General features: G+C 53.4%; 1 protein-coding gene across 1 annotated transcript; it reads right to left on the bottom strand.

Moving 5' to 3' along the window:
- Positions 1-23,399: 23,399 nt before the first annotated feature.
- FBLIM1 (filamin binding LIM protein 1) lies at positions 23,400-51,230 on the bottom strand. Its single transcript, XM_054009535.1, is given in 12 exon segments — positions 23,400-23,904; positions 27,456-27,573; positions 28,448-28,557; positions 28,559-28,627; positions 29,666-29,853; positions 30,982-31,108; positions 34,626-34,801; positions 37,807-38,101; positions 38,241-38,280; positions 38,282-38,410; positions 41,194-41,307; positions 51,129-51,230. Coding segments are annotated over 11 exon segments (1,431 nt in total). The 5' UTR covers positions 41,259-41,307; positions 51,129-51,230; the 3' UTR covers positions 23,400-23,790.
- Between the last annotated feature and the right edge of the window lie 4,520 nt (positions 51,231-55,750).

Below are 55,750 nucleotides of genomic sequence, written 5' to 3'. Positions count from 1 at the left end.
TTGCGGGGAGATGCTGCAGGGGGGCTCTCAGACACTCAAGATGTCATCAGGCTGGATATCCTCTCCCTAGTGCTGATGGGCTGTTTGCGCTGACCCTTCCTGAAGTTCCTGCCCTATTCAGCCTCATTCCCCCTGCCCGGCATGTTCCCCAGTCCCTCTTCTCCCCTCTCTTCCCTTCAATGCCCCCGGCCTCTCCCTTTGTCTCTCTGGTTAGTTAATCCGCTCCGTCCTCCCCCCAAAAAATCAAAGCAATAAATAACCCACCAGGTGCCCTGCAAAAAAAAAAAAAAAAATCATGACACTGATTTTCTGTTTGCAAAATGTCACTGCTCGATCTGCTTGTATGCACTGTCCCTTTCCCCTGCCACCAGTTGTCCGTCTACTCCTCTGCATTTGTACAGCGCCTAGCACTATGCGGGCCTCATTTTCAGTTGGTCCCTAGGCACTGCTGTAATATAAATAGTACAGAATAATAATAATAATAATTAATAAAGGGCTTTTCTGAATTGAGGCCTAGCGGAAGCAGCCAGCTTTTCAGAAGTACTCAGCAGCACCTACTGGTCCTGATCTAAAGCCAGTGGAGTCAATGGAAAGACTCCCATTAATTTAAAAGAACAATGGAGACCTCTGGGTTATGAGCACCATTGAAAAACGAGCCAATTCATTTTGGGGCATGGTCAGGGTGAGGGTTGGGTGCTTTTGAAAATCTGGGGCCTAAGCGCTTAGGCCGCTGTATGCTTTTTCTGAATCGTAACATCTTTAAAAAGGAGCGCCCTCTTTTCATGTGAAGGGAGCCCAACAAAGGGAAGGGGACTGCTCCAGACAAGGTGACGAACGGGTCATATGTAACAGTAACAGGGTCATAGGTCGCGCTCAGCTGTGTTCACAGATTTTAATTTAATTTTCAACGTTGGATCGATATTACTTCACACTGACAGCTTGCAGACCGGACACCTGTCTTCCATTAAACCTCTAACAGGGCTAGAACAAACAAGGAAGCAGATGAAAGAAAAGTACCGGGGAGTGAAGAAGGAGTTAGAGTAATGGAATTCCCCTGTTGATGTTAAATACAGCTCTGTACTTCTGGCAGGTCGCATGGCTTTCGGGTTTTTCCGGATCAAATGCAAATGGTTTGGTCTCTGATGCAACAGAGAGGAGCAGTGGGTTGTCCACGTGCTGGTAAAATGTTTGCTAAGCTACGTGATCCAGTCCATCACTCCACCCTGATTACTGTGCCATGCTGTATGGATTTCTCTAACGAGGCCCACGGGATTTCTTGTGGCCATGATGCAACATGGAGCTACTGTGACTAGTCTGCCTAGAGGGGTTTGCACATACGCAGTTTCATTGTCATCTCTAATCCTTAGTTCTAGTTTGGGATTCCAAGACACTTCAAAGGCTTATTTTAACACGGGCTGCTTCTGCTTCACTTTGCCACCCCTTATGGAACCCTCGCTTGAATTCAATATTCACACTGCTCAAGAGATTTGAACACATCCCCCATGAAGATTACAAAGCTTTTAATGTAAGGGGAGGTGCATGAGATGTAGGTCCGAAAGCCTTTCATTTTCCCATTCAAAAACCTTTGTGGGGTGAAAGTCGGACCCTGTTGAAGTCACTGGGAGTTTTGCCATTGACGTCAACAAGGCCAGGATTTCACCCCTGAATTTCTCTTCCAGATAACAAGAACTCTGGGGGTCTGATGCTCCATAATGCTGCACCTCGTGCAGTCATTTATACCCCTGGAAAGAGTGGCAAATCAGAATGGGAGCATTTTGCAAAGCTGTAACAAGGCGCAGGGCAATGGAGACTCCTTAGAGCTGTATGTTTAATTGGCCTTTGTGGATTCAAACAAGCTCATAGTGTATATTAAGAATATATTTATCAATAGTATATAATGGGTTAATAATAATTAATAATAAGGATTAATAACTATTAGAAGTATGAAAAGTATGTTGTTATAAGCACAGCCGTACAAGATGCTACACATATGGTTGTTGGCAGTGTTGTAGCTGCGTTGGTCCCAGGATATGAGAGAGACAAATTGGTGGCGATAATATCTCTTATTGGACCAACTTCTGTTGGAGAAAGAAACAGACTTTGGAGCCACACAAAGCTCTTCTTCAGGTCTGGGAAAGGCAACCAGAGTGCCAGAGCTAAATACAAGGTAGGATAGATTGTTTAGCATAAAGGGGTAACACATTTGCAGGAGACCATGTAAAATGCAGTGCACCTCTGCACTGCAATCACAGGACAAAGGGGAGTTAATGGGTTACAAATGATTGTAATGGGTCGTTGCTGAGTCCATGTTTTTTAGAGTGTAGCAGAGTTGAGTTTAAGCTTTGAGGCTGGTCTTTTGAAGTTGTTGAGCAGGTTTGCTTTGAAGAGGAGGACTGACCGATCAGATACGGAGTGATTATTTTGTGAAAAGAACAGGAGTACTTGTGGCACCTTAGAGACTAACAAATTTATTAGAGCATAAGCTTTTGGGGACTACAGCCCACTTCTTCGGATGCATATAGAGTGAAACATATATTGAGGAGATATATATATATACACACATACAGAGAGCATGAACAGGTGGGAGTTGTCTTACCAACTCTGAGAGGCCAATTAAGTAAGAGGGAAAAAAACGTTTGAAGTGATAATCAAGATAGCCCAGTACAGACAGTTTGATAAGAAGTGTAAGTATTCTCACACTTCTTATCAAACTGTCTGTACTGGGCTATCTTGATTATCACTTCAAACGTTTTTTTCCCTCTTACTTAATTGGCCTCTCAGAGTTGGTAAGACAACTCCCACCTGTTTATGCTCTCTGTATGTGTGTATATATATATATCTCCTCAATATATGTTTCACTCTATATGCATCCAAAGAAGTGGGCTGTAGTCCACGAAAGCTTATGCTCTAATAAATTTGTTAGTCTCTAAGGTGCCACAAGTACTCCTGTTCTTTTTGTGGATACAGACTAACACGGCTGCTACTCTGAAACCTGTCATTATTTTGTGAAAAGCGTCTGCCCACGGGTGATAGGGCACTTTTCCCGTGTGAGTTCATTTGAGAGCATTCATTTGAGGTGCAAGACCTGCAGACATATCTCCACTGCTACGATGATCAACATCCCCATAACACGCCCCTCAAGAGCCATGGGTCCTACACATGCCTATCACAACGTGTGATGTACCTCATCCAGGGCCTCAAATGCCCCAACATGCATTTGGGTGAAACAGACCACCACTAAACTCTCAAATAAACTCACACGGAAAAATCGTTAAATACAATGCAACCTATCACTTGTGGGTGAGCACTTTTCACAATCCCTCTGTATCGTCCTGGTACAACACCTTCAAAAGACAAGCCTGCGAGCTTAAATTCATAACTCTGCTAGACGCTAAAACAACATGGACTCAACCAGAGACGTTGGCTTTATGGCTCATTACAACAATTTGTAACCTACTAAACCTCCTTTGCCCGATGAGTGCACAGGTGCTAATTGCCCACTTCATTTTAAGTGGTCTCCTGCGACATGTAAATACTCCGTTGTGGTTAACACTCTCCCACCTTGTATTTAGCTGTAACACTCAGGTTACCTTTCCCAGACCTGAAGAAGAGCCCTGTGAAACTTGAAAGCTTGTCTCTTTCACCAACAGATGCCGGTCCAATAACAGATATTACCTCCCCCACCTTATAACCATACATAAGTGAGACAAGTCGTCGTTATAAGTCATACTGACCTGTTGGGCTCGCTGATTAACCAAGTATTAAAACATCTATTCATAATAATGTATTAAATCTTTATTCACTATTTATAAATGTACATTTAATATATAGCATGATCCAGAAAAGACCACTTAAAGGGACCCTGTCAACTTGAAGTCTAATTTAAAAAAAAAAAAAAAAGAGTAAAGAATTCAAAGGATTATCCAATGCTCTATCTGCCTCTGAATCTTGCCAGGGTTTTTTTTTTTTTTAGTTTTATAATAATTTTCCAATTCATTTCCCCCCCTCCCTCCCTTGTTGCTGTGTGAAAGACAAACAATGTGCAGGGGCACCAGTGTAACTTGATTCTACATAGAGAGGTGAAATGCATAAAGAAAACATGCTGGGGAAAACAGGCAATATTAGAGCGGGGGGAAATTATCTGTTACAGTCATTTTAATTGTTATTTGGAACAACAGAAGGTAAAAAGATTCAGATAGAGGCGTGATAGCTTTGATAATATGCAGAAATCAAACTGACAGCTGTCCGTCTTCTCCATAATTATACAGTACATAAAATAGGAGAGAAAGGCTGCTAGAAAAATCATTGATCTGTGTACATAACCATAAACTGCAGCCGAAGCACTGGTTATGTAGATCAGAAGAGAATAACTTATGCTTTCGCTGACCCCTGGTGGCTATGAAAATAATTCAGGGTGGATCAAAACAAAAATGCACTTTCAAAACAAAACAAAAAAACCTTTTTACACAATTAAACAGCACTTTTCCCCCTGAAAAGCCCAGAGAGAAAAACTACAGTCTGTGGTGCTGGAACAATTTTTATAGTGAGGGGGCTGAGAGCCATTGAACCAAACTGCAAACCCACATATGATGGAAACCACTTCAAGCAGCACCACAAGTTCCTGGTTTGGAGTCTGACATTCTCTTCTGTTCTATAGGTTCTTATCCCACCCTCATCGCCACAGGATCGAAGCATCTTCCCATTGTCCATTAAGGCGATGTCTACACCACCCAAAAAACCCTCAGCAAGTCTCAGAGCCCAGGTCAACTGGCTTGGGCTCCCACGGCTCACGCTGCAGTGTAGACGTTCATGTTCAGGCTGGAGCCTTGGTTCCAATACCCTCCCCCCCTCGCTGGGTTTCAGAGGCCAGGCTCCAGCTCAAACAGCTATTTTAAGCCCCATGGCACCAGCCCCGGGAGCCTGAGTCAGTTAACCCAGGCTCTGAGACTCAGGTAGTTTTTTGCTGTGTAGACGCACCCTACGCTACTAACATCTGTGCTGTGTGGTTTGTTCTCTTGCGCACTCATTGTCGCCCCGAGGGGGAGAATTGTGTGTGCAATGGAGTGTTCTGGTGGGGTAGGTTGGGTTTTTTTTTTTTGTTTGTAATGGCCACACTGCTCTGTGTCATATTGGAGAAGGCAGGCTGGAGGTGTGTGTCTTGCACTTGGAATGGAAGGGGAGGTGGTTCGGGTTGGTCCTTAGTTACTGGGGGAGTTTGTTTGACAGTCTCGGACCAGCCCCCAAGAAAGCACCATCTCCTGCACAGACAAGCTTTACCCTGATGGTAAAAGTTCCGTTGTACCTGAAGAGTGGCACTGTCGGTCCTCATCCCAGTGCTTTAGGTCCTTTTAAATAGGCTGGGCCAGGTCACTTCGGGCTGGGAGCAGGGACCACAAGCTGGACTTGCTATCGGAAGCCAGCGAGCAGAGGACAGCTTGCAGTACCTCCTTACACTGCCGACGAGACATGAACATCAAGCATCTCTGAAGCCACGGTGTTTGTCAGAGCTCTCACCACTGTGCGTGAAAGGAAAGTCACTGAGACCCAGCAAGCCGCCCCGAGACAGGAATTGGAAGGAGGAGATTTATGGTAACGCTTTAGCTTTGACCAGGTTTGGAACATACCAGTGAGCGTAAATGCTTTGGGGCAACGATTATCTTCATTCTGGGTTTGTACAGCACCTTGCACACCGGGGGCCTGGTTGAAGCTCGGAGGCACTAGCACAATATATAAATAACAATAATTAATTATAGTAAAAATTTGACATGGCAGCACAATTTACTGCATCCTACACGTGAATCTATAGCAGTCTAGTTACATGTTACGGCAGCTGGACTCCGTACATACAATTTCAGAGCACAAATACAAGAGAAAGACCATTTGATTTTGAGTTCTCCGACTGCACCATTTGCAAGCAATGAATCCAATCAAAGTTCAGGTGGCATCCACATAAATGTAATTTAGCGTTTGTTTCTTGAAAGACCAGTGTCAGTAAGGAGAACATAGTAGCCTGCATACCAGTATCTAATTAAACCCATTGTTAGTGAGGGGTAGAAAATATGCCCCGACTAGGGACGGTAACTTCCCAGGGGACTGTGGTGAGGGCCGCACTGTAGATTTATAGAGAAATGAAGGGGGATAAACTTTTAAGGCCAGGTTAATAAAAAAAGAAACACCAGACGCACGTGGAATACAATTCTAGCCATAATCTGGGGCAGATGCCTAGCTGGTGTAAACTGTCAGCAGTCTATTGGAGTGACAACAGTTCACCCCAGCTGGGAGCTGCCCCATGAGTACAGCCAGGTATCACCCCCTTGAGTCAGGTGGCTGAGAATTACTAGTGGAAGAGGTCCATAGACCTCAATGGGCCCACTCAGGGAAGTTATTTTTTCTGGGGGGGATGGAGGGGAAGGCGATTTCCATTACAAGGTCCCAGGAGGTGTTACCAGATTTGCCCGTTACTTTGGGGTATGCTCATTTATTAGGGTTACTTTGGGGGGGGTGTTTTGTAATTCTATCAATGTATTGCTTGTGTCACTTGTGTTCTCATACAGAGCTCTACTTCTGCAAGCTCCCTCCCAATGGAGCTCTCCTGCAGAACCTAGGTTCCCCAGAGCTGGGTTCTTCCAGCCCCAGAATCAGACGAACACACACACGTTAACAGAGCGTGTCTGAGAGGACCGGATTAATCAGCACTCCCGAGCTGACCCCTTACATGTCCCTGGACTCAGCAGGCTGGGTCAAGCAGCGCCTCCAAGCTGCCACCCTCATATCCCATGGGCACTGCACTGGCATAGAGGACACCTGAGCAGGCTGGGTTGAGCGGCACTTCCAAGCTGCCACCCTCCTGTGCCCCAGGTTCAGCACGTCCCTATCCCCACTTTCACATTACACTTGTTCTGGCAGTAACCCACTTGATGAGCAAACCCCACAGGATTTTTGGGCACTGCAGGGATCTTTAGCTGAGGTACGCTGCAGAGCGAATGAGGAAGCCAAAAAACACCCACCGGGCGGGGGGGTGGGGGGTTGGGAAGAGAGAGAGAAGCAACCAGCTTAACCACGAAAGTTATTTATTGCCAGGTGGTAACCATAGGGGAGCCAAACAAACCAAACAAACAGTGATAATATTAAATCTAACTTAAATTTGATTATAAAAGTCAGGTTTAGAAAACAACAATTGATTACACAAGTCAGGGTCAGAAAGCTATACCGAGAGAGAAGAGAGAGAGAGAGAGAGAGAGATGGGGTCTCTCCACTCCGTGAAGCTTGAATTGCTCTGGGGTCCCCGGTGGGATCTGGTGGTGGTAGCTGAGGGTCTGGAGTGCTGGAGACAGGCAGAGCCCCCAGCACGATCAGTCAGGAGAAGATGAAGTCCCAGTGGAACTGATGCAGATTTTGGATCCAGGCATCAGAATGCTTCCTTGAGCATGGGTAGGGGTTTTTGTAGGGAAAGAACAATGGTTCAAGGGAGAACACTAGATCTGTTTATGGGTAAACTGATGGCTCAAGGGAGTATTTCAAAGTTGTTTTGTTCAGGCTAGACAATAGGAACTGATCATTCCTGGCTATGGGTGGTGTTCCTTCCAGGGAGCTCACAATGCAATCAGGCAGCTTCCGTATTTTGGATCCCAATAATGGATTTATTACAAGAATTGGTCTGATAACTACTGTCACGGAGTGTGGGGGAGTCAGGGCCCTGCACCCCCCTTCCTGCGATTCACCATGACTCTCAGCCAGCCAGTAAAACAGAAGGTTTATTAGACAACAGGGACACAGTCTAAAACAGAGCTTGTAGATGCAGAAAACAGGACCCTCAGTCAGGTCCATATTGGGGAGGCCAAGACCCAGGTTCTGGGCCTCCCCCTGTCTCCCCAGCCAGCTCCAAAACTGAAACTCTCTCCAACCCCTCCTCTGGCCTTTGTCTCTTTCCCAGGCCAGGAGGCCACCTGATCTCTTTGTTTTCCAACAACTTCAGTTGGCACCTTGCAGGGGAGGGGCCTAGGTCATCAGTTGCCAGGAGACAGGGTGTCAGCCATTCTCTGTGCAGATGGCATCACACCTGCCTAAGGCTCTGCAACAATCACACACCCTTATCCTACCATCTAGAGACTTAAGAAATGCATAGGGGAAACTGAGGCACACCCACACAGTATTCAGAGAAAACATTAAGAACATTCCCACTTCCTCACAACTGCTGAGTTGGTGTGTGCAGGCCTGGTCTCAGTAACAGCTGGAGCAGAGATCCCCCATCATGCAGCGCTTTACTGGTCCCAAAGTTCCGTGCGGTTCTTGCCTTGGGAATCTGTCCTCCATTCTGTATGCTAATGGCAACGCCTCCTTGTCCCATCTTTGGTGCAAATGAGGCTAGGGGATTTTCCTTAATCCTGTCACCCTTGTCTGGAGGGTTTAGGTGCATCTCCCATGGCCTTTTTGTTGCTTTTTGTAATTTTTTTCTGACTGGCTTTGGTTCAAGCAGAGGCCGGGGGTGGGGGTGTCCTTCGTGAGTCAGACAGGCGGGGTACTGCGCCCTGGTTCCCCAAGAACACAGAGCTGACAAGGAACAGAGGGTAGGTCAAGATTAAAGAGAACCTGCAGATGAAATAGAAACTGGAGCTGGGCCTTTTTCCTTTTTTAACTTCTGCCCTCTCCCCACTCATGTGTCTTCCTGCAAAATCTAAGCAGACAAGCTTCAACAGCCCCCTTTTTTTTTTCTTTTTTTTTTTTAAACAATTACAAATCAAATACGGCTCAGGCTCTCCCTGCGACGCTGCAAAGTCCACAGCCCTTGATGTTTTTCTTGGCAAGTCACCACCCACTTCTCAGTCAGCAGCATTCCTTGAGTGATGCAAGCCTTGAACTGCCCGGGAATTATCCTTTCACTTGTGTTTTGTAACACTCTGACCTTTTGCCCAAAGGTGCGGGGACCCGTGCAGCGCTCAGCGTGCTCTCAGCAGCAGCGCTGGGATTGCTGGCATGGACGGCTCTGAGTAGCTGCTGGTATTTTCACTACTGGGTCAATTAACCCCATTCATAGTGAGTCTGAACAACACAGGGATGAAAATCCCAGGAGTCACCAATACCTGGCTTGCACTAGGGTTCTCCCTCTGCCTGGATCCTGTCAGGTCCATCCCACAGAGCCAGAACTCCAGGTTACCTCTCTCCTTGGTCTCCTCCCTGATACACGCTCCAGGTGTAACAACTCGGGCTCCAGGGTGGGGTTCAGACCTGCCAATTTCACCTCGTTGTATTTTCACTTTTTGCCTTGGTTTATTTTCCCAGTTCCTGGTTTTCCTTTTATGTCCATGAGCGAACGGCGGCTTCCAGTGGGGAATTGCAGCCAGCTTAGCGGACGTGCCTGAGCTTGCTTGCAGCCGCTTGCTTGATTACGAGCGGCTTTTAAAAGTGACTCTTCCCCCAAATCATGGCACTTACAATAAGTCTGCAAGGGCTGGCGACTCTGACCCTTGGGGAGGGTGGTAGGGGGAATGTTCTCTGCAAAGCAGCAGTTAGCGTTTTCTCTTTGCAAGTGTATCCCTATGGCAGGGGGGCTATCCTGTGACCCTTAGTCCTTCTCTCAGCCCAGCACGATAACCTTGGGCGGGGGAGGAAAGAGTGATTGTACCCAGTGGGCTGCCGAGCCACTTCAGAGGGGGCCACGGGCAGAGCAGGTTGTGACGTTGTGCAGTCTATATGGTTTTATAAAAATATAAGTGCATATAACGTAACTGGGATATGCTTCATGCAAAAGGTCTCTTGTACGGTATCATTACAAAGCTCATAATCTACTGAGTGTGATCATCCTATTTGTAGAAATGTACCACTCTTGTATCTAAAACTAGAAATATAAAACATAACTCTGAGGGCCTATTGTAATTATGTAAAGTGTGGGCCATTAAGGATGGTTTGGAATCTTGATGACTCCCATTGTCTGCAGATGGCTGTGTTTACCTGTGAGTCTTCCTGTATGTGTGTGTGCTGGCAAGTGAGTAATGAAGTCTTGCAGTGACATGTGATCATGTCACCTGAACTGGAATCCATCTTTAACCTGGTGCTTTTCCAGTGAGGGGGTGGGGTGGAAACCCAGAGGGACAAAGGATTCCTGCCTTATGGAAAAGATACATAAAGGGGTGGAAGAGAACAAAGGGGAAAGAATTGTGCCCAGGCCTGGAAGGTGTCCAGTCTGAGAAAAAAACTTACCGAAGCATCTCTGAGGGTGAGATTATCTGTATTCAGTTTGATTAGGCATAGATTTGCGCATTTTATTTTATTTTGCTTGGTGACTTACTTTGTTCTGTCTGTTACTACTTGGAACCACTTAAATCCTACTGTCTGTATTCAGTAAAATCACTTTTTATTTAGTAATTTATTCAGAGTATGTATTAATACCTGGGGGAGCAAACAGCTGTGCATATCTCTCTCTCAGTGAGATAGAGGGCGAACAATTTATGAGTTTGCCCTGCATAAGCCTTATGCAGGGTAAAACGGATTTATTTGGGTTTAGACCCCATTGGGAGTTGGGCATCTGAGTGCTAAGACAAGCACACTACTGTGAGCTGTTTTCAGGTAAACTTGCAGCTTTGGGACAGGTGATTCAGACCCTGGATCTGTGTCTGGAGCCAGACGGGAGTGTCTGGCTCAGCAAGACAGGGTGCTGGAGTCCTGAGCTGGCAGGGAAAACAGAAGCAGGGATAGTCTTTGCCCATTGGGTGGCAGCTCCCAAGGGGGTTTCTGTGATCCAACCCATCACAGTGCAAGTATATCCCTATGGCAGGGGGGCTGTCCTGTGACCCTTAGTCCTTCTCTCAGCCCAGCACGATAACCTTGGGCGGGGGAGGAAAGAGTGATTGTACCCAGTGGGCTGCCCAGCCACTTCAGAGGGGCCATGGGCAGAGCAGGTCTTAGCACAGCTCTTGACAGACATGTGCCAACCTGGCCAGAGGCAGCAATTCTGGACAGCTGAGGCATTTAGGATCTTGCAGGGGTAGGGGAATCAGTAGGATCCATGTCTTGGATTTTTTTGCAGTGCTGAGACATGGCAGGTTGCCAAAGGGTTTTTTGGGGGCAGAAGAACCATGTTGGATTTTGGGGGCTGTGCTGCAAAAATGGACTTGCTCCAGCATTTCCCTTTTTCCCTTCAGTAAGTTCCCTTTTTTCCTCTGTGCTGGCTTGTGACGGTACCACCCAGTGACCTCATGAGGTTACCCCTAGCTGAGTGAGCCAGACCACGCCTCCATGAACTGTGAATTCAAAAATCCATGGTATGTAGAAGTGGGGACAGCGTATTCAGTTCAGCTAAAACCTCCAGGGCTAAAATGCACTCGCTTCCGAATCCAGGGACCTTGCCAAAGAATCTACGTACTGCTTGCGGCTGCTGTGTTGCTCTTAGGGTGACCAGGTGTCTGGTTTTCGAGCAGAACTCCCGATCGAAAAGGGACTCTGGCAGTGCTGGTCGGCATTGCCGACCAGGCCGTTTAAAGCCTGCTCAGCGGTGCTGCGGGTCTCAGGCAGGCTAGTCCCAACCTGTCCTGGCACCTTTCTGAGCCCCAGAAGTGGCCAGCTGGTCCGGCTCCTAGGCGGGGGACCACAGGGCTCTGTGCACTGCCTCCGCCCTGAGCACCAGCCCTGCACTCCCATTGGCCGGGAACCATGGCCAATGGGAGCTGGGGGGGCGGTGCCTGCAGGCAAGAGCAGCGCGCGGAGCCTCCTGGCCCCCCCACCTAGGAGCCGGACCAGCTGGCTGCTTCTGGAGCACAGCGCAGAGTCATGACAGGCAGGGAGCCTGCCTTACCCCCGCTGCACCGCTGATCGGGAGCCGCCCAAGGTAAGCCCATGCCCCAACCCCGAGCCCCAAGCCCCTGAGATCCCGCCAAACCTGGAGCCCCCTCCTGCACCCCAAATCCCTCATTTCTGGCCCCACTCCAGCACTCCCAGCCCAGAGCCCCCTCCCATACTCTGAATCCCTTGGCTCCACCCCACAGCCCCCTTCTGCACCCCAAACCCCTCATCCCTAGACTCACCCCAGAGCCCACACCCCCAGCCAGAGACCTCACCCCCCCAACCCTCCTGCCCCAGCCCAGAGCCCCTCCCACACTCCGAACCCATCAGCCACCGCGTGGAGCACCCTCCTGTACCCCCAAACCCCTCATCCCTGGCTCCACCCCAGCCGAAGCCTTCACCCCCTCCTGCATCCCTACCCACTGCCTCAGCCCGGAGTCCCCTACCGCACCCTGAACTCCTCATTTCAGGCCCCACCCCGGAGCCTGCACCCCCAGCTGGAGCCCTCACTGCCTCCTGCACCCAACTCCCTGAACCAGCCTGGTGAAAATGAGCGCGTGAGTGAGGGTGGGAAGAGCAAGCAACAGAAGGAGGGGGATGGAATGAGGGGGCGGGGCCTCAGAGAAGAGGAGGGGCCTCAGAGAAGGGGCAGGGCATTGGCAGGGCTTCAGAGGAAGGGCAGGGCAAGGGTGTTTGGTTTTGTACCAGTAGAAAGTTAGCAACCCTAGCTGCTGTCAAACAACTGCCACATCCCTGCCCAGCAGTGGCTGCATTCCAGTTGCGGGTGATACTTCTGTATAGCTAACAAAAGGTGTCCAGCCCCTTCAGGATAAAATATGCTATTACTGACAACCCGCAGAACGTGATTTAAGACACCCTTTGTAGGAGTGCCTGGCTGTCCCTCCCCATCCGTCTTGGAGGGAGGCCATGCCCCCTCGCTACACCTTCTACTGAAGGCCTGGGCTCCATGCCTGGGTGAACAGTCTTACCCATGAGCCAAAGGTGACAGTGGCGTTTTGTCCTGAAGAGAGACACTGTCTAGCTGAGGTAATTATATGGGGCCCTTTCATGGATTTGTCCTAACAGCTCTGGCTCTTCACGCCACTGTCCAGGTGAGGAACTGAGACGCTTTGGGGACGTCTACACTGCAGTAAAACACCTGCAGCTGACCGGCGTCAGCTGACGTGGGCTCACGTCCTTAGTTACTGGGGGAGTTTGTTCGACAGCCAAAGCCAAACACTAACTTAACAACTGCTGTACATTTGAAAGAATCACTGTAAAAAATCCAAACAGTGAATAAATAAGTAAATAAAAAAATCAAATAAAAAGAGAGGGCTTTTCAGTAGAATTCCCCATCTTCCATAAAAGCTGTATAAACCCCTGTCAGTTCTCGCCACACTTCCTGGTTGTGCATCAGACCAGGGTTGTTAAATGGCTTCTTTCTTTTTCGGTTTGGTGCCAGTGTGGGAACAGAGGAAGCCCACAATAAAAGTGGCTGTTTAACTTTCAGTTTTAGTTCATTGCTAATTAAAGAATCAATTTCTCCTCTTGTTTATGTCATCACAATTAAAATAAACCTCCCCAAAACCTACGCCTTCTTCTAGGAAGTTACAAGGAATGCAAGTGGCCAGATAAACAATGAAAGAGTAAAAACAGAAAGCTAAATCCAGGATCCCAGTTACAGCTGTGAATGCTGCTTCTTTTATCTCTGTAATTAGAGGGTGGAACAGATGGTGGAGACTTGGTTTAAAGGGATGTGTCCATTTAAAAACCCGTAGTCCTGTGTGCTGCCAGATGACTCCTGAGTAGGGGAGCGTTTGTTCAGCTGGAGCACGGAAGGAGGAAACCAGTCCCTCAGAAAATGGCCAAAACTTGGAACAAGGTTCGCTAGGTCCTTGTTCTCTGTATGAACGATAACAAAGTCAAGCTTAGTAAACGTCAAAAAGGGATTGGCCATTTATAGGGGGGGCCAAGTATATCCAGAGTTATCACAATGGACCTCAGGCGGCATATTCAGCTTCATGCTTCAGGGTTTAAGGCAATCTCGGTTAGATTCGGAGGAGAGCAGTGGCGTGGCTACTGCAGGGTTTTGCACCTTCTCGGACCTATCTGGCACTGGCCGCTATCAGAGCCAGGATCCTGGACTAGACAGCCCTCGGGTTGGATCCAGGCTGGTGATCCCTGGTCCTAGAGAGGATAGATGCTTCTGAAAACATCAGCTGTAAAGTGCTACCAAATATTACTGCCTTGGACAGCATGGGAAATGGTGGCTGAATACATACAGCCCTCCTGATCTATGTATTCAACCGCAGTATCGAACCCGGGGCCTTCAGCGCAAGCGTAAGCATACACATGCGGACAACTGAGGCAAAATAGCCCCCCGCTTATGGCTGCAGATGCTTCCCTCCCAGGTTGCAAGGATCATTACTAGGAAAGCAGGGGCTGGTTCGGGGTAGTCCGGCAGGCTGAAGGCAGGAGATATATGGAGACAACGATAGCTCAGGGAAAATGGCCTCTGTTTTTCATAACTCAAGCCTAACGCGCTGTGCAGAAAAACTCATTAGACCTCCCTTCTCGCTTCTGACTCGCTGCTCTCACTCTCCTGGTCCCCTTGTATCAGCTGCTTCCTTCGCTGGAGGCCCAACACTACCACATCAGCGGAGGCTACACGTTGTCTCCCTTTTGTGCAGCGTAGATACCGGGGATCCCTTCATTCCCAAAGAAAAGTGTGCTCCATTCTTCCACGGACCTTTGCTTCCAGCACTCGCCGGTCCCCAGCCCCGGGTCTGACACTGCTCACCCTGCTCCAGCTGCCCTACAGCCAGGGTGCTGTCCAGGAGGTGGAATGTGTCCAACCAGTAACCCTGTCACTACCTTTCAGGATCTACAGGACGGTGCTGAGACGCCCTCCTCTCAGCACAGGCGGAGGGTCTGTCAGGTGGCATCTGAACAGCAGGAGGCTTAGACTGAAGCTGGCTTTGTATGAAGCCCCTTTCACTCCGACATAATGCAGCCTTCTTTGCATTAGCCACTTGTCACCCTGCTTATCCTCCAGCCCCGAGGCTGCGCCAAGCTCTGTTAACACAGCGCTTGGAAGGACCCACCAGTCACAATGGAGTATACTGGCCCTTCAAGAGTAGAGGGGGCCAGAAGACTCTGTTCCAGGGAGCTGGGATGAACAAAGGCCCAGGAGATGCCCTGCTAGCAAAAGATAGGAAGTGAACCCAGGGAATTAGGAGCTGGGGAAAACCCCCAGAACACTGCTTCTTTACAGCCCTGGCCTCAAGCCCCCTAGATAGCAGGGGGCAGCCAATCAGGAGGAGGATGGCAAATAGACTGCGTTCTCCCTCAGACCAGGGGAGATGCTGGTGAGAGAAGGACCTTCCATGTGACTCTGTCCCCAGCCCAGGGCCCCCACGCTCTCCCCATCCCCTCTGACACCCTCCCTCTTTGTATATACACAAACATCAACATGCTTAACTCCTCACTTCTCCCCCCCATATGTAGTATTTCAGTCTGTTTATATGGAATATGGGAGTTGGGTGAGGAGCCATTTCAGCATATGTATGACTTATTAAAAGACACATTTTAAGTAGAACGGTATCCTAAACTACTCTATGGTATTGGACCCAAACATTGCATTTCAATGGGGGATTGTAACAGGGTCGACACTCACCGGTGCGGCGCCTCCTGCTGGTCGTCCTGGGAATTAGCTCTTTTCCAGCATATGGAGTGCCCTATGCTGGCCAGTGGCTCACCTGCCTCAGGCCCCATGTCCCTCCCAGACCCCAGTGTCCTTTACTTGGGAGTTCTGCCCCAGCAATAACCCACACTCTGGGTCTCCCCTCCTAGGGAACCCCCAACCCTCTACACCCACCTTGCCTCAGTGGCTACTGCCAATCATCACCTAGCCCCCACCCCCTGGGGCAGCCTGCAGTCTGTCATGGCCCCTCATCATTGTCAAGGGGTTAGGACCTGCTGCCTCTGCCTAACCCCAGGCTGCCCCTCTGTAGCCCCAGTACCTTTGTAGGCCTTCACCAAAGCCTGCAGCCCAGGGGGTGACCAGGCTGGAGCTCCCCAGCTCCTCTTTCCCTTCCCCAACACTGCTCTACTTCAGGTACCTTGCTCTCAGGCAGCTAGCCCTTCCCACACCAGGGCTAAAGTGAGACTCCTTCAGCTCCTGGCCCACAGCCCTCTTATCAGGGCCAGCTGGGCCTGATTGAGCTGGCCACACCTGTGGTCAACTACTCAGTTTGCTTCCCTCAGCTGTTCTCACTCCTCTTAACTCAGGAGCGGGGTAACTTCCTTTATAAGAACAGACTCCTGAAACTTTTACCAGCCCGCAAAAGTGGTCCATAGTCATGCAAATAGTCCCATTGCCTTCAAGGGGATTGATGAAACGATGAAGGGTTTACAGGATTAGGTTCCAAGTTTGTAAATTGTTCTGGATGAAACGGACAATGCCTGAGCTGTCAGATCAGAAGGAGCGTCATTCGAATAAAGGTGGGCAGATGTGTGATAAGTCTTAGCTCCGTTGCTAAGATGAGGAACATATTTTCAGCGACGTTCTTGGCAGATTCCTGAGGCAGCCGGCGTAAGGCTGTCAGTGTCCGGGCATTATAATCTTCACTCTCTCACCCACAAAGCTGGAAAATGAGGCATTTATTTTCTTTGTTTTGCGGCTCCAGTTCCAGTTAACAAAAGGCATGTTAGTTTGGCCTCAAAGAAGAATTCTAGGTACACTGGGGACAACGCCTGATTCCCATCAGGCTGCAGAACTGGGCTGACATCAGAATCCAAACATCCTCTGGTCAGGGCAAGCAGAGGCATTCCTCTAATGATTTGGACTTGATGTGATGCAGTATGGATGTCATGGATAATTCAGACCAATAGGGAGAAACAGAATCAAAAACACTGTTTAAACACCTTCATCCCCCACACCCCTGCCCTCTTGAGGACTCCTGACCAATGTAACAGCCCAATACATATGCTAACAAACTTTAACGAAGCTTTTGTTTAAATTTGTTAGCATATGTATTGTGCTGCTAAAGCCATATAAAGAATGAATGTCCTCCCTAGCCGCGTTCTGCCCCTTTAAGGAGCAGAGTGCAGCACCCCTGTCTTTCCGGTACCCTGTACCCGCTAAAAATCTCTTGCTGGTACTGCGTACTGGAGGGTACCGCCCTACTTGCACTCCTGCCTGTGAAGCACAGGCCGCGGCAAGGGGAGAGCTCTGTGCGGCTGGCAGAAGAACCAGACCAAAGGGAAAATGGGACACCGCACAGGACCGGCCCGAGCCCGCCTACCCCTCCTGAGTCCTCCCTCCTGGGTGGGGCCTCCCCCCGGCACAGTCCTCTGCGCTCCGCTAGGGGTCGCACCCCACTTTTTTTGACAAAATGAGACAAATGCCCAGTTTTGCCAAAAAAGTCGGGGCTGCCGGGACAGGGCTTGAGAAAGGGCCTGTCCCAGCCAAAATGAGACGTATGGTCACCCAAGCCAGACCTCAGTAGGAACCTTTGGGATGCAGTGATGGACTTCACCGGGGGGCCTGCTGGGCACTGAACTAGCCTCCCGCAGTGGGTGGTAGGACTTACAAGAAAGGCAGCAGGGACTCTGACGAGGGAGGCTGCCATGAAGGGAACTCTGGCCATGAGGGACAGTTCAGGCCGGAGAAGCCTCCTTTGGGTGATGTTGCTGATGAGGGACAGACTGGCAGGAACGCTACCTACAGGACTTCCAGGGCTGTGTGACTCCAACCCGTAGCCTGGGCATGTCAAGCTGGAGCATTTCCCTTTGAGCCCAAGAGCTGAGGTTGGAAATGAACTTTACCTGCTAAAACCAGAGGGCAACGGTAAGAAAGTCCATCGCCACTCGCATACAGAGCAGCTACTCGCATTCTGGAGTCATTTCCTTGCTGCCTGCCTTCCCAACAAGAATCACGTGTGCAAAGGAGCTGCAGGAGGCGCACAGATGCAGCTCGGATGGTGGTAGGGTGTTTTTTAAATTATGTTTCAAGAGGAAACTGCTTTCCCCGGGATCATTTCAGCAGGGAACACGCTTTTCTTTTTAAATAAATCCATGCGACGCAAACCATTGGACTTCTCTCTTTTTCTGAAATAAGCAGTTGCTTGTTGTGACTGGGGAAAGAAGGCTGGGAGGTCACCATTTGTCCAGAGGAAGAAAGGATTCCCTTTAAGTGCGGCTTGTTCTTCTCTGCGGTCCTGTCTACATAGCAAAACCTTATCACATGGCGGGGGGACTCCGTTAGAACACTCCAAGGCCCCCACAGCTCTGAGACACGCTTTGACCTTGCCTGTGGCGCTGATCCCAACCCGTTTTAATGGTGTTACCAAATCACACGGCATGCCTGTAAGATTCAAGGCAGAAACAATTTGGTAACAGAGGGACCTACAAAAATCAAGACAATGGCCTGTCAGGCCGACCAATATCGTTTCACTGTTTCCTTGTGCTCCTGTCTGTCCCTGTTAATTCTTAGGCCTTCTCCTCACTGACAAAACAAGGGGTGTCACTCGACACACGTTAGTTCTCTTGTGATAAGCTCCTATTGGAGCCAAGGCTCTGTAGCTTTTAAGCACGCTTCAGTTAGGCCAGACGCAGCATTGTCCTCTCCTAGCTTTGTCGTGGTAAAAGCTCATCCATGCCTCGTCTCCACTAGGATTGTATAGCACGCTAGCTAGGGGGCAATACCTCGCTGGCAGTGACGACATAGCCTCATACTTAGATTGTCAGCTTTTTGGGGCCGGGGCCATCTTGTTCAGTGTCTGCACCGTGCCCAGCACAACGGGATTCTGGTCCATGAATGGGGTCCCTGGTGCACCACAGTACAAATACTAACTAGTATCAACAGTTGGTTGAATCTACAAAGACCATCCACCGCTGTAGCATCTCTGCCACCATTTCAGATGCTGTGACCAGAATCAGAGCTGCTCCTGTTGATGGGAGCAGGGGTCAGACAGTCCTGCCCTGACTCCTGCAGGCACGGACTCCAGAGAGGGAATGTCTATAGCACAGTAGGGCTAGCACCTGTGACGTTGCACCCCATAATGCTTTATGGAAATATGCTTATGAATATAAATATGACATAACTGGAATATGTTTTATGCTACATATGCCATGTAACATATCTATGTAAAGGTTATGATCTACTGAAGCTATTCATCCTATTTGTATGCATGTGTCATTTTTGCATTCAAAGTTATTAATATTGGCTGTGTACTTGTTTGATTTTAAGTAGCCTTAGTAAGACATTCAGGCAGCTTCTTTAGAAAGGAATGTGCAGGTTAAGTGCTCAATCAAGAAACACTTAACGGACAATATCAGGGGGTAGCCGTGTTAGTCTGTATCTACAAAAACAACAAAGAATCTGGTGGCACCTTAAAGACTAACAGATTTATTTGGGCATAAGCTTTCGTGAGTAAAGTGAGGTTTTTACTCACGAAAGCTTATGCCCAAATAAATCTGTTAGTCTTTAAGGTGCCACCAGATTCTTTGTTGTTAACGGACAATGGATCTTGGAAGGCTCCAATCCACATAAGAAGTCTACTTGAGGACGTTCAAGGTAGCATGTGAATAATGGCTGCTACTTATAAGTTCTGAGTCATGCATGGACATGTGACTTGCTCATGTGACTCCAAAATTCCATCTTGTAGCTGGGATTCTACACAGGGGGAGGGAGGGGTGTCCACCCACAAGAGAAAGTCTATTTAAACCCCTGGGAGACCCCTCCATTTTATCTTCAGCTGGTTCAAGAGGATACCTGAAAGAAACTGGAACAAAGGACAGTAACAACAGAGGATACTGTGATACTCTGATACTTAACAACAGAGGGTGTGAGTGATTGCTGGACCCAGACTAGAAGGAGACTAGTCTGTAAAAGGAAGCTTATTGGAACTCCTCTGAGGGTGAGGTTTTATCTGTATTCCGTTTTCTTACTGTATTAGGCATAGACTTGTGTGTTCTATTTTATTTTGCTTGGTAATTCACTTTGTTCTGTCTGTCACTACTTGGAACCACTTAAATCCTACTTTCTGTATTTAATAAAATCACTTTTTACTTATTATTTAACTCAGAGTATGTATTAATACCGGGGGGGGGGGAGCAAACAGCTGTGCATCTCTCTCTATCAGTGTTACAGAGGGTGAACAATGTATGAGTTTACCCTGTTAAACTTTATACAGGGTAAAACGGATTTATTTGGGGTTTGGACCCCACTGGGAGTTGGGCATCTGAGTGTTAAAGACAGGAACACTTCTTAAGCTGCTTTCAGTTAAACTTGCAGTTTGTGGGACGTGGTTCAGACCTGGGTCTGTGTTTGTGGCCGGCAAGCGTGTCTGGCACAACCAGGAAGGGCTCCAGAGTCCCAGGCGGGCAGGGAAAGCAGGGGCAGAAGTAGTCTTGGCACATCAGTTGGCAGCCCCAAGGGGGTTTCTATGATCCAACCCGTCACAGCACCTTTCTTAAAAAGGGAGAAAAGCGGCTATCTGCACCGGCAGGGGAGTGCCTGGAAAGCTGTATGGAATACAGGTGACCACTGGCAAGAAGCATGTTTAAGCTGTGGTTCTGATCCTGGTATCGCCAGGACTTCGGTGCTGATACCCTGAGCAAGTACCTAAACCACTGCCCATTCCCCACTAGCAAAAGAATGGAAAGAGCATCGTCCAGGGTCCAAGCGCTCTGTAGCTTCTGGCAGAAGCTCCATCAGTTCCGAATGCTCAGTTATTCCTTTTGAACTGCAAAGGCTTGTCAACACAGGGACTCAGGAAAGGTAATCCAAAAAAGTGAATTAAGATAAACTGAATTAAGGTCTCTTTAATTCTGAAAAAGTGTCTACACAGGGTTTTAATGCAGGTTTAACTAATCCCCTTCAAATTCACACCTTTTGTTAATTCAGATTAACTTTCATGAACATCCCCAGGAAGAGAAGCCCTCCATTTCATCAGTTTCCAAAAATAGAGCCCCAGGGAAACAAGTATGTAGAATTACTTTCAATGAGCGGAAACTTTCCCTGCCAATAATTTACAATTCTTCTGTGGGGTTTCCCCGAACTCCAAAGAACTCCACAGCCATTTCGCTCAGGGAGCGTTCCACTGCCTATCAATGTCATTGCTACTTATGGAAAGTGATCATCACAACCAAGGTCCCAAGTTCTTTTCTCTTGAGGAGTGTTGACGAGGACAGGAGGGACGGCGCCACTGAATGGAACCAGCTAATGGTCCTGCCTAGAATGCTGGATTCTCTTGGTGGTTGAGCCCAGTGCAACAAGCGTGGTCTCCTGGCCTCCCTGTTCAGCCTGAAGCACAAAGCCAAGGGGACCCCATGGGAACGAGGAAGGGCTCTTTAAGAGGCCATGCACAGCCCTGCTAAGATTCTTCCTCTCATTTAAATATCTTTTCAGATCCTGCTCTCCCTCCGTGACGTGCCGCGGGTTAAAATCCCACCCCTGAAAGGAGAGGAGAGGCTGGTGGAGTTCTATCTCTCACCAGCTGTTGTTGAGTAGCCAATGCTCAAAATAACCACCAAAGAGCAAATTGTGAGCCTTTGGCGGTGTAACGTGGGACACCACAGGTAATTTTCCAGGGTGAAGATTCTCTCCCCCCCCATTTCAAATGGCACTCGTTTAACGTTGTACTATATGGATCAATACACTCATGGCCACATCCACCAACGATCGCTGTCCCCGAGCTCTTATCTAGCGCTTTTCATCAGTAGAACTCAAAGCACTTTACACAGAAGATCAATCTCATTATCCCCATTTCACAGATGGGGAAACTGAGGAACAAAAAGGCAAAGTCACCCAGCAGGCCAGGGAGAGTTCAGACGAGAACCCAGTTCTCCTGAAGCCCAGTCCAGTGCACTACCCACTAGGAAACACACCCATCAGGCTTACCAGGACCTTTTTGGCCTAGTGATACTGCTCTCTTCTTTGACTACAGTTGAGAATGGCGTTTTGATTTAAATAGGGAAACAACTGAGCTGCTCCCCTCGGAGAGCACCCCCATTCCCACAAGCCAGAGGGTTTATCCCAGGTGAGGGGGAGAGGGATGTTAAAATACTGGCAGCCCATCAGCTGCTCTCTCTTAGTTGGGGATCTTGTATCTGGCGTCATTTCCTGATGCTGGCAAGAAAGACGTGTGATTGGCCAGCGGCAGATGAGAGAGAATCCAGCGTCTTGGCTTGTTTTAGGGAAGCTGGTGGGGCGGTGTATTTGTCAACTCCTTAAACAACGCTGAATTCTTTCCACTCCCAGCCCCCAGGTTGTGTCATGACTCACAGCCTGCGTCCATTCACCACAGAGATGAAACGGCACATCCAGTAATACCAGGAGTCAATTCCAGAACCGTGGCTCCGGCAGTTCTATGTGCACAGCGCCAGCGGGTTGTCCGGCGCAGATCTGCAGGCAGCTACATCTGAGATCTGTCACTGAGGCACCGCAGAATTTCAGGAGACATGATCTTAATTAGAGGCCGATCCTGCAGCCGTCGCTCCCTCAAGTTACGACCTGAAGGCTCAGGCCCCCGGTTGCCCCAGGTACGGGGTCATTTTCAGAATGCATAGTGTTGTTCAGCCGCTGCTGTACAAACCTCTTTGGCACTGCAGGGTCATGATTCACAGCACCATTGCGGCCTGCAGTAAAGCAGAGGACTGTGTGTGTACATATGTGACCTGGCTCTGTGGGTAAAAGTCACTCCTGGGCAGGAGACCAGTAAAAACTTATGCACCGCTTAGGTCCTTAAATATATCAGAGGGATAAATATCAGGGAGGGAGAGGAATTATTTCAGCTCAGTACTAATGTGGACGCTAGAACGAATGGATATAAACTGGCCCTCAGGAAGTTTAGGCTTGAAATTAGACGAAGGTTTCTAACCATCAGAGGGGTGAAGTTTTGGAACAGCCTTCCGAGGGAAACGGTGGGGGCGAAAGACCTCTCTGGCTTTAAGATCAAGCTTGATAAGTTTATGGAGGGGATGGTTTGATGGGATACAGTGATTTTAGTCAATAGGTTGATAACAATGGTCAATGATGGGATATTAAAAGTTACTACAGAGAACTTTTCCAGAAGGTCTGGTTAGGGAATCTTGCCTGCAATGCTCGGGGATCAGCTGATCGCCATATTTGGGGTCGGGAAGGAATTTTCCTCCGCGGTAGATTGGCAGAGGCCCTGGAGGTTTTTCGCCTTCCTCTGCAGCATGGGGCGGGGGTCGCTTGCTGGAGGATTCTCAGCGACTAGAAGTCTTTAAATAATGATTTGGGAGTTCTACAGCTAAGTCAAGGGACAGAATTCTTCCAGGAGTGGGTGGGTCAGGTTTTGTGGCCCGCATCATGCGGGAGGTCAGACTAGATGATCATAATGGTCCCTTCTGACCTTAGAGTCTATGAGTCCTACATTAGCCCTATTTTGAGGGTGAACTGGCCTTCTGCACAGGGGTGGCCTTCATGCAGTTTTAGCATCGACCACTGTTCGTGTCCCTTCCCTTGCCGTGCTCCCAGAGCCGATAGCACAGTGCTCTCCCCCAGCCCCTCTGCAGTTTAGTAAGATCCTCCCAGAGTCTTAACTTAAAGCAGCGGGGGAGTTATTTACACGGTGAGGAGACAGAGCCCTACCTGCTTTGAAACATCATTTTAATCAATCTCACTCGTCCCATCAGCAGCTGCTGGTGTGGTCCCATGCACTGAGCCGTCTGGGGGCAGAGGAAGCCAGCTGGCGTAGCCTTGGAAGATAAGCAGAGCCAGACTGGAGGGAAAGAGAGAAGAAGACGGTTCCACTGCCACCTCTCAGGGCTGGTCGCATGGCCGATTAGGAAGCATGCGTGGTAGGACTTTGCTGCTAAAGCTCAGAGCTACTAATATGGTCCTACCATAAGAGAGACAGTCAGGACAGAAAGTTGGACATAAATGAATGCAGAGGATAAGAACACTGCCATAGTACAGCGATTCGGCTCATCTCAGCCATGCGACTGCGTCCACGGTTTTCTGGGGAAGCCCGCCTGGCTCTCTTAGCAGAACGATTCATTCTTCTGTTTGATGTGACAGGGCTTGCAGAGGACGTGGCTGTCCAAGGGGTAACAGCCGTTCTCCGCTGGCTCGGTGGACAGGGGAATCCTGCAGTTCTGTGAGGTAGAAAGCACGTCAATCAAAAGTCAGTCCAAAACTCAGTCATTTCTAAAGCCTCAAGCATCACAGGAATTTCTTCCCTTTGCTGGCTACACACTACTTCAGTTTTGTCGCTTTCATTCACTTGGAACTCCATGAGCGAGCCCCATTGCTGCCAGTACACGTAGTGCTCCCAGCACCTTCTCCTGCAGACTAGCTGGCTCAGCCCTCACTTTCGTCAGTTTCAATCAGCCTGTGGCATCCTGGTCATGACACCCAGACTGTCCAGCCAATGAGATGCTGCCTGGGCATGAGGATCTGGGCCCAAACCCCTCCTTCACCGGAGGAATTCAATTAAAGCCTGTGCAGTGAGGCCACAGACGGTACCGGCTCCCACGCCACACTTTATGAGGGGGCAGCAGATTGCTGGTCTTGGAACATAGCCGGGTACCCGCCGCCTCCAGAGGCAGGCACCCAGCTCCACAGACCCAGCCGCCTCCAGGGGAACCCTCCACGCCCCCAGCTGGGCACCCGCTGCCTCCAGGGACACGCTCCACACACCCAGCTGGGCACCCGCTGCCTCCAGGGACACGCTCCACACCCCCAGCCGGGCACCCGCCGCCTCCAGGGACACGCTCCACGCACCCTGCCGGGTACCCGCCGCCTCCAGGGACACGCTCCACACCCCCAGCCGGGCACCCGCTGCCTCCAGGGACACGCTCCACACACCCAGCCGGGCACCAGCCACCTCCCGGGAAACGCTCCACGCACCCTGCCGGGTACCCGCCACCTCCCGGGACACGCTCCACGCACCCAGCCGGGCACCCGCCACCTCCAGGGACACGCTCCACACACCCAGCCGGGCACCCGCCACCTCCAGGGACACGCTCCACGCACCCAGCCGGGCACCCGCCGCCTCCAGGGGGACACGCTCCACGCACCCAGCCAGGCACCCGCCGCCTCCAGGGACACACTCCACACACCCAGCCGGGCACCCGCCACCTCCAGGGACACGCTCCACGCACCCAGCCGGGCACCCGCCACCTCCAGGGACACGCTCCACGCACCCTGCCGGGTACCCGCCACCTCCCGGGACACGCTCCACGCACCCAGCCGGGCACCCGCCACCTCCAGGGACACGCTCCACGCACCCAGCCGGGCACCCGCCACCTCCCGGGACACGCTCCACACACCCAGCCGGGCACCCGCCACCTCCAGGGACACGCTCCACACACCCAGCCGGGCACCCGCCACCTCCAGGGACACGCTCCACGCACCCAGGCGGGCACCCGCCACCTCCAGGGACACGCTCCACGCACCCAGGCGGGCACCCGCCACCTCCAGGGACACGCTCCACGCACCCAGGCGGGCACCCGCCACCTCCAGGGACACGCTCCACGCACCCAGCCGGGCACCCGCCACCTCCAGGGGAACCCTCCGCGCACCCAGCCGGGCACCCGCCACCTCCAGGGACACGCTCCACACACCCAGCCGGGTACCCGCCACCTCCAGGGACACGCTCCACGCCCCCAGCCGGGCACCCGCCACCTCCAGGGACACGCTCCACGCCCCCAACCGGGCACCCGCCACCTCCAGGGACACGCTCCACGCACCCAGCCGGGCACCCGCCACCTCCAGGGACACGCTCCACACACCCAGCCGGGTACCCGCCACCTCCAGGGGAACCCTCCGCGCACCCAGCCGGGCACCCGCCACCTCCAGGGACACGCTCCACGCACCCAGCCGGGCACCCGCTGCCTCCAGAGACACGCTCCACGCACCCTGCCGGGTACCCGCCACCTCCAGGGGGACACGCTCCACGCACCCAGCCGGGCACCCGCCACCTCCAGGGACACGCTCCACGCACCCAGCCGGGTACCCGCTGCCTCCAGAGACACGCTCCACACACCCAGCCGGGCACCCACTGCCTCCAGGGACACGCTCCACACACCCAGCCGGGTACCCGCCACCTCCAGGGGAACCCTCCGCGCACCCAGCCGGGCACCCGCCACCTCCAGGGTCACGCTCCACGCACCCAGCCGGGCACCCGCTGCCTCCAGAGACACGCTCCACGCACCCTGCCGGGTACCCGCCACCTCCAGGGGGACACGCTCCACGCACCCTGCCGGGCACCCACTGCCTCCAGAGACACGCTCCACACACCCAGCCGGGCACCCGCTGCCTCCAGAGACACGCTCGACGCACCCGCCACCTCCAGGGGGACACGCTCCACGCACCCTGCCGGGTACCCGCCACCTCCAGGGACACGCTCCACGCACCCAGCCGGGCACCCGCCACCTCCAGGGACACGCTCCACGCACCCAGCCGGGCACCCGCCACCTCCAGGGACACGCTCCACACACCCAGCCGGGTACCCGCCACCTCCAGGGGAACCCTCCGCGCACCCAGCCGGGCACCCGCCACCTCCAGGGACACGCTCCACGCACCCAGCCGGGCACCCGCTGCCTCCAGAGACACGCTCCACGCACCCTGCCGGGTACCCGCCACCTCCAGGGGGACACGCTCCACGCACCCAGCCGGGCACCCACTGCCTCCAGAGACACGCTCCACACACCCATCCGGGTACCCGCCACCTCCAGGGGAACCCTCCGCGCACCCAGCCGGGCACCCGCCACCTCCAGGGACACGCTCCACGCACCCAGCCGGGCACCCGCTGCCTCCAGAGACACGCTCCACGCACCCTGCCGGGTACCCGCCACCTCCAGGGGGACACGCTCCACGCACCCAGCCGGGCACCCACTGCCTCCAGAGACACGCTCCACGCACCCAGCCGGGTACCCGCCACCTCCAGGGACACGCTCCACGCACCCTGCCGGGCACCCACTGCCTCCAGGGGAACCCTCCGCGCACCCAGCCGGGCACCCGCCGCCTCCAGAGACACGCTCCACACACCCAGCCGGGCACCCGCCACCTCCAGGGACACGCTCCACGCACCCGCCACCTCCAGGGGGACACGCTCCACGCACCCAGCCGGGTACCCGCCACCTCCAGGGACACGCTCCATGCCCCCAGCCAGGCACCCGCCACCTCCAGGGACACGCTCCACACACCCAGCCGGGTACCCGCCACCTCCAGGGGGACACACTCCACGCACCCAGCCAAGTACCTGCCACCTCCAGGGACACACTCCACACACTCAGCCGGGCACCCGCAGCCTCCAGGGACACGCTCCACGCACCCAGCCGAGTACAAGGGGTGGGTGCTCCGTAAAGCCAGCCCACTGCAGAACCAGGAGGGGTTCCTGGAACTCTCTGAACTGTGCGTGCTGCGGGGGGGGGGGGGGGGGGGGGGGGGGGGGGGGGGAGGGGGAGAATGGAAAGCATCCCTGTTCACCTGCATGTCTGAGCAATGGCTTGGCCACAGGAAGTGACGTGGCCATGAGCAACCTACTTAGTTCTCCAATAACCCAGGGAGAGAACCTGTGTTTGTGGAATAAAATCCTGTTTGTTTGGGGCTGCCTCCGAGTGGTTTCTAGGACTTTACACCCCTCCGCCACCAAGAGTTTATTTAAAAGATAAAAAATCGGCAGCTTCCCAGCAGGACCTACCTCACAGCGATAGCAGCTTTCATGGAAGGTTCGCCCCATGCATTCTATCCTGTAGGCATCTTTCCCCTCCTGTGGAATGATGGGTGTCTCACAGACGCTGCAGATGGAGGCGTACTTCCTGATGAAACAAACGGCCAACCTCTTATGCCACAGCAGTTGCCACTCCCATTCGCTGTAGCAATTCGCAGCACAATTTAAAGCTAGATCCACGTTACTTTACGTGGCTTCTGTATTATTGCACGTGAAACGGAAGTGGCAGACGGACTGGAATGAGCTGGGTGCCAGGCCGAGCTATCCAGGAAATCACTTGTGGCCCTGTCTCTGCTCTCCTTGACGCTAGCTTGACACTGGTGGAACTCCGCTGACGACCACAGCGGCGTGAATGAGAGGAGAGTCAGCCCCGGTGTTTAGGAATACTGCAGTGTGAACTAGACGGGGGTGAATAATGGGGACATTGAACTAAAGGGGGAAACTGAGCAAAAAAAAATTAAGTCTTGCACACAAGACACAAAGTGAAGGACGCAACCCTGAAAAGCATCTCTCCAGCAGAGGGGCCGTTACTCACCCTGGTGGCATCGCAGGGCCCCGGTCAAATGCTACCACGGGGGTGAATGGAAGATTCTGATTGGGTGTCGCTCACCCCCCACTCTGCCCAGGGGAGTAACGCCTCCCTGAGATGCCAAAGTGGGGGAGAATCGGATCTATTGCACCTGCGGGCTTGGCATCCAACCCTGCTCCATTGGCTTCGTAGCAGCATACTAAGGAGACACTCCTCAGGCAAAGAGCCCTGGGGAAGAATTGGGATGAGTAAAGGCTACTTGCTGGAGGGAAGGTTTGCAGGATCGGGCCCTTCAGGTTGTCTCACGTGCGCAAGACATACCTTTTGAACAGAATCGGGCCCCTCTAAGCTGCAGAGGAGGGTAGTTTAGGTGCAGAGGCGATTTCGCTCTAGCTTTCTACCCCTCCGACGCGCCACATATAACGTATCGCACCTGTAGAAATCATCCACGCAGTGCACCTCGTTCTGGTCATTCACGGCAAAGCTCTCGTCCCCGATGCTCCGCCCACACACGGAGCACATGAAACACTCGGGATGGTACCCCGTTCCCCAAGGCGCGGATGATGTGCTCCAGGATCAGACCCTGGCACTTGGCACATTTCTCCAGCGTGTCCTGCGGAAGGAGAGAGGCAGATAAAGCGCAGAAACCAGAAGTGGATGGTACCATTCGCCCCTCGCTGCGCCCCCAATTCAGCCCTCACCTACGCAGTGAGGGAGGTTGGCCAGGCCAGAGAGCTGGGAGGAACCAGAGTTCAATGCTGTGCGTGGTCTCAGAGACCCTCCCGGCACAGTGGCAGAGCCATTTACGCCTCCACGCTAGAAGCTGCCTGCTAAGCCCCGTGGCTCTATGGTCACCGTAGCCAATGGAAGACTGCAGCCTTGCTGCTTCGCAATGAACGACACGAATGGATGGGAAATGCTCCCAGGACACAAACGTCCTTCTGGCCTGTAACCATGAGAATCCCTGGCCTTCCTGTAGCACTCTTCAGCTAGGTATTTCCAAGCCCATTCCGAAACATTCATAAATTAAATGCATGTTGGCTCTATTTTGCAGGGGGTTAAAGTTAAGGCCCGGACATGAAGATCTAGATTACCAAAAGCGGCTTGGATCAGGGCTGGCGGATGACACGAACCTGGGGCCTGATTTTCAGAGCGCTGAAGCTGAAGACACTCAGTGCCACTGAAAACCAAAGCCGGGTGCCTCAAGGTGAGTTGCCAGAACTGGGGGCGCATGGAGCAAGAGGCCACTTTTGGAAACACTGGACCTACACAACTTGCGGTAGGTGACACGGAGCTGGGGATGGAACGTGGACTCCCAGTCCCCAGCTCTCAGCACCAGGCATGTTCCCTGCTTTGGGACTGATCCTCAGGCTAACCTACCCCTCACGACTCCTCCCGAAGATCCTGGGAGTTGAGACCACCCCGCACCCCACAGGATCAGGCCCTTGTTCTGTACAGACCCGTTGTCTGAGCCAGTATTGGTGGCATTACAAAGATGGGTCTTCCCAGAGTAGGGCACTTCTGTATCTGAGGAACCCTTGCAGGTCGGCTAGTCTTGCCGAACTCTGAACCCCTCCTACTTTCCCAGGGGCTCCCTCGGAAGCCAGATTTGACTCCTGAGAACAGAACGACATTGGCCTCTTGGGACAACCAGGAGCCCGTTGCGCTGACCCTTGTAGCAAGAGTTGCACATTGGCCGGCCCTCTTTCTGGTAGTAGCGCTGCCCCGCTAGCTGGCCGTGGCACGTCCGGCACGTGAAGCAGTCCGCGTGGTACTGTCTGTTCATGGCTTCTATGGTCGGGGTCCGGGGGGCAATGGCCTTGTGGCAAAAGGCACAGAGACTGGAAGAAAGAAATCAAGTCACTTTACTATGGCCAAGGACAATAAATCACCCGGCACCTGTCAGCCAGTCAGACGCTGCAGAGAGCTCACCGGGGGAAGGGGGCATGGTGGCACCCACGGGGATAAAGCCAGGCTGCAGGGCTGGTCCTTGTATATTTTGTAGAGGGGGTGAGGATCACCTAGGAATGCACCAGTGTCTTCAATCCCCCACCTCCCCCTCTCCTCCAATCACAGGCCCCAGCACCAGCCAAGCTCCTCCCCCCACCAGTGCTTCCACATTGTGAGGTTCCTGCTACCACCTCTTCCCATCCCCAGGCTCCCATTGCCCCCTCCCCCAACAGCCTTGTGGCCACTCCCACCCTGGTGCTGCTGATACAGCGCTCGGTTCTGCCTGCTTGCTGGGCACAGACCGGACACACCGCCCCCTGCACTAGTTATGATTAACATTTGCATTCGAGTAGCACCCAAAGACCAGAGTCGGGGCCCTGCTGTGCTGGGTGCGGTACAAACACAGCAGAAGGGATGGTGGGCCCTGCTCTGCAGGGCATTTTGCTGTGGGTGCCACAGGGGTCTGTACTCCAGCCCTTACCCACCAGCTGTGCAACTCCATTTGATAGCCAAGCGTCTCTCCGGTTCGTTGAGGGTGCGTATCCCTGAGCTAACTAGACATTCTCAGCACGGCTGCCCATTCTCCCTGCAGCTTCCCATTCACACTGATGGCCAGGACTCTGCCTGAGAAACTCCTCTGCTTAAACGCTCTGTGTGTCCAGGGGCCAGGAGGAGCGCTGCTGGGAGCTAGCAAAAACCCGATCCTTCCATTACTGCATGATCGGTCCTCGCTAACAACCAGGTGAATGCAGCCCCACTGAAGTCAGAACTGAAACCTGTAGGGACAGTTGGGATCTGGCAGACAGAGCATGAAGCTGGGGATCCTGGCAACCTGGGCATTGACTCTGCCGCTGACTCACTGCGTGGGCTTGGTTAAGTCACTTATCACCATACCTCAGTTTCCCCATCTGCAAAATGGGGATAGTAAAGCACACGCAGCTTTGCAAAGCATCATGGGATCCATGGAGGTCAAGCGCTGTCAAAGAGCGAGATATTATTAATGGACTCTGGCAGTTACCTGTGAAATGTCTCTTTCCAGGAGCCCATTCACGTTCTGTTTCGGGGCCTGGCGCTCGTCCGCTTGCTCCAGACTGGTCGGCTGGATTTTATGCTGCCTCGGTTCCGCTGGGAACGTGGAGGAGGCCTGATGAAGAGGAAAAAGCCATTCTGAGCTGGGGCGGGCGTCTGGCTGAGGCTTTGCGAGGGCTCCGTTGTGCAAACCCAGCCGGTCGAAGGCTTGGCTAACGACTGCAGCGTTCTGGGCCTGTGACAGCCGGTGGGGGACGATGGGGTTTGAATCTTGCCGGCTCTGAAGGCTGTCAGACAGACACACCAGCAAGGCACCGGGGACATAGCGAAAGGCTAGAAAATTCATCCCGTTTTAAATTAAAACCTCTTCCCGGAGAATAGCGACATTTACCTTTAGAATGACACTGACCTTTGGCAAGAGCTTTGAGATCTGCTGATGACAGCGCTAGGTACGAGCCAGGTGCTATTATTGCTATTAGCACATAGCAGCGCCATCACACAGTGCGAGACCGTTCCTGCCCCCGAGAGCACAAAGTCTAAATAGCCAAGACAGACAAAGGGGAGGAGAACGCGAGTATCGTTACCCCCCATTTCCAGATGGAGACACTGAGGCATGGTGCGGGTATTTTGTTTTAAATGACTTGCCCACGATTGCCTAGGAAGTCCAGTTGTTGAACCCAGCTCTCCTGAGTCGCAGCCCTGCCCTCGCCACAAGACCATCCTTCCTCTCATCTCAAAAAGTCCCTGACTCCCAGTGGCCACAGATTTGCATTGACAGTAGAAATCACCACCATAAACAGACAGAACCTTCTCATCCTTGGGCAACCCCATTGATTTCACTGGAATTACACCAGGGAGGGAGGTGGCTGGAAACGTTCCTGTCTGGCTCTGTGTTTTATTTCTGCTGTTTATAACACGGCCGGCTCCTTTATGTTCTTGGAACCGCTGCGGAGATCTGCCAGCCCGGGCTTGTAGCTGCTTCTCGGAGTTTGTGCGCCATGACATCGCTGCATCTCATCTGCACTTTCGGACGTGCCGGGATGAAACGCGATTGGGGCAGAGAATTGTACCGTGGGGCTGGACGAAACCTCGAGAGGTCAGCTGGGCCAGCCCCCTGGGCGAGGCAGGACTAAGTAAAATTAGCTCATCCCTGACAGGCACAGGCAGTACCGGGTTTACAATGGCGCCAAGGCCCCAGGCCCACACTCAGAAGGGGCCCTGGCACCCGGACCGTGGCCCCGCCCCCTGCTCCACCCAGGCTCCGCCCTGAGGCCCCACCCCCACTCAGCCTCTTCCCCTCCCCGAGGCCCTGCCCGGTCCTCTCCGCCCCCTCCCCCCCTGTGCGAGCGGTGGGCAGGGCCTTGGGGGGAAAAGGCCAAGTGGGGGCAGGGCCTCATGGCAGAGCAGGGCCATGGTCCAGGCGCCAGGGCCCACAAAAGATTAATCTGACCCTGGGCATTAGTCTAGTTTATTCATAACAATCTCCAATGACGGGGACTCCACAGCCTCCCTAGGTCACCTGTCCCAGTGCTGAAGTCTCCTTAGAGTTCAAAAGGTTTCCGAATATCTAATCTAAATCTCCCTTCCTGCAGATTAAGCCCCCATCACTTCTTGTCCTACCCTCGGTGGAGGTGGAGAACAATTGATCCCCATCTTTCTAACAGCCCTTAACCTATTTGAAGACTGTTATCAGGTCCCCCCTCAGCCTTCTCGTCTCCAGACCAAACACACCAAGTGTTTTCAACCTCTCTTCATAGGTCAGGTTTTCCAAACCTCTGATCGTTTCTGTTGCTCTCCTCTGGACTCTCCAATTTGTCCACAGCTTTCCTAAAATCCCGATACAACAATGCTCTGTGGGCTCAGGTGGTTACTGGTCACTGCACCAATAGAGGGGACCTGGCATGGAGGGACAGAGACAAGGCCCGTGCCAAGAGCAGAAGGCGCAGGGAGAGCAGGAGAGAGAGACAAGCTTGGCTCGGGCAAGTCCATAGGGCCTCGAGAATGCAGCATGCAAACAGCAAACCAGGCAGCGGCCTAGCTGGCAATCTGGGTGTACGTGCAGCAGCTGATCCACCGTGAAATGGGAATCCAGGGAGCTTGGGATGGCGGAAGCAGGATGTTCACTGGCTGGAGCAAAGGAGCCAGCTGCTCTCTGCCTCAGGTGCCCTGGAGAGGGGCAGGGGATTGCTTGGCTCCTCCATACAAAGAGAGACGGCAGAGAGCCGTCGATGACAGAATCAGACTAAACATCCGCATCCTTCAGGTGCTGTTATTTTTGGTCAATTTCACTGCCCAAGACGGGGAGGGAAGGGGGGAAGGACATGAATATGCAGCTGACTGGACCCGTCGGGGGGAATATGCTCAGGTCTTCAGAGCCAGGGAGTTTAATGGGCAGCACAAGAGAGATGGTTGCTATTACCCCGCGGGCGAAGGCTGGGTTTGCCAGCTCAGTGCAGCTGCAAGGCAAATCTTGTGGGGTTTCTCAGGGGAATCAGTGGGTCCTTTCCGGTAAGATGTTAGGGTGGGAGGGATCTGGACAATATCTGTGCCTTGAATTTAGTGCTGATGAAAGCGAGGGACTGGATTAAGCCAAGAACAGCGCAGGTTGGAGCTGTGCCGATGTCCCTCAGTCCCAACCCAGGCCCCTACTGTTCCACCCACAGCTTTGCCGACGCCCACGGGTACCAACGGCAGCGCAAGCAGCTATGCCGGGCCTTGATCCCCAGTAATGCTGCACGCTCCTGGGGATGGTGCGTCCTCCCCAGACGCTATGAAGCGCTGACCCTTCAGCAGGAAAGACGCTCAGTACCAAAGGCTCTGGGCTCAGATGACTGGAGGCTCTGCCCTAGTTCAGAATTTGGGCTGATTTAGTTGAACGTGATCGAAACCCCAAAATAACAACAAGCAGAAGGTCGGCTTTCTGGCGCTTCTCCTCAGAGCGGCTCCAGGCTGCATTAAACCACAGGCTGGGCCAGCGTCAGGCCTCTGGCAGTGTGAAGAGAGGGGCCCAGGCTCTCTGGACCTCTGCAAAGCCTGCAGGTAACGCTTAAGGGCCTGATTCTCCACAGATCGCTCTGGTGCTGCACCGGCGTAACAAGGCCCTGCAGGCTTGTGTCTCTAGAGCCGCGAGGTTCAGATCTCGACTCTACCCCCCTGGACAGCAGACTCAGCACTAGGGTACGCAAGGAATTGTGACAGATTAGACAGAACAGCTGTTCAAACATACACCAGGGAGAAGGGGGAAATTCCTCCCTGAGTCTCCCAACCAATCAGCTTCTCTAGTGTAGTGACTCACACGGCCATTGTCATAAGCTCCTAGCAGCTCACAAGATTTGTGCATCTCACAGTCCTCAGCACATGTGTCCTCACAACACCTTGGTGTGGCAGGGCAGGACTATTATCCCCATTCTACAGATGGGGGACCTGGGGCTCAGAGAGGCTAAGTGACTTGCCCCAGGTCACACAAGAAGTCTGTGGCAGAGCAAGGCTTGTCCCCAGGTCTCCCAAGTGAGTGACGTGACCACCAACCAGCCCTCCCTCAGGGTTCTCGATGCTGTTCTTTGGACACCAGGGCTAAAAACATCCAGGCGAGCCATGACATGAAACCTCCTCCTCCCACCTTCCATCAATACCTGCCGGCTCACAGGTGAGCTCATGTGCAGCTTCTGCAGATCAGGGCAAAGCGTCTCCAACAATGGGGCGTTAAGTTCATCGGACAGAAGATACGGCGGAGGAGACGGCAGGGGGCTCTCTGGGTCTGAGCCTGTGGGAATGTCGGTCAGGACAGGACGAGGAAAGGAGGAGAAACCTGAAACAAGCAAGGAACAAGGCTGGAGTCTGGCATGAAGTAGGGTGTATGAGGAACTGACATGCTGAGCGAAGGGGACCTGAATCACACCAGGTTAATTTCGTGCTGGTGAACAGGGCCAGACTGGAGATTAAAATCCCTTACCTACCCCTGGGGCTGGCAGGCGTGTGTGTTTACAGCATGTGTGTGTCCCAGGCCTGCCCCTGCTCCTCTCCTGGAGGCCCTGCCCAATCTCCCCCTTCGGCCCCAGACACACGGATGCCTCCACTTCTGTGCAGCAGAGGGGAAAGCCGTGTTTGGAGCAGGGTGCCCCCCCCGGATCCAGGCCTTGGGGCTGGTCAAGTTTCCCAGGATTCTTGGAAGGTCCGAAAGTGTCTCACGTTGCAACAGTCTCCAGGTAGCAGTGACACCAAGGGTGCCCTGGGTGATGAAACCACTTCTAACCCAGAGCTGAAGGGCCCATTCTTGTCTTTGCTGATATGAAATTAACAAAGTTGATCATTACTAACGGAAAGTCCTGCTCTTGGAAAAGCACCCCCTCCCCCCGCCAAGGAGCATTAGTGGTGTTGGATAATTGGCAGGAGAAAAGTAACGAATGCAGTTCCCCTGCGTAGAACATCTGTTCATCACAGCTTCTCTCCTGCTGCACATCAAAGCGAGGAGCCTACATCTAGAAAACATGGCCCGTCTGTTGGGATCAAGAGGAAACAAATGCTGATTAAAGCATAAACGAAATCACTCCAGGCAAGGGTGCAGGCGTTACTGCAGCCCCAGGCCAGCTGTGCCTGGGTACCGGGTTTGCTGGTTACTTATGCTGGATCGGCACCGCCAGGTTGGGGTTTGATCTGGCTCTTCGGTCAGGGTTTGGTTTTGCAAAGGCCGGGTGGGATCCCAGTCCCTTTGCCTCTCAGCTGAGGTAAGTCCGTGTAGCTCCAGTGAAGGAATCGGAACTAGTCCCACTCCAGCTCTGGCTCTGGTGCCCCGAACGTTTCGCTGGGGCATCGAGGAGCTTTGGGGATTAGCTGATCTCTCCTCTGTGTCCGAAGCAGAATTAGCCCCAGCATCACTGAACCTGCACCGTCAATACTGCAGCCGCGTCGTGCGTCTCCAGCACGTGCTCCTGGCAATGCACGGGCTGTGAGTGATCACGCCACCCTCAAAGAGGACGTACGCCGGGCCACTGCTGAGGACTAACGGAGGTGATCCTTCAACTCCAGCTGTGGCTGCCTGTGCTCCAGCTAACCGAGCTCTCCTTTAGATCACTTGGGAGAGGCCTGTGGGTCCAGGTTCTGGTCCCACTGCCCCACATGGCCTCTTTGTGGACAGGGCTTGAAAAACCTACTTCCCAAAGCCACGGGGAATTTTGGACAGGCTGCTGGGAGCTTTGCAGGAGAGAGAGGAGGCGGGAGCAGCCCCCGTACCTAGCTGTGAGGTGGAGCTGCTGGGCTGACTTTGTGGGTTAGTGACTGATGGGCATGTTTCTCAGCCTGTGTGCGGCAGGTGTGTCGTGTGTGCCCGTGGGTCATTTAACAAGCGTGCCCAGCTGGGCCCAGCCGGGAGGGGCGACGCATTCCCAGGGCGCTCGGAACAGGAACTTCAGCGATACGTTTGCCCTGGGGAGACACGGGTGAATGAACCCAACTGGTTTCTGTGCTGGTGCCCACTGCATTTTCACCTGGAGATACGAGGGAGAAGGGGGGTGCTAAGCTGCGCTGGGCTTTGATAGTGCATCCCCACTCCCGTGCTGCATGGGGCCACGGCTTGTTTGGGGGAAACGAAGGCCCTGCCCCCAAAGACTCCACTATTTTATTCAAAGGAAAACGTCTCTCAAGCTTGGGAGCGGAGAGGGGTGTGTGTGTCGGGGGGGGGGGGGGGGCAAAGTCAAATTGTTAGCTTCCTTCTCAGCAAATGCCCTAATAAATCTCCTCTCCTGCTGTTTGTTTGACTTGCAGCCAACTCGCAACCTGCCCACAAAGCAAACTGCCTTTCCCATGCAGCAGGCAGCCGGGCTGGTTTGTCCTGGTGGCTGCAAACACTGCTGATAACCGATCAGTGATAGAAAGCAGATGGCAGCCGGGAAGATGGGAGCGCACGTCTCCAGCTGGGGGCAGAGTGGGGGGGAGACGGGCCGCGGACCCCAAACTCATGCATTTCCATGCTCAAGGAAATTCAGCCCCCTTCCTCTCTGGAAGCCCCTGATCCTGGTCCCAGGGGAGTTTTGTGGCTGTGCAGAGTCTGTCTGCACGGCCGCTAGGAGCGGGCTTCCCAGCGCACTAAAAATAGCACCGCGGCTGCCACAGCACAAGCGGAGGCTTGGGCGAGCCGCCCGAGGACGCACCCAGGGGCCGGGTGGGACCGTACTTTACTAGCACGTCACGTGCAAAGCCCCCCGAAGTCAATGGAAAGACTCGGGGCTCAGCCCCAGCGATCTGCACTGACACGCACCGAAGGGGAACGGTCTCGCCTCCATCTTCTGCTCCCTCTTCCAAGCAGGTGTCTTGCCCCTAGCCTGCCAGCCCAAACGGTGATTTGCCCCCTAGAACCCCTAGGAGCGAATTCACTTCCACGGCTGGGACTGCCAGCTGGCCACCTCCCCGCTCCTGCAGCCAGGCCTGGTCCTGTCGGGCTCGAAGCAAGGACCAGCAGCAGGGGGATGAGGGGTCATATTGGGAGCACAGGCCAGGGGAATAGATACAGGCTCCGGCAGGAACCTGCCCCACACAAGAACACCCCCTGCCCTGCCTCCCAGCGGCGGCTCACACCTCCACCCCGGCACAGAGCCTTCAAGGCCCCCGGGCAGTAAACCACGGCCCAGGCACCGTCCTGCTGGGAATGAGGCCCTTTCCCAAGACTCTGAACTAAATCTTCCCGAGTGCAGGGGTGTTTGGAATCCAGATCTGGATCCCAGCTGTGCAGCGGGAGCCTGTTTCTGGTCAATTACGACCCACTCTCCCTCTGATGCGTTTCACGGGCCCCGTGCAGTCTGTCCCCTGCATTCATCTTACCTCCGTTGGACAAGCCCGCCGCTCCAGACGAGGGCCCGGCACTGCCCAGTGTCCTGCTGCTCTGCTTGCCGGCCTGACGGCTGCTGTTGGGTAGTTTCTTCGGTGGCAACCCTTGGGGCTGGTGGGTCCCATCAGATTTCGTAGCCTCCTTTGGGTGGTCTGAGCTCGGCTGACGCACCTCTGGCTTTACATCAGCCTTGATGACCGTGTCCCTCCTGGGAGGGGCCAGGGTAATGTATACGGAGGAGGCAATCCTCTTCTCCACCTTCCCAGACAGCATCTTCGAGCAGGGGCTCTGCAAGGAACAGAAGCAATGAAAACAAAGCCAGGAACGGCTCTCGCTACTTCTCCAGATGCTCTCTGGTCTCTCTCTTCCAGGGAAGCATTCCACACTCCCACACCACGTGAACCCAGAGCCGCCCCCAGACAAGCACCTCCCATGCGGAGTGTCTCCTGTTCCCACAACCTAAGGCGCGCGTGTGCAGGGGTAGCTGTTGGAGGCAATGCCCGGCTGCTCCTGAGGCAATAAAATTATTTCCTTTTTGGCCGGTGCGCGCTCAGCGTTATTACGCTGCACACACCCTGGCGTTCAAAGTCTTCTTTCCTGGAAAGTCAGAAAAAAAAAACCCCAACCAACCCGTGCAGAACGAGATCCAATAAACTGGCTTGTGACTCCAAGGGGAGTCTAGCCAAGTGTTTGAATAGCAAAGTGCTGTCCGGGCCCGGAGTAGGGTCTCTCAACAAACAAGGTGCAAAGACCACATTCCTCACTGCCCCAGTCACCCTTCTCTAGAGACAGCTGTTATTCCTGAGAAGGACGCTTGCTCATTAAAGCAGGGCAAAGGCCAGTTTCTGTTCTGCAGGTCCCCGTGCCTCAGTTTCCCCACCTGTAAAATGGAGATGATGACACTGATCTACTTCACAGGGCACCACAAGACTTAATTCATGTAAATCCCTTTGAGATACTCAGAGCGAAATTGTTCGAGAGGTGGACAGACTATTATTATAATTGACGTTCATTTCTACAGCCCTGAAACTCAAAGGCCTCTGAATGCCCCATACGCAGGCACCGAGGCCCCATGAGCTCATAAACAAGGGGAGTGGACGGCTCAGGGCATTTGTACTCTGTCCCAGTGTGGGGGTGTTTTTGTACTGCAAAGTCACTAGTTCAAATCCAGCTGAGCTCAGTATTGATCCGAAATGAGTAACGTAAGCTAAGCACGTTGGACCCAAATGATACAGTGGGCTGACTGTTGAGAGTAAAAATTAAATATCGAGCAGCACCCTCATTCACTGTGCATTGTCCCTCCTGCTCTCTTTTACTCCAACGGGCTTGGATCAGGCCCTACATGAGTCAAGTGTCCTGTGGCAATAAGTAGATATTACTAGAAGCTGTAGCATGATGCATATGCACAAGGGGCAGAATTAAGGTTATGTGGGCAACCTTCACATTGGCATTTCTTGACTTATAAGTGCTTCACTTTGCAATCTTAATGTGCTTTTAATGTAGATTTATGTAAGGAATAATAACTACACTTAGCAGTTACATTGTGCTTTTCTTCTATAGAGCTTTAGAAAGAGGGCACGTTACAAAGGAGGGCAAATAGCATTACCCCTGCTTTCCAGGGGGGGAAACTGAGGCACAGAGCCAGGAAGTGACTTGCCCAAGTTCACCCAGCAGGTCAGTGTCAGAGCAAGGAACAGAACCCAGGTCTCCTGAGCCATGCTGCCATCCCAAAAGAGACACAAGTTCTTAACCTTGCTCAGAAGGATGGTACTGAGGGTCCTGGCTCCCACTGACAAGGGGAGCATTCTAAAATAGTAGGGCCTTGGCATGAGCAGCCCATCCTTGGGATTATGCTGCCCTGAGAGCCAGCAGCTCCAGTCCTGCCGATCTCAGTGTCCCTGGTGAGAGGTGGGGCAGCAGATGGCTCTTCAATTAGACTAATCCGCATTGTTGTAAATTACCGTGAGACCCAGCATCCCCCTCACTGGCCAGGGGCTGAGGAAGAAACTTACACGGTGAGCTGTTCAGCACAATCTTTGGGGATAAAGCCACCGCCATCGTCGGAAGCCGTTGGGCTAAATCCCTCTTGCAAGCCGTGCTGGAAATCGATCCCCATGCGTTAACGAGAGGATAAGCCATCGCATCTAATCAGGGGCAACTGAAACCAGAGAGGCTGTGTGATGGAGGGGGAGGCAGAGCCCTGACAGCATGGGGAGGCCTGCGCTTATGCAAACCGATATCTCGGCCAGGTTAATTCAGTGCACTGATACAGTAAGTGCACAGAAAGGGCGGGGGAATTTTCCTTTGATATCTCCAAAGGAAATTCAGCCCTTGGAAGATCAAACAGCGATGTGATGAAAGCTCCTTTGTTGACTGGGCTGATAGGTTGGTTACAACGTAGGAGCTCTTTGACCCACACAAGCCTCCTCTCCTGGTGATCTTCAGGAGCACATGGGTGGCCACAAGCGCTGAGCGCTGGAACAGGGAGCTGGAGACTTTGCATCTCTGGAGCACCTGAGCAAAACGGGATTCACAAGAGGGAGGCAGCAGAGGCCAAGGGCTAAAAGCCAAGATGTCAAGAGAGCTGGATGCTCTTCCCAGCTCTGGACTCTCTGTGTGACCTTGGGCAAGTCCCTTCCCCCTGCCCCCACCCATCTATGCCTCAGTTTCCCCATCTGTAAAATGGGGGAATGATACTTACCCGTCTCATGGAGGGAGACCTGTGAGGCTCAATTCACTAGTGTTTTTTTGGATAGTGCTTTGAGATCCCCAGGGAAGAGCACTAGGGAAATGCAGGGTCTTGTAAGACCGCCTTGTACCTCTCATATGGCATTATTAACATAGCCCTGATCTACACTCGGGGGGAGGGGGTGGTCGACCTAAGATACGCCGACTTCAGCTACGCGAATAGCGTAGCTGAAGTCGGCATATCTTAGGTCGACTTACCTGGCCGTGAGGACGGCGGCGAGTCGACCGCTGCCGCTTCCCCATCGACTCCGCTTCCGCCTCTCGTGAGCTGGAGTTCCAGAGTCAACAGGGAGCGCGTTTGGGGATCGATTTATCCCGTAGACGAGACACGATAAATCGATCCCCGATAGATCGATCCCTACCCGCCGATCCGGTGGGTAGTGAAGACCTGCCCATGGAGACGCAAGATAGAGAGTCAGTGACTTGCCAGGAGTCAAGGTGAATCCCTAGGTACCTGCTTCTGCTGGTTTTCCCTCTGCTTTGCCTGGCTGGAGTGGCCAAAGACAGCCAGAGTCGGGGCCAGAACCTGGCCCACGTATTTCAAAAATACAGCCAGCCACCTTAGCCAGCCCGGACGGACGTTCTGCTAACCACACGGAGCAGGAATTTGAAATACATTTTTAGTTTCTTACCAGGTTTTACTTTCCTCTGACAAGTCGGCAAAATCCCTCTCCTGAAGCAGCTGCCTTCCCGGCATGCACTAGGAGCAGTGATGTGAGTAGCGGCTGCGGTCAGTCCAGAACAGCCTGTCGGGGAAAAGGCACAGCCAGTTATAATCAGTGCTGGGCAGGTGTGAACAGAAATCCCAGCCCTGACGCTTATGAACCATTTAAACTGCCTCAGAAGAGATGGACCGAATGTTAAAGACACAGGTTTCCTCTAGAATCCCATTTCAAACTGGATGACATCACTCGGTGTAAACCATCGGTAACTGGGGCATGCAGAACTAAAGGGACATTCCGTTCTGTATAAAGAGACTTATCATAGTTTCAGGATTTATTTATTTTATTTATTTCAATAAAAAGGGGAGTGGGTGGGACTTGTAGATGACTTACGGAAATTGTTTTTAATTGGAATTTTTGCCTTGGTTATGGAAAAAGAAAAAGAAAGCCCGGAACAGTTTTGTTCTGGAGGATCTGTTGGACATCTCAAAGGCTGGACTTTAATTCGAGGAGTAGAGGGATCACATCTTTAACCACGGCTTCCTTGCTCCAAAGTGCTAATTGGTCATATACATGAAACAGACGTTAGTGAAAACAGAGTGTGTTTTCAAGGGTCTGATGAAAAGTCCTCTCTTCTCAAGACCTCAGCTTTCGCTTTCTTCACTCTTATAATGTCCTCATTTCACTCCTACTCCAGGAGTGAGCAAGTGGGAACAATCGGGACAGGGGGTGCGGGGTAGTAGGTGCCTATATATAAAAAAAGCCCCAAATATCAGGATTGTCCCTATAAAATCAGGACATTGGGTCCCCCTGTACTCCAGCCACCATGGAGACTTCTAGGCTAAAAACATGAATAGACTTTCTAATGTTAAACTCAAATGGGGGTGCTGGGGGCTAAATAAAACCCTGTCGGGGTTTCTTCATCCCCTGTATGGAAGCAGAGGATAAGCACAAACCCTTTGCAGGTCACATTCGAACGTAAACCTTCCCCATTAGAACCAGGACCTAAAACAACTGGAGCTGAGAAGGAGAAAGGGCAGCCCAGGAGAGATGGACAGGCTAATCTCACTTGTAACATGATGCCCCTCAATGGATCAACCGCAGGAGGACTCTTGGAGCCAAGGCCGCAGCCGGCTCGTTAATCTGTAGGAGGCCCAGCCCTCACCAGAGGCGGACGGGGTGCTCCACTCAGCGGGCACGGCTCACTCACGGCTCCAAGCACAGCCAAGCGCAGAAGAATAGCCCACCAGCGTCCCGGACGGAAAGTAAACTGGGAAGTGTTGGTTCCATGGTGGCGCTCAGGGCGGGACACTGGGGGCTGATTGTAGTCTGAGCCATCTCAGGCGTTGTCAAGTTGTTTCAAAGCTTTGACTGTTTATCTGGATTATGTCCCTTTAAGGCAGAATCCCCCTCCCCCTCTTCACCGTGCCAGGGGAACCTCTGAGCAGCTGGTGACTATACAAACCATACGTGCTGCGGAGCCACGCGTGTGCAAGCCGTGTGTCACAGCAGGCCACGGCAGGAGGTCCCTAGCTCTGCACTCGACTCCTTTCATGGGCTTTAAACAAGCCCTTTGTCCATCAGTGTATTATATGTTAATATCACCTTCTCATGTTTCCTTTCCTTTATTTTCACTCAAAAGAAAAAAAACCCAAGACAACATAATCCCCTGGCCCCTTTCCTGCGCGTACTGAAGAGCTGTTGAGATGGGGCCCGGTTTGGAAGATTTATTTCCGTAAGCAGGATGAACTGGAATCAGGAGGGGTGGATTGGGACCACAGAGCCGACCAGCCCTTTCTGGAGGAACTAGGACACCGATCCTGCAATTCCTTACGCCCCGAGTAACTGAACACGCGCATTAATTGGTGGCTGCGGGATCAAGGGGTGATGAAACGGAGAATGATTTGGACTTTCTTGGCATCTTGCACAGGAGAATTTCACATCCTTTCACAAACAGTAATTACACCTCTACCCCGATATAACGCGAATTCTGATATAACGCGGTAAAGCTGTGCTCGGGGTGGGGGGAGTTGTGGATTCTGGTGGATCAAAGCAAGTTCGATATAACGCAGTTTCAGCTATAACACGGTAAGATTTTTTTGGCTCCCGAGGACAGTGTTCTATCGGGGTAGAGGTGTAATTAGGCCTCCCTCCCGCCCAACTCGGTGAAGTCAGAATGTATTTTTTACCTTTGACAAATGGGGAAACTGAGGCCCAGAGAGGGGGATGCGACTTGGGCAAGATCAGCAGCAAGGTTGGGAGTGAAACTCATGAAGTCTCACTGCCAGGCCCCTGCTCTAACCGCTAGACCACACACCCTCCCTGGGTAAAAAGGCACAGGGCAGTTGTGGAGCTGTCCACCTGAACTCCCAGCCCCTGCCAGGAGAGCTGTGAGGAGCAGACTGTGGGGGTTGGGGGTGGCCCTGGGACCAGGCCCACAGAAGAGAGAACTGCCCCATTGAGCTGCCTTAACAGGAAAGATCCAGAACCCTTGGTGCTGCCCTTAGAATCCCCTGCCCACCTCTAGCAGTGTCTATCCATGCATCACACAGCCCGTGGACGCATGCCCCCGGGAGAGAGGCAAACAGCGCCACCCAGATTTTACAGAGGGGGACACTGGTAGAGAGAGGAAGCCGCTTGCCTGTGATCCCACAGGGGGACTGGTGGACAAGCCTCCTTAAAACATTCCCAATAAGCCCAGGGCTGTTCCCAGGCCAGGAAGTCGTTTTCCAGGTAGAGAGAACAGGGCAGAAACCTCCCCGCTCCGCACTTACGACCCCCCTGCGGCTGTGGTGGGAAAGATGAAAGGCTCAGGGTCTGTACAGCCTTCCGGCCCAGAGGCCCAGGGTTGGGGATTAGTGGAACTGCAGGCTGTTAGCTCCCTTACCCAGCTGCCTGGGGGGCCCTGGATAAAACCTGCAGCTTGGCTCTGACTCCTTCCCTGAATGGGGCGTGAGCCAAGCCCACGCGCATACGCTGGCATCCGTCCTGGCCACCTCTCCATGGATTCTCTGGTTTGCATGTGTGGAGCCACCATCAGACGGTGAAGACTTTCAGTCAGTACCCACCCGGGCTGGACTTGAACCAGTGACCTAGAGGTGCACTGATCCAAGGAGCACAGCCCCTGAACACCGGACCCCACACTTGCTGGCCTGGGAACAGTTAAAGTGTGTCACAGACGCTCCACTTCACAGCTACATGCGGTAAAATTCATCAGCATTTTGTTCTGATGCTGTTTAGCCTTTAGCCGCAGGGGGACGGATGGCAGGGAGGGAGGGTGGTTCGGACTCACGGGATTCTCTTTGATCAGACATCTCTGCTAGTCTGTAGCAAGTCCCACCGTGGGATCAAGAATTAATAAAAAGATGGGGAAAGGTCTGTCTAGCCTTTCCAAAGCAGCATCATAGAGAGGACAGGTTGATGTGTTCCCCTTCAGCCCAAAGCGTGTTACAGTTACTGAATTAGATAGCCATTTGATAGGATAAGTGAGGGGCTGAAGAGACAGTGTCCAGACCCTTGCTAGCACTGGATTCCAGTTCAGGGCCTGAGGCCCAGTCAAGGCTAGGGGTCAAGTTCATGTTCAGTGGCACAGACCTTCTCAGCAGCTGATGCAACTAACAGCCTAAAATGGCTGAATGGCTGAAATCCTTCCCAGACGCATTGCAGTCACAGAACTAGAAAAGGGGTCTCTGGATCCAACCTGGACACCGGATGAGAAGAGTGGATTTGCCTCCAAACACACACATTGAAATTTCAATGGGATATGGATGCAAGGTTCCAGGTTTGGTTCATCGCTAGTTTTAGAGGCCTGAATTTTCAAGGGTCCCTTTGAGTTTGGTCGCCCAACTTCAGACACTCCTGACCCAATTTCCAGAGCGCGTGAGGACCAACAGCCGAGTCATTGGGAGCTGCGGATGGTGAACACCTCTGAAAGTAAGGACCTAGGTGTCTCATGCTGGGCACCCCAGATCTGAGGCCCCTTTATACTGCTTGACTGCAGTAAAGGGGCCTCAAACTGGACCTAAGTTATGCTCCTACTTAAAGGCTGCTTGCAAAGGGGGTGCTGTGGAATGATTACCAGCCTCCCCGAATTTAGTAAATGATCCAGAGATGACAAAGACTTTTTCAGATTTGTTTGAAGATATCCACAACGCACGTGCGCGCACACACACACACATCATGTGTGTTTTTATACACAACATAATCCAGGGATTTTAATGCCCCTGTTTAAAAGCAAGGAAGCAAACGTGCCCACTGCACTCCTGCCCCTTTGAAGGCAACACATCATCTCTTCTATTCCCTGCAATCGGAACGGGTGGGAAGCGAATTCAGGCCAGTTTGTTTTTATTCACATGCCACAGGAATTTCTCTCGGGGGAAATGATTAAATTGAGTTTCTTAAGAAGGATACACACACATTTCCTTCAACGCTAGGGAAGAGATTCTCTGCTTGGCAGATGTTGACAGCTGTGCAGACGCATGGATGCTGCCAGGGACTTTGATCCTAGCACAGCACGCCAAACTTTTCTTCAGGGTCAGCTGGAGCTCTGTCAAATGGGTGAGCGCGACACTCACAGTACATCTACGCTGCATCGTGAGCCTGGGCGCTGACTCAGGTTTGAGGCCAGACCCTGGGGAGATGATGTTTCACCTCATGACCGTTCTGCTGTCTCCCATCTGACTAGCCCGCGCACAGGACTGGGAGACGGGAACTCTGAGTTCTAATCCCAGCTGTGTCGCTGTAGCTTTGGGTCAACCACTTTGCCAACATTTTCTAGGGCAGCCACTGATTCCTGGTGTCCAACAGAAGACACCTTGGGGCGGGTTTTTCAGAGGCACCTAGCTGGAGTGCTGGGTGCTCACCAGCCCTAAGGAGCCTCAAGTCAGGCACCCTCACAGTGAAGCACCGAGAGTCAATGGATCTGTTTAAAGCTGGGGCCTTCACCTTCGTGTGGGCCCCACCCTGGCTGCCCACAGCACCGCTGAAAGCAACGAGAACTGATGGTAGGGTTAGCTGGAAAATAAACAACAACCACCCAGCTTACAAAACGTGCTGAGGTTTCCAAACTTGTTTTTGTTTTGCTTGGGAACAAAAATGAGAACTTCCAAGTTTTGGGTCACAAAAACAAGAGCGAGACACCCCAGAATAGCCAACAGCCCCATGTTTAGGGCCCTCATCTGGGATATAGCAAACCCAGGTGCAAGCCCCTGCTCTGCCTCCCCCCGGGGTCTCACCGAGTGCATCCGACATGCATGGTGCGCTGCTTAATATGCCCATCACCCCCCGCGGGAGGGATCCCCCCCATTTACTAAGAGGAGGGCTGAGACACAGAGGGTCTGTCTACTCTACACAGCAACTAGACACCCATGGCTGGCCCGTGCTGGCCAACTCGGGCTCGCAGGACTGTTCCATTGCTGTGTAAACATCTGGGCTCAGCCTGGAGCAGGGTCCTAGGGTCCTTTTTGGCTGGGCCGGCCCCCCAGGAATCACCTTCCCCTCAGCTGCAGGAGAGCGAGCCAGCCTCGCGAGATGGGGAACTAGCATGGGACGCAGACCCCGCACCGCTCCCGCTCCATAGCACCATCTGGCTGTGTGGACAGAGCTTCAAACCAATCTCTAGCTATTGGAGACCAGGATGAGACTAAGTGAGGGGCGGATTATCCCACCTCGGCTGCTGGCCACTGTTGGAAGCAGCACCCTGGGCTAGATGGACCTTGGTTCTGATCCAGTCTGACAACAACCATGTTCCTGTAACCGCACCCAGGCTTCCAGCTCAAGAAAAGAGGCACAGGCCCACATCTCCCCTCTTCCTGGCCGCTGGGTTTCATTTAGGCTCTTACCAGACCTGACCAACCTCGGGCTCCACTGTCGGAGGTCTCAGGCCGGCTGCTTGGGAGAGACAAGCAGTGAACCCCCGGAAATTCCTTCTATCTTTTGTAAATTTTCAGTTTTGGGGGGAGAATTTCAGGTTATTTCATGTTACCCATGAAATACGTGGTTTTCTTTCTTTTTAGTACATTTATGTTAAAAAAAATACCTCAAATGACAGAATAGAAATCCCGACACCCTGCCCTGCTCTCCTCTCTCTGCCCCACATCCAGCCCTGCCCCCTGCCCCCAGGGTTCCCCAGGAGGGAGTTGTCATTGCAGCCTGGAGGGGGAGGAGTGCATGGACCGGGCACCCCTGTCCCAGTGGTGGTGGCACAGGCTCCCCCGGCCCCTATCCAGCTCACTACAGGCCAGGCTGCAGGGGGCTCATTTCCAACCGCCAGCCCTTGGATGCCGATGCCACTAGCAGGGACCAGCCAATCCACAGCCAGCTCCATGCACCTCTGTCCCCCCCGACAAGAACAGCCTGGAAAGGGTGCCCCGGCGTTGTGACCCCAGGCACTAGGTCACAACGCCACTCACTCAAATTGGGCCAAATCTGAGTGAGTGGCGTTGCAACCGGGCTCGTGAGGCCGCACTGCTCGTCAGCAGGAGCGGAGGTGCACGGAGCCGGCTGCGGAGGGATGATGGAAATTGTGGCAACTCTAAAAAGGGATTTTTTCATGGTATTCAGGGATCTAACTAGGAGCTGCAACTAAGCCTGGCCATTGGCACTCCCAAGGCCGAGCGCTCCCAGCTCTCAGGCAAGGTCAGCTGGTTACAGAATTCCTAACTGCCCTCCATCCACCGAGCAAACCTAGCTGTTTAACCCTTGCTGGCCAGGGTACGATCCTGTGGTAGAGGCAGGGGTTTCTTCCCCAGGGCTACCTGGGGAGCGGAGGGGGAAAAGGCTGTCAGGCCGCAAGCTTTCCTGTCCGAGCCCCTAAAAGCCACTATGCTCCGTCACAGGGTGAGACCTATGCTAAGCCCAGAAACCACAGCGGGGGCATCAGATGCAGGAAGCGCTGGTGGTGCCGCTGGTCCTTCTGGTGGTCTAGCAGGTTCCTGCTTGACATAACCCTTTTAGTGCGTCCACACCTAGTGTGCTTTGCAACCATGGCTGAACCAGTGCATTCTGGGAGTCCTGAAGCACCTATCCCATAGGGCCTAGCACTAGGGTGGCCACTCACGCATTCCCACATTCCGGTGCCTGCCTGCCCCAACCACCATTTGCAGCACCTTTATGTCATAACAACAGCTCTGCACACCAATCCGTTCTAGCACCGAGGACACGGGCTGGAGCGCTGGATTGTACAGCTCTTTTTAACCTTGTTTGGCTCCTCCCTTACCGACTGGCCAAGCCATGCTGGAAACCACTTCATCTGGAACCATGTTTATACGGGGCCCAGCCCAGCCCCCAGGGGCCAAAACTGCATCTGGCATTTATTCTCAAAGGAAACCGAGAGAGGAATGGAACAAAACACTCGGGCCTCCGCAGACTTTTCTGCTTTGCCTTTCAGGAATAAACAAGGCACAAGAAAAGTGGAGTCTCCTGCCACTGATGATTTTGCCTGACTGTGGTCGGCTGCTCCAATTATACTGGAATAGCCCCTGCAGCTAGAGCAGAAAGAGGCCTGTACTCGTCCCCACTGGTACCGGGGATAAATACTTGTGCTCAGCCTCAGAGGGGAGTCAGTCAATACAACTCAACATCCTAGGCCGTGGCAGGGCCCGTGTGCTTGTGATCCCTAGCGTTAAAAACCAACCGTTGCCCCCTTCCACCCACAGTCTGTCTGCCCATGTTCTCATACTGGCACCCATCACCATTGCATCAGGGCGCCTAAGTGTCTGTGTATGGCTGGAAACAGACCTCCCCGCCCCCAGAATACTTATCCTGAATCCCTCCCCTCCAACCCCCATGCAACGTGCCCTGCTGCTGGAATACCAGCACTTCACAGGGGACAAACCACGTGCAAAGGAGAGGTGGGGAGGCCCTCCCACAATTTATCACACAAACCCCCAATAACTTGGGAAGGATGGCCCAGCAGCTTGGGTAATAGCCAGGGACTTGAGAGACCCGTGTTCAATTCCTCGCTCTGCTACAGACTGCCTGGGTGACCTTGGGCAAGCCAGTGGGAGTTAAGCATCTAAGTCCCTTGGTGGATCTGTGCCTCAGTTTCCCCTCTGTACAATGGGATAACCGTCCAGCCTGGCCTTGCAGGGATATGTGAGGCTAAATCCCCTAGCAAGGGGGAGGTGCTCAGATACCAAGGCGATGGTACCAGATATGTATCTTATCTAGAGATTAGTTACACAGTGGTTGTGTGTTAAAGCCTCCAGTGACTAAGCACCTGATTAAGGTGGGGAAAGAAGGGTGAGGCTCTTACCTACCGGAGAGTCAGTGAAAGCAAACTAAGGTTACTGAAGACTATCTCATGGCCAGCCTCCACCCAACTACTTAAACCCTAGCCTTGATGGCCATCAGATTTCTCCCTAACAAGCCAAGTTGCCCCTTGGCTACTGAAGCGCTAGGCTGGCTGGGCACCGAGGGACTAATATGAACCATTGCTGGTTACATTCCTCATTGCAGAGCTCACGGCTTCCTCATGCTCCACACAGCAACGCCCCCTCCTTCCTGGGGGAGTCAGATACCAGCCAGGCAGGTGGTCAGAAGGTTATCAGCCCCCTTAAAGGATGGAGGGAGGGAGCCTGCAGAGCGCAGCCTATTAGCTCACTGCAGGTGCTGTTTGGATGGGGTCTAATGCAGTGGTTGGACGTGTTATAGGTCTCCAACCCAACAGGGACTCCCGATCAACAACAGAGGGGTGTCTTAGGCGGCTGCGCTGGCTCTGCTGGGGTCCTCCTAGCTTGGAAGGAAGCCTGTCTCCTGTCGTGACCCAGGAGCAGTTATTAACAGCACAGCGGGTGCGTTCAGCCTGCCCAGGGATCAGATCCTGGCATTGACAGCCATGCTCAGATGCACGGGAGCCTGGGGAGCGAACACCTGCCTCCAGCGCACACTTCACGACGTTCGCAGCAGCATGTCTAGAGCGTAGAGCAGGGGACTGGGAGTCAGGACTGCCCGGTTCTATTCCCGCCTCTGACGCTAACTCACCATGTCCCCTTGGGAAAGGGATTAGACAGCTCTTCCCGTCGGTTTCCCCAGCTGCCAAATGGGGCTAGATCAGGGTTTCTCAAACTGGGGGTTGGGACCCCTCTGGGGGTCATGAGGTTATTACATGGCGGGTCGCGAGCTGCCAGCCTCCACCCCAAACCTTGCTTTGCCTCCAGCATTTATAATAGTGTGAAATACATAACAAATGTTTTAATTGATAAGGGGGGGGCGCACTCAGAGGTTTGCTGTGCGAAAGGGGTCACCAGGACAAAAGTTTGCGAGTCACTGAGCTCGGGCCTCCCTTCCAGGGTGCTGCGAGGCGAGGCTCATTTGCAAAGCACATTGAGGCCTTTGGGCGAGAGGCTGGTACGGGGCTCTTGGTGAGGAAACTGCCGAGTAAAGCTGAGATCTCCCCCACAGCCAGAGCTGTGCGGGGGGACGGACATCTGAGCCCCCCCAGACACAGCATCTAGCTAATGTAACAGCACATGTAAAGCCGCTGCCCCATATGCACTGCCTAGGCACTGTATGGGGATTAGAGTGACCCCAAAATATCGCCACCCGCTGGGTGAGAACAGAGACAGGGCCCCCCCTGTGCCACACAGCCAACCCCCACCCCCAGTCCCGGGGCGCTGCGACAGGAGCCTGTCCAGTCACTCCAGCAAGATCCCCTGGCTGGGGCAATGAGCAGATCTGAAAAACAAAGGGTTAGACAAACGGGTCCTACAATAAACACAGCCCTGGGCCGGGAAGGGGGGGTCCTACCCAGCCCCCACCGCTAACCGCCCCCCCAACTCCCGGCCCCTTTTCCTAGAGTCTAGACGGGAGCGCTGGGCTCCCCGGGCTGCCCCGCTCCGATCAGCCCCACCCCGTGGCCTCTCCATCTGCCCCCGCCCCAGCCCGGCTCCCATTGTCCCCCTCACCTGGCCCACCGGCGGGCGGCTGCCCGGGGTTCCTCCTGGCTGCGCGGCGGCGTGCGCCGGTCCCGGTCCCAGCCCCTGCGCGGCGCACGGCTGCCCGCGGCCCCTGGCGCTCCTGCCCGGCCGCGCCTCCCGCGGGGGGCCGGGGAGCCAAGGCAGAGCCGCCCCACTGACATCATCGCCCCTTCCTCCCCCCCGCAGCCGCCGCTTTACCATAAAAGGGGAATTGCGCGGCCCCCGCAGGAAACCAGCCGGCCCGTCCGTCACCTGCGCACCCGCGGCGCGTCCCCCCGCGCCCCACGGCCCCTGCACCGCCACCCCGCGGGCTCCTTCCCCCCGCCGCTCCTCAGACTCCCTCGCCACCTGGTTCCTTTGTTTCGCTCTTTGGATCCGTTTCATTTTAAATCTCTGAAGTTTGGGGGCTTCGGGGCTGGGCTGGACAAGGACTGGCCAAGAAAAGGCTCCAGGCCAGCACCAAGGGCTATTCATTGGGGCAGAGCTGGGGGGAAGGGAGAGGGGCACAAATCCCCCCCCACCCCGAAGATCTAAGGACAGATCTACATGAGAAAGTTGCACAAAGGTGTGATTTTAAACCATCTCAGTTAAGTTAGTGCCAGAAGCTCCCTGGACAGGTATGTCAGTTTTCAGCAGGCGGATGTCAGTTTGTCTTCTAAGTCAATTCCTGATTGATTTGACAGGTCTACAGTACGAAATTCTGTCCAGCTAAGTGACAGACATACAGTCCCTGCAGTTATTACGTCACTTGTGCACGTCCACACTGCGCTGCTTGTGTCTGCAGTGCACGTCCTCGCTAGGAGCGTTGGTATTGATGCAGAGAGCGGTGCACTGGGTAACTCATCACCACTGTAGCACAGGGTGTTTTGAGAAGGTTTTACAATGCCTCATGGGGCCGAAACAAGTCACGCTGGGTGACTGGGAACATGGGCTCAACTTCCCATAATGCAGTGTTCTCCATCCCATAATTTCATCTGCATCCCATAAGGTTTTGCACTTCTGTTCAAAGTCACCCATACAAACCCGTGTGTCCCTTCTTGCTGTCCGCCATCTGCGACAGAACCATGGAGCCCACACAACTCTGCACCGTTGTGCTGAGCGTTGCGAGCCCAGGGTGCCTGATCCTGCAGTATTTGCAGAGCTGCAAGGGGAGCTGCAGGAACAGGACGATTTCTTGGAGGCTAGATTGCTGTGGGACATAGAAAGAAACAATTCACGGTTGTTGGCGGCGTTCACGGAGCAGCTTCCGTTGGTGGAGTGCTGATTCCGGGCCCGAGAAACAAGCACTGACGGGTGGGATCACATTGTCGTACAGAATGACGAGCGGTGGCTGCAGAACTTGCGGATGTGTAAGGTCTCGTTCCTGGATCTGCGTGCAGAGCGCGCCCCAGCCTTCCAGTGCAGCCATACCAAAATGAGAGCTGCACTGACAGTAGGGAAACAAGTGGCAATCGCACCGTGGAAACTTGCAATGCCAGATTACCGGCTGGAGACAGGAAATCCACCGCAGGGGCTGTTGTGGTGCAAGTGTGCAGGGCCATGAATCGCCTCCTGCTGCACAGGACTGTGACATGGGCCATGGTTGGTTTTGCAGCAATGAGGTTCCCAAACTGCAGTGGGGCGAGAGCTGGCATGCATATCCCTATTTTAGCACCAGACCACAGAGTGCATCAACTGAAAGGGCTGCTGGATCACCAGGGAGGCTTTACTAACACCAATGGGGGCTGGTCAGGGAAGGTGAGTGATGCGCCTGCTTTCAGAATACAAGACTGTTCAGAAAGCTGCAAGCAGGGACTTTCTTTCCCGACTGGAGGATTACCATTGGCAAGGTTGAAATGCCAACAGCGATCCTGGGAAACCCAGCCTACCCCTTGCTCCCACAGCTCATACCAGCCACCTCAACAACACCAAGGAGAGGTGCAACTACAGGCGGAGCGGGTGCAGAATGACAGTTGAATGTGCCTTTGGTTGGCTGAAGGGTTGCTGGTGCTGTCTACTCACGAGATTGACATCAGTGGGAAAAAAAGTCCAATGGTTATAGCTGCCGGCTGGGTCCTGCATAATAGCTGTGAAGCAAAGGGGGGAAAGTTTCCACCGGGGTGGAAGGTGGAGGTGAAGTGGCTGTCTGCTGATTTTGACCAGCCAGGCACAAGAAGAGGTCAGTGCAGAGCTAATCGGCGCAGGGAGGCAGAGTAGTGTGTGTTGCTGTTGTGTGCTCTGCCTGGCCTTGCTCTTTTGCAGCCCTGCATGAACCCTTGGGTGAGTGCTGTGTGTGCAGTAATATAACATTGCCAATGCCCCTATTAATGCTGTCTGTGAATGATGAACTCATAAAGATGAATTATGTTTCCAAAACCACATTTTTATTGCATAACAATGTGGATAGAACAACATTTATAGCTTAATAAATTAAGGGAAAAAGAACGGTCATTTCTATTTCCGATGCACTTATGCTGAACTGTGAAAGACACGGTTGGCGTATGTGCGGCTGTGACTGTCTGTACTCTCCCCCTGGGCGGAGTGGTAGGAGTAGTCAGCAGCCTTGGACGCCCCATGGAATGTGGGGGTGGGAGGGGGATATAGGGAAGTCCCGATATGCAGTTCTCTAGGGGCTGCAGCATGGGTGATGGGCATCATAGGCAGGGAGAGGCTGTGCCTCCCTGAACGGCCTAGCCTGGCCCAGCCCATGCTCTGTCCCCAGGCCAGGCCCCCTCCTGCAGTTCCCAGCGCTCTGCCCTGGCTGACCCAGGCTGGCTGGCCTGCATCCCACAGGGACTTGGCAGCTGGTGCTGGGGCCGCGCTACCCGGCGCACCAGGGCTGGAGATGGCTCAGCTGCCCAGCATTCCAGGGCTGTCCCCCGTGGCCACGCAGCCTGGGGCATCGGGGTTGGGGCCAGGGGCTGCAGTGGGGGTGCTCTGGGCTCCTGTGGGGGAGAGGGCAGATGGGGAGGGTTGGGGCCTTGGGCACAAGGGGAGGGGTTGGGGGTAGCCTCCCCCAACCGCCGGGTCACCAGCCACCCATGGGCGGCAAAGGGAGGTGAGCACAGGACTGTTGAACTTGCAGGTCCACCACAGTCAGCAGCATGTCTGTCTGCTGCCTGAGACACACAAGTATTGCCTGCTGCACATCCCTCTCCTTCTCCTCTCTCCTCTCCGCTCTGCCCCTGCCCATGTCGCCTGCAAGGGTGAACTCCAAGCCCTGGGCTCCTTATTTGAAGCAGTGGAGACTTGCAGGATCTCTTGGGACATGTCATCTCTAGTCCTCTTCCTTCTTCTCCTTAGCTGGCTCAGCCATTCTGCTGGGAGGGCCATGAGGGGGGTCTCCATCCGCATTTCCAGCTGCTGAAGAGACACTACACAGAGGTACCTACCGTTGTCAGTGTATTCACGACAGAAGTCGAAACTTAAGATACTGAACTCCCCGCTTTGATCCACACAAGTTGTAAGCACTACACTCTCACATCTCCTTGGGACTGACCCAGCGCCAGCCCTGGTGAGTACAGCAGGCGGTGAATCGGGGAAATGAGCGGGGATAGCTCATGGGCATGAGCATATGTGCACAGGGCAATTGAACGGAATTCTGGCACCGTTGCTGGTGATTTTAACTAATATCCTCAGGAGTGAGATAACGGAGGCTGACCGGGATCAGCTCCTGCAGGAATCAGGGTGCCGCCCGGGTTCACATGCTGCTAGTTTGTGTGCTGCATGGTTCCCACTGAAGTAATCGGTGAGCGGTGGGGGAAAGTGTCCTCCCGCGGCAGGAGAAATAAGACCGAAACCTGCAGCTGAGGATTGCAGACTACCTGCAGGAAATAGGGTGACCAGATGTCCTGATTTTGTAGGGACAGCAGGGGCGGCTCCAGGCACCAGCACAGCAAGCGCGTGCCTGGGGCGGCAAGCCACGGGGGGCAGCCTGCTGGTCGCCGTGAGGTCAGTCAGGGAGCCTTCGGTGGCATGCCTGCGGGAGGTCTGCCGGTCCCACGGTTTTGGCGGCAATTCGGCAGCGGGTACGCCGAAGGTGCGGGACCAGCGGACCTCCTGCAGGCACGCCACCGAAAGCCGCCTGACTGCCGTGCTTGGGGCAGCAAAATACATAGAGCCGCCCCTGAGGGACAGTCCCGATTTTTGGGTCTTTTTCTTATATAGGCTCCAATTATCCCCCACCCCCTGTCCCGACTTTTCACATTTGCTCTCTGGTCACCCTAGCAGGAAAGTTTCATCGAGGTATCGACAGAGGATTCACAGGACATCCCAGTGCCTATAAACACACTGTTCCGCGGGGCCCCTCGGGGGCTGGGAAGCAGAGCACAACTCTACCTCTCTTGGTTGTTTCATTCAAAAACCACATCCTGGCTTGCTGCACAGCTGGACCCCGGGTCACCTGTCCCCCATACTCCTCCTTGCTGTTCACAGTGGGGGCCTCTTTCTCTGTCTCTGTCTCCTCCGAAGTATCCACAGGGCTCTTGAGCTGGTGATGAGGTCTGCTCTGAGAATGGCTTGCAGCTCTTTGTAAGAACAGCTCCCGAGTGCTTGTTAGCCTCCCTCACCTTCCAGTACGCCTTCCGCGGCTTCTTGGCTTTCACAGGCCACTGCTGCTGGTCCCTCTTGCA

The sequence above is a fragment of the Malaclemys terrapin genome, chromosome 19 (assembly GCF_027887155.1).
Source record: "Malaclemys terrapin pileata isolate rMalTer1 chromosome 19, rMalTer1.hap1, whole genome shotgun sequence".
NCBI classification, from domain to species: Eukaryota; Metazoa; Chordata; order Testudines; family Emydidae; genus Malaclemys; species Malaclemys terrapin.
Note: the sequence above shows the minus strand (reverse complement) of the source record. Positions and strands in the feature narration are given on the sequence as shown.